The following is a 72,089-nucleotide window of genomic DNA, read 5'->3' as shown; positions in this document are numbered from 1 at the left end:
AATGCCTTTAAGGCCTGAAGGCACTCCACCTCCAGCCATCTGGTCCTAACAATTTACCCTCCACCATTCACTTGTCTAAGCTTATTTCTTTAAGGTTTACTGTCTAGGCAATTTACCCAGAAACCTCAGCTTTTCTTCATCAGTTCTCCTTTAGTGGAGTTGTCACAAGACCTTAAGGGGTGACCAAGACATTAATGAAAGTTCTAAGACACTGAAATCTAATTTTCTGGTGGATATAAAAAGAAGATAGCGGACTTCTCAGCAAACCTTTATACTGTAGTTTGAAATCTCATTTACACAGTTTGTCATGTCACAACAATAGCAGAAGGGACTACTATTAGTGCATGTGGGCTCTATGCACTGTGCCCACATGGGATTGGACCTCTGGCGATGGGTGTGTAGCATTTAAGATTAGGCTGCAGCTGCCAACCATCCTGTTTGGAGACCTGAAAGATGGAGTTCCATTTCTTTTCACTCGATTCCTAATGAAATGGTTTTCTTCTCTGCAAGGCACTGCATTCATATGCTCATTTCTGGTGGCGTTATTCGACACTGTCTTGTTTGCCCATTATAGTGAAATCTCAGTTTAAAGTATCCAATTATTCATCCCTTTCTTATCTCATCAGTAATGATGTCAAGAAATAGTGTAGCAGTGAAACAAACTACAAGTGTGACTCTCTTACATCCTCAGAATGTCATCAGTTGCTCGTTTCTTCTTATGTATATATATTATTAAATCAGAGTTATTTTTTACTTAAAGATGGCATTGGTCAAAGTCTATACTTGGGACAACACCTTGAAACTGGTTAGGGAAGTTAGCTGCAGAGAGCTTCTAAACTCAAAGTTTATACAACATACTGTATGTGATTTTATTTATGTCACGACAGACTACAAAATTAAAAGGTGGATTTGTATCCAACCCGCTCACAGGAATATGTAGAGCAGAACTAAAAATCATGTCCTCTTATCTGCACCCTGCCAAACTGACAAATCCAGGGGTGCAATTAGACAAAATTAGGAAGGGGGAAGGAACAGTACAGTACTGAGTAATGGGGTTTGTGGAAGAGAGGTGAAAAAGAAAGTGCAGGCAGGGTGAAATGGGTGGAGAAGAGTGTCAGGAGCGATTTGTGACAGACAGGTATCAGCAAGAATGAAATGGAAAGGTCTAAAGGATAATAGTGAGATCAGCTATGTTATATGGGTGGCACTGACCAGAAAGCGAAAGACAGAGCTGGAGGTGGCAGAGTTAAAGATGCTAAGATTTGCATTGGGTTTGACAAGGATGGACAAGATTAGAAATGAGTACATTAGAGGGTCAGCTCAAGTTGGACGGCTGGGAGACAAAGTCAGAGAGGTGAGATTGCGTTGGTTTGGACATGTGAAGAGGAGAGATGTTGAGTATATTGGGAGAAGGATGCTAAGGATAGAACTGCCAGGGAAGAGAAAAAGAGGAAGGCCTAAGAGAAGGTTTATGGATGTGGTGAGAGAGGACATGCAGGTGATGAGTGTAACAGAACAAGATGCAGAGGACAAAAAGGTATGGAAGAAGATGATCCACTGTGGAAGCCCCTAACGGGAGCAGCCGAAAGAAGAAGAAGAGTAAGGGGGAAAGAAGCAACCATGGATAGGATGGCAGTCCATTTTAGTGTCCAATTATATATCAACAACAACATTTATTTTTTACAGCACATTTTCATATAAATGATGTAGCTCAAAGGATGAAGGAAGAGAAAAAAGACAAACTATATCAAATAAAATTTTGCAATACTGTTTAACACGGAATAAAAGTAAGGTCTGATGGCCAGGGAGTACAGAAAAAAACAAACAAACAAAAAAAAAAAACTCCAGATGGCTAGAGAAAAAAAATTAAATCTGCAGGGGTTCCAGGCCATGAGACCACCCAGCCCCCTCTAGGCATTCTACCTAACACAAATTACCTCAATCAGTCCTCATGGTATTCAGGCTTCACATGGAAGAACTTGACGATGATAGTCATGTGGACATCTGGCCTTCAATCCATCAATGTTACGGACATCACGATGCTTCGATCAGGTGGTGGTGGTGCAGATCGCCACCACAGAAAACCGGAAAAAGAACAGCACAGAAAGTAGGGGTTACTGTGGATTTTGGAGCCACCATGAATGATAATGATAATTAAAGGCATATACAGAATATCAGGGTTAAACTAAAATGAAGCTGTGAGAAAGCCATGCTGAAGTAATGTGTTTTTAGCACAGTTTTTTTAAAATGTCCCACTGTATCAACCTGGCTAATTTCTATTGGTAAACTATTCCAGATTTTAGGTTCATAACAGCAGAAGGCTGCCTCATCAGTTCTTTTAAGTTTAGGTCTTGGAATTATAAGCAGACACTCATTTGAAGATCTAAGGTTACAATTTGAGTGTAAGGTGAAAGACATTCTGAAATATAAGATGGAACGAGATTATTTAAGGCTTTGTAAACCATAAGCAATATTTTAAAGTCATTTCTAAATGGCACAGGTAACCAATGTAGTGATATCAAAACTGGAGAGATGTGCTCGGATTTTCTTTTCCTAGTTAAGATACTAGCAGCTGCATATTACAAACCCAAACTCACATGTGGCTATTTAAAATCACCAGATAGCATAACATGCATGCCATTATTATTACTTTTGTAACACAATTATTGTGTTGGTTAGTTAATACTCGGGAAACTGATGGTAATATTTCTATAATTAAATGTCATTGTGGGTACATTTAGGATTGGCACTGTTAGTGTGAATAAGGCCCTAGATCAGCCCCATATCCTTGGTCCCCAGCACCACTTGAGTCTCTTCCTCCATATTAACTCCTGAGTCTGGAAAACTCAGGAACATTCTATTAGAGGGGAGTGATAATGCCTGGACTCTACGGCTTTCTGGAACTCTAGTCCAGTTCAGTTGATCCCATTTTGTCACCCATCAAGTCTATACATTACGAACGTAGAGCTACAGTACCTTCAGAGAGTACTCAGACCCCTTCACTTTTGCCTTATGCTAAAAAATTTTAAATTGATTTTTTCGCTTATCAAACAACCATCAACATCCTAGGATGACAAAACAAACACAGAATCTTAGCAATTTTTTCAGATTTATGAAAAAAAAAATATTGAACCATGTCATTGACACAAGTGTTCACCCTTTGCTATGACACTTGAAATCTGAAAAGGACCTCCAGAGGACCTGTACAGAGATATGAGAACCTTCCAGAAAGTCAATAACCGTTACAACACTCCACTAATTTGTGCTTTATGGCAGAGAGGCCAAACAGCAATTGAAAGCCCTCTTGGACTTTGCAAAAAGGCACCTAAAGGATTGTCAGATTTTGAGAAACAAGGTTCTCTGATCTTATGGAACAAAGTTCATACTGTCTGGCCTTAATTCTAAGCTTAACATCTGAAGGAAACCAGGCACTGCTCCTCACCTGCTCAATATATTCCAGCCAGTAAGCATGGTGGTAGCAACATCAGGCTGTGTAGTGGTGTATCTAGGGGCTGGTGGATGGGGCAATCCGCCCCAGACGGCACATTTTTGTGGGTGGCATTATTGGCCAAAAGGCTCAGTACAATTCGTGTGTAAGCAGCAGGGTTCAGAAAAATATCACTCATGAATGAAAAAAGTAAAATTCTCTGATTTTTATCCACAAATGCTTCAAAAATAATTTTCAGACTGTCCTTCTGTAACGGCATCAGACACAGCAGTTGAAATTTATGAGCCAATAATAAAAATAAACATAACATTACACCGATAATAATTTCCAATTTATAATTTCGTTTCATTATCAATCCGAATGTGTTCTTGCTCTGTGCAGAAAACATCCCCACCTATCACTTGTACACTACACTGGTTCTGGTTTTCGCAGTGTAATTATATTAAACTGATAATTAGAACACGGCTTATCAGTGCGTCTATACTATGTTCTTGTCTAGTTGATGCTTATAAATAATTATATGTGAACAATATTGCTGTTTCTGATATATGAATAAATCTTTGCAAAATTTATCTTAATTTTACTCTTTACATCATTTTAATTTTCTATTTAAATAGGTTAACATATTCAGATATGTTAAAGGGTGTCAATCTGAAGCATCGCCCCGTTCCAAGCGGCACAAACTCTAGCTACGCCACTGAGGCTGTGGGGCTGTTTTTCAGTGGCAGGGACTGGGAGACTAAATAGGGTCGAGAGGAAGTCGAATGGAGTAGAGTACAGAGTGAAACCCTAATGAAGAGCATTCTGGACCTCAGACTAGGACGAATGTTCACCTTCCAACAGGACAATGATCATGAGCACAAAGCAAAGACAACACAGGAGTGGCTTAGAGATAACACTGTGGATGTCCTTAAAGTGGTCCACCCAAAGCCTAGACTTTTTTGTGAACTAATTTTAAAACCAATCCCACCACCATCGGCACCCATGCTGCCACTCCAACCCTGTGAGGAACAACAATCACAAAAAATGTAGAATTGACTAAAGGGGAGTAGAGCCCAGACTTGAATCCCTGGAGAGACTTGAAATCAGCTGTCCACCCACAGTCTCCTTCTTACCTGCTAGAGCTTGAGAGGATTTGCAGAATGGAATGGCAGAAAATCCCCAAATCCAGGTGTGCAACGCTTGTCACGTCATACCCAAGAAGACTCCAGGCTGTAATCGCTGCCAAAGGTGCTTCAGCTAAGTACTGAATAAAGGATCTGAATAATTGTGTCAGTTAGATATTTCAGGTTTTTGTTTTATAAATTTGAAAACAATTATGCATACTTGGTTTCAAGACGTGATGCTTAGAATTAAGACCAAACAGTTCAATCTTGGTTTCATAAGAGTAGAGAATCTTGCTTTATAATATTCTGAGAGTCCTTTAGGTGACTTTTTGAAAAATCCAAGAGGGCTTTCATGTGTCACCTGACCACCCTGTCATAAAGCTCAGATTAGTGGAGTGTTGCAGTGGTGGTTGACCTTATGGACGTTTCTCCCATCTTCACACAGCTTCTCTGGAGCTCAGCCAGAGTGACCTTCAGATTTCAAGTGGTCTGAACACTTGTGTCAATGTGATGTGACAGTTTTTTTATTTTTTTCCTAAAGTTCTGTTTTTGCTTTGTCATTCTGGGGTATTGAGTATTGTTTCATGAGGAGAAAAAATTAATGTAAATGATTTCCGCGCAAGACTGGGGCATTAAAAATATGTGTCAGAATACTTTGTGAAGGCACTGTAAGCCAATGCAGATTCCTACATGTCAACTTTGAGCTTTGACAGCATCAGTTAATTCAATTTATTTTGTATCACACTCTTAGCTAAGCACAGGCACAAAACACTATAATACACTGTAATAATACACCATGTACACATCCTCCATTTTTGGTTTGGCCCTGATTTTTTAACATTATGAAGAGAAAATTAAAGAGAAGAACTTGAGTGCAGCTTCATACTGCACTTTCCTTCCTTAAGAAGCCCTGAAATTAAGTTTAGGATGCCTTTAAGACACCAGCAGTAATTGCCAAACTGTCATACCACCCTTGGAGTAACAAAGAGGAACAAGGTACCTGATAAACAGAATATCTTTTTTTATCAGATAACGATGACAGGCAAGTAAACAAATGGCTAAAACTGGATGAAAACCAGGCATTCCACAACTAGAGGTGTGATACTCTGTGCACCTCCCTCTGCATCCATCTTCCTCATTTACAGCATGTTACACTTGAAAAGCAGCCCTTTGTAAGAAAATCGGAATTAAGTACATGAAATATGAACACATGAGAAGAAGTGAGCTTTACTGAGCCATTGGGTTGCTGCATTATTAGCACTGTGGAAGTGTCATTGTTTCCCATAATACACGGAAGGAGCCCAGCCTCAAGGAGGTGGGAATTTGTTCTCCCTCAAGTTTGTTAGACAAAACTTATACAACACTGGCAGACTGTGGCACACTTTTCTGAACCTTAGCCCTCTGCCCTAAAGTGACATCTGGTTATAGGATGCCAATGGAATAACTTTGTTGGATATATTAATGCAAATAATTTTTTATGGAATTAAGTTACTTTTTACAAAAATTTAAATTTAATGTGTAGCCACTGGATAAATTCATTATAGAACCAACTGCGATATCAAAACTAAGCTGAGTGTTTGTTAAGTCTGGACAAGAACATAATGAAAAATATTTTTAATGGATGCATATATTTCTTTTTCCTTCAGCCACTTTTCCCCAATGGGGGCCATTTTTTTTTTTTGGACATCTCATACTACCGACAAAAGCAGACTTGTCTAAATCCAGGGTGTAATCACGTTTGGCTTATCCAAACGAGACTAATATTTAAAACGTCCACCCATGTGGCCAAGTCATTCTACAGGATAATCCCCAGATAGTGCAAATCATTTATCTCACAGTCTCCCCCCTACCAATTCCTTCAAAAAAAAAAAATACATTGGATGGCAAACCATCAAAGAGTAAATGGAGACAAAGGGCAAAACCAATTGGAAATGTATCCGAATTCCTTCAGCGAGACTGAGAGGGATGGGATCGAGAATAATTTACCTGATCTTTGCCCCAGCTGTTGTGGATTTATGACTCTAAGCTATCCTTTGAAATAAACTTCACATCTCCTTCTAATGAGGGGGTCACTCCCTCCCCTTTTTTATATATTACATCCTTTTTATCCATAAAGCTTGGCAAGAATGTCAAAAAAGAGGAAATGTCATTCTACAGGGTCATCTCCTTGTGGTCTGTTTATATAACAGCCTGATACAATGCATTAGTTAGCATTGTTTTCATGTTTTCGTGCACCCAGGGAAGTTCAGACAAGACACAACATCAATGGGGGAGAACCTGCTTACACAGTTCTACAGCTGGTTGAACAAGGGCTAGCGCAAACAGAGATTAAAAGGCTTTTTTCTCACGGTCTTAGAGTATATCTGTGCTTTTGTCTTTTATTCTTTATCCTAGAAGTTACAATCTATGTAGTTTCCTGTTTTATTGAATGCTCAACATCATGATAGGTTATCTAGCCTGCTTTTAATGTACAATACAGCTAGGAACATCTGCAAATTTCAATTTACTTCTTATTCCTTTCAGATTGTTTCCTTGAAAATGAACTTTCTGTTGTCATTATTCTTTTAATCGCTGTGTTAATGTTGTCATTATGATCTTTTGTCTAGAGATGCAAAACAGACTAGTACTTCAAGGGATGCATTAAAAATACTTGTGGTCTCAGAAAACTGGCTTTACAGCTTACACGCCCCAAAATGGGCAAAAGCTTATAAATCTCAAATGGGAGAGGGGAACTGTAAAACCCCTGGCCCCAAACTGTCAGGGTCTCCTATTTTGTGTCTGTTGGTGGCTTCTATGTCTTAAGGAAACCACTGGATTCATTTATTTCTTAAATACACATGTATTTGGTTTTGATTTTTTATCTAGTCTGTTATATTGCCCCCATTTTCACTGCTATTAGGCCCAGACTAGGAGTGGGTGTGTCCTCAGAGGTCATGGTCTGCCAATCACATCATGATGGGATAAAAGGCCATCTATGGAGTATACTTTCTTAGCTACATGGATTCCAAAAACCTTCAAACCTTTTTTAAAGTTTTTTTGAAATCCAGAAAAAGGTCTCACAAAAACAAGCAACATTTTAAATCAGAAATGGACATCAAACCAATGATGGCCTCGTAGTTGGAAACTGATCATTGATGAAGAGGGCTGACTAAATTTAATATCGTGTGCAGAGCAGCAGGTTAAAATTAGTCAAGTCACAGCTGTGTACAATGGTGATGGCAAACAAAGTATGTCAGAATGTGCACAATGTACCTTAACTGACATTAATAGCCAACAGTCCAACCAAGTTCCACTAGCATAGGCTAAAAATGAGACAGGAAGGTTAGGCTCAAGTAGATTAATAAATACATACAAAGTAAAATGGCCAAGAATAATCTTTCCTGCTTTGATAATGGGCTGATCCATCCTGCCAGGTATCAACAATTCCTGCTAATGTTTAGGTTAAAATATTGTGTTTCTGTGGAAACATTAGGGTATATTGATGGAAGTATCCCATACTTTGAATGCCACTTGGCATCTGAACAGTGCTGATTGGGTACATTCATTCAACTGTCTACCCATCTGCAAATGGCATTTTGGCACGACATTGCTCTATGTCAAAAGGCTAGGAATGTCTAGGAATAATTCCAGAAACGCAACAGGGATATGGGCTTAATGCAATAGTTACCATAGCTACCAGTTCTCAGGCCTGAAATCTGTTGATTTGCTTCAAATGTGGACTCCACCAGAGTTCACATGGGCTGACATCATTGTGCTACAGTTTGAACACCTTGTTGACTTTTTGACAGGGTCAGATTATTCTAAATGACGATGGAGGATCTAAAAGTTTTCATGCACTTCAGTCACTTCAGTGAATCACTTAGAGTTACACTGGTGCAACTGACTTCTATAAATCTGTTGTGTGTGTCATCTGTTTTTATGCTGTTAAAAGTTCATCTTAGACAGGACAGCCTAGGGTTCACAGTCTTCATGTCAGCATATTTTACAAGTGTGCTAAAACAATGACTACCACATCCCTCTCCCTCTCCCTCTCCAGAATGGAGGTTGCTGGTGCTGCTGCTTCACACTTAATGGTCTCATAATGTGTCTGTTAAAATATTGACTCTTCTGGGATAAGGAGGCAAAACAGCGAATTTTAATTAATTTATTTGAAGCTCAGTGTACTAATACTGCTGGTGTTCAGCTTTTGTTTATCTGGGTTTCATTCAGGAATTCCTATTTCCTCCTGGGATACATTAACTGCAGACTCTCCGTGCAGGTTCATCCGAGCAGTTCCTTGGAATGGAAGGTCACAGCTTTGAACCCTGTGCTGCCAAAATATTCTAATATACAGTACATCTATCTACGCCAGTCCATTTTAGAGGCACCAAATAATACAACACACTGAAGAATGTGGGATGAAACTGAAAGACGGGAATATGAAAACCAGGGGAAGATGCAACATCCACATGAAGTGCAACCAAGACATGAATTAAATGCTGTTTCCTGGTGTTCAGAGGTACTACTTACATCCAGCATGCCAATGTGCCACTCTATCCTGAGATTTATAATGCACATGTAATTAAAAATATTTGTAAAGTACACAATACACTGCAAAGCTTCTAGAGGGAGTGACAAAGATATAAAGGATTTCTTTATATGTTAGGTGTAAAGATTGTTTAATTGTCTAATTGTTAATATTTAAATGTAAAGATTTACTAACAGATTTGATACATCATTGCTAATATTTAGGTAACAGTTTCTTAAGGAAATTAGATACAACTAATAAACTAATGTCCTGCTGTTTTGGATATCAAAATGCCTATACTTATAGACCTGATACCTCTCAGGTCTTTGTTGACATGGAGTTAGCACATTCTCCCCATGTCTTGCCGGGTATTTAAATTAGTGTGAAGGTTTCTGGATATTGGTCGGGCCTAACTGACATCTTATAATGCTGGTTAGATTTCATATAATGTGTGACTAGACCACCTTGGACTAGAGGTGACTCTTGTTTTAACAGGTTCACTTTTCCTCAGCCCACATGAAATATTTAGTCACATGGGGTCAGATGTGTAGTCTCAAATGAGAATACACATCTGGCGACAACACATTAAAAAGTGTGTAGTGAATAGCAGCAAACTCCTGCACTGCAAATGCCACACCCACAGAGCTTCCTCTTAAAACACTCACCACAAATTCCTACAGTTCATGCATTTTAAATCGCTGCTGTGGTTTCAGGGAGAGAGCAAAAGACACTAAACTAAAGACTTGACTTTGAGAGCAAATAAAAAGTGAAAATTGTTGTTATCCATTCAAAAGCTCAGTAGCACAAGGTAACTGAAGATTAATAATCAATTTGCATATTGTAAAGAGTGCTGTGACCCTGGAGACAGACAAGCACATGTGTAGACCATTGCAGCTACTGGGCTCCAAGCAAGCGCCTCTGTCTGCTATGATATATTTCTCATTGCTATATGACGTAACAACAGCAAATAAAGTTTAGATAAGCATTGTGGCCTATGGATATACAATCTGTTAAACCACTGGGGCTATGTTTGCATTTTCAATTAGTTGGTGATGTTAAATTTCTTTAGTTGTTTGTTTAGACGAGCAGTCAGAAGGTAGAGGCTATGCAGCCTTCTCCTTGATTTTACTGGTGTTGTTCGGCAGCTATGTTGATTCGGGTTTGCATCTCCTGTGACTGTTTGTTATCAGCTCTCTTAACATCCTTTTGACGGAGTGTGACATGCCATTTACTTCAAATGCATATTTTGCAGTTCATATTTTCATGAATATAGCTGTCAGTTCTTTCAAGAATACAGTGACTCCATAATATCATTGTAATGCTGAATAACAGAGAGCACATACAGCTCCTGCTATAACATATCGTTCACGTTTACCACTTGTCCATTGATGTCTTTGAATGCCAATGTAAAATCTGATGCTACAGAATTGCTTTTTCCTTGCAATTGGCTATGTCTATTTTTAAAACGTGTAATGTGTTCTATGTACACGCAAAACATATTTATCCGTTGTCACACACGTGCGCATGGGAGCCAGCTACAGGGCATTTCCATTCCATGTAAGTGGCGTGGTGCACTCAACCCTCTTATTTTGTCCCCGCAGACCAGACACGGGAAATTCTGCCTGAGTACAAAGATATCACTTCCACCCTGGCCCTTGAGGACAACATCATGTCCTGCCCCGTCCCCGAGGACGGCATTACTTCTTTAAACCTCCCAATAAAACTCCACTTCCTTAATCCATTGAGTAGTTCTGTTTTGGACTCATTTCTGTACACTATTGTGCTAAAAAACTTTGCCTTTTTTGCAGCCAAGGTCAAGCACACGGGTGGCTGCCCCAAACATTTTTTTTTGTGCTGAGGCTCATCATTTCACAACATCTAATGTTTTTTTTTAGAAAACATTTCGATTGTAGATGGTTCTTCGTAAACAGAAACTTGTTCTCTGTCGGACTAGGTTAACGAGAGCTCCTATGATCTTTGCAGTTCAAAATCACTGCCACTACCTTGAGCCCCACCCTTATGAGGTATTGGATTTGTTTAGAAATGTGACACTTAATGAACCGTCTAACTTTTAAGCACAATTTACTCATAGTTGTCTCCAGACATAGGCTTCAGTGAGCCTAATAGGTGCAGAGAATAACACTTTAGTTTGCTCTGGAAATCAAAGATTCCTCAATCAGATATTTACAATTGACTGGTTTTACGGCATATTAGTGCTGTTGCCTCTCCGCAGCCAGTCGTTGTCTTTGTGAAGTCTGCATGTTCTTCCTGTTTCTACTTATACCTCTGGATCTAAAGGATTAACTCTCACATCGCCAAAGACATGGAGGTTAGGACCTGGCAGTTCCAAATTTTCTCCCTGTACTTGTTTGCCCACTCTAGTCGCTGTGATGGGCTGGCCCCTTATCGCAGCGATCCAACACTGTATCTAATGTTGCTGTGTAGATTCTGGACCACCATGACCATGATTCAGATTAACTGGGTTTCAGAATGCATTATTTGACAGTAAAACTATTCAACCATTCTATTATCTGCTTCTCGCAACTGAAAGAGGGCACCGTGGCGGATGTTTGCCGACTTGCAGACCAACCACAAGCGTTACCTGGTAGGTAACCACCCATACAATTAGATTGTGATTCAGATTACGAATACCATGAATATATATATATATATATATATATATATATATATATATATATATATATATACTGTATTGTCAGGGATGCCAGGGCAACGACCCGGCCGGGACGCCGTGAGGGACCGGATGTGGGTCTGCGCCCACCCTGGATCACGTGGGGGTCGCCATCCTGGTTGCTTTGGGGTCAACGGGTTGAGGGCATGAAAGCCCCATCCTGTAGGGGCCCGTTGTCACCGCCAGGAGGCACCCCAATGCCTTGGGGACCTGTTACCTCAGCACTTCCGCCACACCAGGAAGTGCTGGGGGGAAAAATTAAAAGGACACCCAGAGAGCTGCCGGGAGAACAGCTGGCACTTCCGCCACGCTGGGGCGTGGCCAATGGGGGAGTGTCGGAAACACCTGGAGCTCATCCGGGGCATGGATAAAAGGGGCCATCTCCCTTCATTCAGGGCTGGAGTCGGGTGGAAGAAGGACAAGGCACGAGAGGAGTGTGGAGGCGGCCCGAAGGAAAGGCATTTGTGTGGCCAGGACTGTGTGTTGGGGTTTGTGCACAAGACTGAGTCTGGGTGACCTTTAAATATTGTAAATATTGTAAATAAATACGTGTGGTGGTGATTTACAACATGTCTGCCTGTCTGTGTCCGGGTCAGCTCCACAATATATATATATATATCTATACTAATAAAAGGCAAAGCCCTCACTCACTCACTCACTCACTCACTCACTCACTCACTGACTCATCACTAATTCTCCAACTTCCCGTGTGGGTGGAAGGCTGAAATTTGGCAGGTTCATTCCTTACAGCTTCCTTACAAAAGTTGGGCAGGTTTTATATCGAAATTCTACACGTAATGGTCATAACTGGAAGCAGTTTTTCTCCGTTTACTGTAATGGAGATGAGCTTCAACGCCGTGGGGGCGGAGTTTCGTGACATCATCACGCCTTCCACGTAATCACGCAGTACATAGAAAACCAGGAAGACCTCCAAAAAGCGCTGAAGAAAACATGCATTATATAATTGAGAAGGCAGCGACACAATAAGAAGCGAGCGAGTGACATATACAACCATATTCATGAGTTCTGCTACTGAAAGAAAGCACGATGTAAACCTACACTTTAAATTAAGTTCATAGACAGGCTGCGCTGGCGTTTGTAATTTAGTGCCTGCCCATATAAGGTCGTCCGTCAGCGCAATCCAATAGCAAACTGCCACGGGTAAATATTCACGGGTGAAGGACTGTGCTTATGGAGAGGAAGATGAGATGGTCAGGGTGGTGTTTGACACAAACTCAGCGAAACTGCGAGAGAAAGTTTTAAGTGCCAGGACTAAGGTAACATTAAATACAGCCATGGACATAGCACGAGATGGCACCAGCACAGCTGGGAACCTTCGATGCATGTACACCGAGTGGCTCACGGAACTGACGCAGTGCACAGATAAAAGCAACAGTTCCAAAGAGCGCTGAACAAAACCGAATTACACAATTGAAAAGGCAGCAAAAATATGAAGCGCCTGATAAGCATATTCATAAATGCAGCTACTGCGGAAACAAAGCACACGGTGGAAAAGTCAATGTCCCGCTAAAGGAAGACAGTGTAAAAAAAACCCGTGCATGCAGTGTGTCAGGTCTCAGATAAAGAAGAAGACGAGCTGTTTATTGATGCAGTAAGAAACGAATCGATGAATGAAACCTGTCATCTTTACAACGATTGACAAACACGGAATGTAACTTGAACACAACACATCCTACAAATACGAACCTGATTGAAAGAAATAATGATAATCAAATCCTTGATGACAGCAACACTCAGTAACACTCACAAAACAAATACTGTATATTGACAGTCATGTTACGCTATTTTTAAAATGTTCCCTTTTCTTTTCTAGCTTTTTAACACACTACTTCCACTGCAATACGCTGGTATATATATATGTATTGTGGCCCCGCCGGGCGGAGCCCGCCGGGACGCCAGGAGGACGTGAGGAGGGCTTGTGCCTCCTCCAGACCGCAGGGGCGCCCGCCCTGGTTCTGTTGGGGGCCACGGGTTGAGGGCATGGAAGCCCTTCCCTGTAGGGGCCCGTGGTCACCGCCAGGCGGCGCCGATGCCGGTTTATCCCGGCGGTTGCCGGTCGGGCAGGAGCCCGCCGGGACGCTTGGAGGACCGGAGGAGGGCGAGTGCCTCCTCCAGACAGAGTGGGGCGTCCGCATGGTTAGGCAGGCCTCGGGTACAGGGCTTTGAAGCCCAGCCCTGTAGGGACCCGTGGCCACCGCCAGGCGGCGCCCGTGCCTAATTATCCCGGGAGCCCGCACTTCCGCCACACCAGGAAGTGCCGGGGAAGACTTTGTGTGACGCCGGAGAGCTGCCAGGAAGGCAGCCGACACTTCCGCCACGCTGGGGCGTGGCCAAGGAGCAGATGGCGGAAGCACCTGGGGCTCATCCGGGAGCCTTATTTAGGGGCCGCCTCCCTCCAGTCAGGGTGGAAGTCGGGAGGCAGAAGGACTGAGCTGGAGAGCGGACAGGAGGCGGCCAGGAAGAAAGGCACAGAGACTGTGGGCCCTGGACTTTGGGGATTCGTGCAAGAGGCACTGGGGTTCGTGGAGTGCACGTGACTTTGTATATTTGATAATATTGTAAATAAACGGTGTGTGGGGAGCAAAATATGATGTCCGCCTGTCTGTGCCGGGCCAGCGTCACAGTATATATATATCCCGATCTACATACTCAATAATGGATACTTTATTCGCCATCAATGATTGTTTTGGTAAAGCCATACTCAGTGTATTCATTAGATGAACGGTAAAAAGTAAGAGCGAGGGAGGATGCAGGCTGTAGTGCTGCCAACTCTATCTGAATTGCGCGATCACATTTCAAAAATATATCTTTTCAAGTTCTATTTAGTCCATATTTGTCAAACTCAAGGGCCACGGGCCACATCCGCCCAGCGTAATTATATCCGCCCGAGATCATTTTATATACTGTATTATTGTTATTAATGGCCCAGGTATATGAAGCGCTGGTAACACAATAAACTACAGATCCCATAATGCAGCGCTTCAGCTGCCTTGCTGAACACTTACCGCGTTAATCAAGTCTAGCTTATGATGCTGCAAGTTATTGCGCTAGCTCACACGATGCTGAAGAGAAAAGTTGATTCTGAAAATAGAGCCTTTAAAACCGATGGGAGGCTGAGTATATGTTTACTGAACCCGTGTGTCTCATTTGTGGAGCTAATGTGGCTGTAATTACAGAATTTAATCTAAGACGGCACTATGACACAAAACATCAGGGTAACCTGAATGCAATGCAGAAGATACAGAAAGCAGAATAATTAAATAAGAATCTGACACTTCAGCGGACGCTTTACCCGTGCACAATCACAAAGTGATTTCAAGTGAAGCTGCTTTTATGGGAGACACAAATGCACCAGTACACCTTGCCCCACTTTCCCTGTTGCCAAGTAATGTTAAACCAAGTCGTCACTACGGTGTTCCCAACACGCACTTTGCTGATAAACTGAGCGCACTGAGTTTGCACGGCGCTTTGGTGACTTTGAAGAACAAAAAGTCCTCTACATGCGGCTCGAACCTTGTGCATGTTTGGTAGCACATATCTGTGTGAGAAGCTCTTCTCAGTGATAAAGACTAACAAAACAGCACACAGGAGTCGCCTCACTGATGAGCACCTGCAATCCATCCTGAGAATCTCCACAACACAGAACCTCACACCAAACAGAAACGAATTGTTGCCAAAAAGATGCCAGGCGTCCAGCTCTAAAATGACATATGAGCAAAGACAACTGAATGATTTGATTTGTTATTGCTGAAAGGAACACATTTTATTTATATTTCCAGGTTTTGTTATGCAGCATGTTCATATTTGAATTTGTATAATTTTGACAGGATATATTTTTATGGAGAGCAAAATCTTTTGGGATATTTAAAATCTAAGTTTATTTTTATATAAAATTACATAAGAGTAAAGAAATTTGAATGTTTGTTCTTTTAATGTTTACTTTATTTCTAACTTGTATAATTTAGACAGGATATATTTTTATGGAGAGCAAAATATTATAAGTTGTTTAAGGTTTGAGTTGATTTATTCAGGAATAATATTCCTGTCTGTTTTTACCATTCCTACCAAAGATATTTCTGTCGACTAAACAAAAATTTAAATAGAACTTGAACAAATACGATAGTTCATAATATCCACGCAGACTTGCACGTAAGAGCGGGAGTTATCCATTTTAACAAGCAGCGTATTGCACTGATACTAAATAGCTGTGTGTGTATATATGTAGATATGTATGTATATGTATATATATGTTTATATATGTGTGTGTGTATGTATATATATATATGTATTTGTGTGTATATATGTGTGTGTATGTATGTATGTGTGTATGTATATGTATGTGTATATATGTAGATATATATATGTATGTATATATGTGTATATGTATAGATATGTATATATATATATATGTTTATGTGTGTGTGTGTAAATATATATATATATATGACAACAACACTCATCACTCACAACAGTGACAAAACAATTACATTGACAATCATGTTACGTTATTTTCAAAATGTTTCCTTTTCTTTTCATTGCTTCTTTAACACACTACTTCTCATCATGCTGGTATTTTGCTAGTATATATATATATACAGTATATAGACATATATATATATATATATGTCTATATATATATATATATATATATATATATATATCTGTAGGAAACCCTGCATGATTAATGAATAAAACAATTAACGTTCATAGTGAAAACATCTTTTGAAAGAGGAGTCTAGTAATAGACTGACTACAGATATTGGTGGAGCTGGTTAAGGGTCCAGCAGAGTGGTATGTCCAAGTAATTGGAAACTGGAAGTGATGTCATGACTTGTCTTGCTGTTCATCACTGGATCTGCATATGTCAAAAGGGGAGAGACATCAGCGCCAACTCTGGGCCAGGGGTGGAATAACAGTCAAATGAGGTCTTGTTGTTTCCCAATCTGATGTCTGTGACTATATATATACATACAGGGGTATGAAAAAGTAGGTGAGCACATGAAACAGAGTTTATTCTTATTTTCTTATATTTATTTATTAATTGTTGAATTTATTTATTTGTATTGTTTGTCTTCTTATTTGTGTTATTCTTCTTCTTATTATTAAAGTGTGCTTGAGTGTAGCAATAATAACCTTACAGAAAAAAGTAAATCTACTTTTGCTCACCCACCTCAGTATATAAATCTTGCCAGTCCAAGGTCTGCACACCTTAGAGAGAATTTCTGAGTTTACGAAGCTCTTCCGACAGTCGAGGAGGATGATCATCATGTTGGACAGACAAGACGTTTCACGTGCCCACCCGAATGGGCTACCTCAAATTGGGACCTGGTAGTGCCATGCAGCAGGCAACGCCTGCATAGCACAACACCAGGCCTGACACCATTGGTTCTCCAGAGGTTTCGACTCTTCTGAGGGCTTTCCCCATCCCCTTCATAATGTGAGCAACCATCCTGTGGGCAGCTGCAGCAGAGCTACTCCTGCAGAGAGTCACCAACCCCCAAGTGTTCCCAGCATGTTGGAGGACCATTTGCAGGGTTGGATGCAGTTTTATGTCATACCCAGAACCTCATGTCTATGTCATGTATGTTATAATAAGTACTACTATAAAGAATCAAGGGAAGCCATTGTAGCAGCATAGCTTTTGTCCCAAGCAATCTCCTACAATAAGATTTGATAAGACTACCTTCTGTGGGACATGATGGAGAAAGTGAACCAGGGTGCTGATAAAAGCTGCCAACCCACCTCATGTTTCCCCTTTTTGTACTGAGGATTTTATAATGATTATGAGGTGCAGTGAAGCTCTAAATAAAGAGCTGTCAGCACTACAGAGAGTTGTGACATCATATTTAAAGTTCTTTCTGACACTGAATGGTATCGAGCTATAAAAAGAATGCTGTGACTTAAGGCAGATGCTTATCTCAGTTAAAATAACAATGCAGTGTAAACTGCTTCTCAAAGTATAGCATTTGGAAGGACAGAGTTATCATCTGTTTAAACCTGCCTGGCAGCACTTTGTGTGAATCTGGATGCTGACGTGCCAAAAGCTTTGTGTCATTCTTGACAAGTTTTAAAAATCCAGCAGATTGCCAAATATACATTGAGAACTGCATAGCTTATTCCTGAACCAGGCAGTGCAATTATTTGCAAATAAATTTGATTCAGTGCAATTGGTTTAAGAGAGCATAATTGCTATTTAATGGAATAAAACAGAATGTGAGTTATCTACCTGTTATAATGTAGTCTGGCAGGAAAAGGACAATATAAAAGAACCTGCAAAATGAACCAAGCAAGTACAATTCAAGTTCACTTTACATAAGATGTACTGTCTTGTAACTAATGAGTCACAGCCACCTTGATAACTATTCATTTTCTGAACTCCCTTAACCAAGCGTAAAAAAAATCAGACATCATTCTGAAATAGTTTCAACAATGAAGGACCTCCTATTACTTCCTCCTTTAGAATTTTTTGTTATTAAACTCAGAGGTAGGTGCAGATTTAAGGCAAAAGTTCCAGGATGGTGCATATTTTTCACAGGATTGGTAAGAAGACTGGAAAGGACCCTACAAGGAAGTCAGTCCAATACACAGCACACTCACACACCTCCAAATTGAACAGAATATCCATGTAGATATGTGAAATGTGCATACTCAACAAAAATAGCAATAGGAAACAGGGCCGACACCTCATCCGCTATGCCATCATGCTGGTAGTTACATTTCCCATCCTAACTGTGTGAGTACGAGTGCTTGATCTATGAGGGGCTGGATCCTGCATCGTGTCCGACACCTCTAAGAAAGGTTGTATCCAGATGAACGAATATCACCATATTTCTATATAAGAAAACAGAATAAACATAAAAAGAGTTGGGGAAAAAAGCACATTTATTCATTGATCTGTAGAACAGGAGATGTTTCTACCTGATCAGGAGATGTAAACTGACAGAGTTCTGAAGTTATAGTAGTGGGCAGGTAGGTACGCTAAGTGTAAAGTGTTATAAGCATTTTTGACTTCATATTCATATTTATACTCTCAGTAACACTAAAACAAAAAAGCAACAAGTACATAATGCGTGTGATTCTGGTGATGGTACTTCATTATAAAAACTTAAAGGGTCAGAAACAGGTTTTTATGCCAGATGATTTGGATAATGAAGAGCTGAGCTATTCTGATTGCCTGACCACTATTTCTTAACTGTATCAATGCCATACTTGTGTCATTAAATTCTTGCGTGCACTGCTGTATATATTACTGTTTGTTCTTAATACTTATCTACGAGTATTCATTTCAGAGGTGGCACAGTGGTTAGTCATCTTAAAATCCTCAGTTTGAATCTAGTTGTCATCAAGCCCTCTCTTCTAGAACTGTGAAGCAAGCAGTGCAAGTCATGGTGCCACTCCAAAGTGACAACTGCAAAATAATTGTCCCATTGGTGTTGTTTAGCACTATTACCGTCAAGTCAAGTAGAACTTTGTAACTCTGATGTGGTGTGATTCACAAAGTGACCAGTAGAGGATAAAACCGAAATCTCCAGACATTAACCGACATCTTGTGGACAGCCTTGCAGATGGCCTTATATCTGACACTTTATTTTACTGATAGCCAAAATCCTTGTAATTTGTAGAAAGTATGTTGGAGATTTTAAACAGCACAATCTGTAGTCTACTCTCTATATATAAAATATTCAGCCTAAAAGTGCAACGATTTTGTGCAACAATTATATGTGACGTTTTTATGTCACGTTTTTTGTCACTCTTTAAATTTGACTTATTTTAAAACCTTCATATAGGTATTAAAATAAGTCCGATTTAAAGCGTGACCTTCATATAAAAACATCCACACATCCAAAGAGCGACCCTACAAAGACAAAAGGCAGAAGGTGGCAAGGCTCTACCTAACTTCCAGTTTTATTACTGGGAAGCAAATATACAGGCGATAAGAACCTGGACACAAATAGAAGAACATACACAGGCATGGACCGCAATAGAAGTAAAATCCTGCAGTACTTCTTTGTATTCCCTGCTCTGCTCCAATAAACACACGCTATCGGCAATACACTAATAACCCAATTGTGCTCCACTCACTTAGAATCTGGAACCAATGTAGAAAGCATTTTAAGACGGAGAAGCTTCTATCTGTGGCACCTCTGTAAGAGAACCACCTCTTTCAACCTTCGCAAACATATGCAGTTTTTAATATCTGGAAAAAAATTGGAATTAACTTGCTTAGAGATCTTTATATAGACAACGTCTTTGCATCCTATGAACAATTACATTCCAAATTTAACATTCCAGCTACACATTTCTTTCACTATTTTCAAATCAGGAACTTTGTTAAACAGAACCTTCCAGATTTTCCTCATCTTGCACCCTCATCCATGCTGGAAAAAATATTGCTCAATCTCAAGGACTTAGACTCCATCTCTACAATATATAAAATCCTTTTACAATCCCTTCCTTTCAAAGATCCAAGAGGACACTGGGAAAAAGATCTCTCAATTAATATATCAGAAAAGGAGTGGAAAGTAGCAATGCAGAGAATTCACTCGAGCTCCATATGCACAAAGCATACAATTATACAACTTTAAATTATATATCGAGCACATCTGTCTCGACTAAAACTCTCCAAAATGTTTCCAGGGCATGATCCAACCTGTGAACGCTGCAACCAAGTCCCAGCCTCACTAGGTCACATGTTCTGGGCCTGCACCAAATTAACATTATTCTGGACAAAAATTTTTAATTACCTCTCAGACAGCCTTGGTCTCACAATCCCTCCTAACCCATTAACAGCTGTGTTTGGGCTTCTTCCAGAGGGGTTTAAAGTGGAGAAGGACAAACAAATTGTGATTGCATTTACTACACTCTTGGCATGCAGACTTATTCTGATAAACTGGAAGAACCCAAACTCTCCTCTTTCAAGTCAGTGGGAAACCGATGTGTTATATTATTTGAAACTGGAAAAAATCAAATACTCAGTTAAAGGATCCGTAAATACTTTTTTCAAAACATGGCAGGATCTAATCAGTAATATTTTAAAATAATCTCATAAGGCACAGAGAATTTTTTAATTTAGGTGTTTTAACAAGCCTTAAATTTCACGCCGTTTGGCTTGCTCTCTCTCTCAGGGGTGGGGATCGATTTATTCTTAACTTAATTTTTTTTTTTTTTGTAAAAACTTGATTGATTTGTATGGATTGCAGTAAAATTAATAAAGAGGAAAAATATATATATATACAATATGTTCAATATTTATATATATATAAACAAAACAAGATTGTTTTTGTACCTTAAGTAAAACAGATAAATTTAGGCAACTCATTGTTCCATGTACCACTGTTTAGCAGTGTTCCAGTATTTCAGCTGACCAACATATAATGCAGTTAAATATTTAATTGTGTGTTATCATAATCATGTCCTAATAATTTCTCAATAATGTGAATTAAGGATAACTTAAAAAACCTTCACATATACAGTATGTTTGGTATCATTCTTTTCAGAGTTTATCAAACTTTAATGTGATGTTGTTAGATTTTCAGATTCTTATTTCGTTTTTAAATTATAAACTAAAAAATATTAAGAACTCACCTCCCGCGAGATGAGACTTTGTGCCGAGAGATTTAACCATGCCTGGGGGCCAGAAATAAAACACAAAAAAGCAGGACAGCAGCTGTACAGGTTTTTAAATGTTGGAAGCGGCGTGCAAGATGCAGATCACATGGCACGGCAGCAGTAGCAAGCCAGCAGCTGATCGAGCAAAGAGGAGGTAAAAAAAAAAACTGTATTTGTTTCCCATTGTATCACCGTTTAAGAGGGGGTTTCGGATGAGCAACTGCGTCTCTTTGGGGTGCGTTTAGCCCCCCTCTTCAAAACACAAGCGGCAGAGATGCGAAGTGGCTGGCACGTAGTGCAGGCTGGGGAGGTTGGCAAGCGAAGTGAGAAGGGGGCGAACCCCCTAGTCAGCTTATAAAAATGTATGGATACTGAGTTGGCAAGTTTAAAAATGCTACATATTTTTAAACAGATATATATTTGAGTTAACATAATATTATGAAGGAATGCATAGCATAATGGTAATTATTATTGCTGTAATTGATATATTTATATTAATTATATGTATTTATTAAGTATACATTATATTATTATTATTATTATATATTATATCACATATGAGCAAGGACCTTAACCTGAACATTTCTACAGGTGCAATGTACAATGGCTGACAGTGCAGTCTGACCCCCAAAGGTCATGAGAAATAACAGTTTCCCCTAAGGGATTAATAAAGTTCATCATCATCATCATCATCACCCTAAAAATGCAACATTATGTTTATTTTCCTTTGCTTTTGGCACCTGATTGATTGGGGATATTTGTAGCTTGCTTTGTCCTGAACAGGGTTGTGGAGGGTGCTTGAGCCAACCCAGTGTGCAAGGCAAGAACAAACCTGGACTGCGTGCCAGTCGATCGCAGTGCAAACATACATACACAAGCACACACATACCCCAGCATTACTCTAAGGTGTGGTCACATGTTTGCAGACTTTCCTTTAAATGGCTGGATTGCCTACATGGTAATTTGCTTCAGTCTTGGTTTGTTTGTGTCCTTCTTTGCATGACCACAGAACTCATAAAAAGTGTTTAAGTCAATCATCAAGCAGTTTAAAATAAAGAAAACTTATCAGTTACAGTCCCAGTGGGGCATTACATAGGTGTATTGCTATTGGTATAAAGGAGCCCCCGTAGTGTTTCTTGAAACACTTCTGCTGAATGATTCGTTGTCTGAAAGTCCTCAGTGTTAGTGTGTCAGAGAGAGGATGTGCAGCTTTGTTCATAATGGCAGACAGTTTTGTTTTAATTCTGTCCTTTGATATGACATCCCAGGGGTCCAGAGTGTGTGTCATAAATAAGCCTGACCTTTTAATTAGCTTGTTGATTCGGAGGGTCTCTCTTGAAGTTATGTTATCACACTACAGCACAGAAAATCACACTGATCACATTAAAGGAAGAAGAGTCTGTTTTGCCCTTTTCTATATAGTTACATATATTTTATTAGTCCAATCAGTCATTAATGGGGACCTCCAAGTTCTTGTAGGAGTGGAGTACCTTTACATCTGCTCCTTGGACAGTGACTGGACATAGAAGCTCTTTGATATGGTGAAGGTAAATAACCAATTCTTTGTGTTTGCTGATGTTAAGTTGTGGACATCTCTCTTTGTACCAAGAAACCAAGTTCTCCACCTGACTCCTATATTCTGCCTCATCCCGTTATCGATACACAACGTAAGTGCAGAAACATCTGAGAATCTGTGCAAGTGACATTAACTAAAAGGCCAAAAAGAGCATCAACAATAACAAAAGGCAGCAGGGTAGAGCAGTGGTTAGTCCTGAGTCCCAATCTCAGCTTAGTTGTTGTCTCTTTAGAGTTTACACATTTTCTCCATTTATGTGCAAGTTTTTCCCACATTTCAAAGATTAGTTACAGTAAATATTTGCATATTGTAATCTATTTAGTTAGCCAATAAAAAGTGTGAATTTGCTTGACTTCTCACTACATTCATATGGCTAACACGGTACAACACCCTAGTACTACATAAGTGTTTGCTTCATTTAAACAGAAGTTTGATAGTTACAGGTAAAATGTTTTACCCCTGTGACCACTAGAGACACACAGCTCCCCAAACACCCGACATAACAGGCACAGACACAAGTGCTACCCAACACAACGCTTTATTATTTCAGTGGGAAACGCTTTTCAGTCATTTCCCACCTTCAGTGAACAGTTAGCCCAATAAAACATAGTCCCAATTACACAGTACTTTGTCTATCATCTCTCTCTGCCTCCTTCCATCTTCACTCCTCCTGGCAAGCTTCCTCCCTCTTCCTCCCAACTCTGGCTACCCAAATGGAGTGAGGCGACCCCTTTAATAGAGCACCTGGAAGTGCTCTGGGTGTGCCACAATCTTCTTCCGGCTGCATTTTGGGCATGGTAGCAGCCCTGCAGAGGAGAGCTCAGCCTACTCTCTCTTCTGTTTCTCTTTCCGGTTTCTTTGTGGTGTTGGCCTGCGCCACCACCACCTACTCAAAGCATCATGATGCTCCAGCAATGATGGATAGATTAAAAGGCAGAAGTCTACGTGACTATCATCATCAAGTCCTTCCGTGAGAACCCTAAATACAAAGAGGACTGTTTCATTTATGTTAGGTAGAATGCCCAGAGGGGACTGGGCGGTCTCATGGTCTGGAATCCCTACAGATTTTATTTTATTCTCCAGCCGTCTGGAGTTTTTTTTTTTTTCTGTCCCCCCTGGCCATTGGACCTTACTCTTATTCTATGTTAATTATTGTTGAATTATTTTGTTTTCTTATTGTGTCTTTTATTTTTCTATTCTTTATTATGTAAAGCACTTTGAGCTACTGTTTGTATGAAAATGTGCTATATAAATAAATGTTGTTGTTGTTCTCTATATGCCCTCGGTGATGGCCACGAGTCCTGAGAGTGCTGAGGTTCCAAGCTCCAACCCCATGGCACCACTGTCTGCCAGGCTCGTGCAAGCTCTTTCCCCTAGTCCTTCCATTACAAAGGCATCCCAGCTGTCCATCACACCCAGCAATGTAACAAGTAATAGAATTTTCTTAGATATATTTGTAAAAACATAATATTGTTTAACCTGTTATTAATATAATTTCAATCTGTTAGAAGCATGAACTGTTAGATTTGCTTTCAAATAACATGAGTTTGAAAAAGGATGGATGGACAGAACAATGGCATACAGTCTTCTGAACATATCCTCTGAAGAATGTCCTGTAAAGGAAGGATTGAATTTGAAGAAATGTGACAAGATATGCAATCCTTAAACAGGAACATCAAAAACAAAACCTTCTTGTAGCATCAATTTTTCTATTTCTGTGTGTGTGAACTGTTTTCCCGTGTGTTTTACTCAATATTTACAACTAAATTGAAATTATTTGTATACACATCACACTTATTGCCTTAATCGTTCTATGAAGTAAGCTGAAGCTGTAGAAATTTGGAAACCTTGGACAACCACAGCCACACTGTTGTAGAATGTTGGAATGTGTTACATTAGAATTATGGGTTTCATAATGCTATGTTGTATTTATAAAAATAACATTAAAGTTAATTTAATCACAGATATAGAAACAACTCTAACAGGCGGTTATGCTGGACTAATATAATATAATATAATATAATATAATATAATATAATATAATATAATATAATATAATATAATATAATATAATATTGTTGGGTATCAAACAAAATAAAAAATAGGATGATGTTGACATTAAAGTACTTTTTACCTTTAAAGGAGTAAACACTAAGTGTTTATGTGGGTACAAGTATAGAAGTAGCAGCATCCATAAAAAGTCTCAGAAGTGGTTACAGAGCCAAAAATAGCAAATTACTGTACATGCTTTTGTGTATGGAGGTGTATGGAGAAGAAACATATATATATATATATATATATATATATATATATATATATATATTGTCACACACATGCGCATGGGAGGCAGTTAAAGGGCTTGAGTGAAGGCAGTTCGGAGGCATGCCGGGGTGTGGCAGAGTGCACTGACTCTTTTTCTCCCTTGCCTGTAGATCATTCCCGGGGGATTTCACCTGACTCTCCTGACATCACTTCCGGGACTGAGCCAATGGAAGTCGGCCACACCAGCGCCAGTCCCTCTGATGTCACGTCCGGCTATGAACCAATGGTGGAAGACCACGTGCCGGATCCATATGACCTCACTTCCTGTCTCCCCCTTTAAAACCTGCCCCTTTTCCTTTGTTTCCTCAGTCTTGTTTTGGACTCAGTTGAATGCACTTCAGTGCTGATTATTTGTTAAAACGGCTGGTGTGTGGCTGCCCCAAACCTTTATCTGTTCATGTGTCGTTCTTGTGACAATATATATATACATATATATATATATACATATATATATATGCTTAATTTTCGGTCTAAATTAGTGGTGGGGAATAAACTAAAGGCTAAGACCTTAAAATACAAGCTTCCTGGTAGAAACTTCAAGTCTCACCTGCTATATGATCCTGTGAGAGTAAATTCACCTCTTTGTTCTTATAATGTAAAAAACCATATATATATATATATATATATATATATATATATATATATATATATATATATGTATATATATATGTATATATGTATATATAAATAACTTATATATAATTAACTTTTATATATATAACTTATTGTAACAACAACAGATTATGAAAATCCAAAGTGACTGACCAGCATGTAAGAGCTGACCACTGATTTTCAGAACAAGCCCCAGGATGATCAATGGAAGCTTGAACAAATTTTCCAATACAAAGCTTCTGATTGTTTGAATGAAATTCTTTAGGATCTAGTTTTTTTTTTTTTTTTTTGGTGTTTCTCTCACCCTCCTCTTTAACTTTGACATCAGACAAAACAAACAAACCAACCCAGATATGGCTGCCTTTGCAGAGCTCTTGCGAGCATGACCCCATCCCAGCTCTCCCCAACCCCCTTCTGTGGAAATCCTGGAATGCTTTGAAATGGAAACAGGGGATCACTGCTGGGAAGGTGCTTCACCCTGATTACACACAAAATAGTTCCACATCCCTCCAACGCATTCCGGCTCACGCTGTGCCTATCAAGATCCCAAAACTGAAAGGGCTGGAGCACTGCAGCCTAATAGTTTCCAGGGTTTACCGAGGCTCATTAAAGCATTCCCCAGTACCAGTGTAATGATATATCAAACAAAATCCATTTCAAGGTAAAATGAGTGCTGTTGATGTCTCGCACAGCTCCTGAGGCCGAAGCCAAGGCCTAGGCCCCTAGATTGCAGCCATCCAGCTCTCTGGCAGATTAAATATCAACCCAGGTCAGGTTCTCATGGCCCAGACACAAGCAACCAGCATTCCATCAATTATCCAAGGCCAAGGAGTGTACAACCTGCCGGCCAGGCTGTGACACAGCATGATTAGACAGAGTTCTGGGGGCTGCCAAGCAGGAGATAGCATACTGTTTGAAGGTGTGCTGTGGCCATTCTGAAGCCACTTTTTCCTTTCAGTAACTGATACGTGCTGTGAGAGTGAGGCTCCTACTGTCAGGACGTACAATGACAAGAGGGGAGCCAACCATCTTGAACCTGCTGCTGCTAGTCCATTGCATTTCAAACCTTAATTTCTGTCCAGGTTTGTCTTATCAGGTTTGTTACCATCTCACTGAAAGACTTCACTCACCGGACGTTGGAAATCAGCAGGAAATACATTTCAGCACTTGAAGCATGATATTTTATTTTCTGTCCAGGTTTTTCTGATCCTTAGCATGTTATTTATTATTCTCATATCATTTTTGGACCTTGTGCAGTTTTTTTTTTATTGTTGACAGGAAAGAAAAAAGCCACTTGACGGGCTCCCGATTCTAATTTTTTGTTCTCTGAAAATATTTTTTTCTTGTTTGTTCAAAAATTAAATTGCCATGCACCAGATGGAAAAAAAAGAGGGAAGGGAAGTTTTCTTGGTAATAACCTTTCTTAGATTTCATTTGACTTAAACAGAATGCATTGCTTCACCTTGTAAGTGAAGCTCTGTCCACTGTCCCAAATGAAATAAATAAATGGCACAAAGCTACTGTCAGCAGGGGATACTAAGCCATCAGTAATCTTATGTAAGCCTTCAGGTATTCACATAGCAGTTAGCACTGCAGAGAGATAAGAGGGAATTTAATTTGAAGAGTCTGAGTGTTCCTTGTTTATTAAGCTGGAGAAGATAAAATACGTTCAGACTGGAATCCGTAAACTGCCCTTATCAGTACTTGAGGTGTCAGCCTTTGTCGAATCACATCTTTTAGATCATAAATATACTTAGCTTTGTCATAAACTCATATTTTTAATTAGATAGATAGATAGATAGATAGATAGATAGATAGATAGATAGATAGATAGATAGATAGACAGATAGATAGATAGATCAATCAAACCCTGAAGTTATGGTTTCAAATCCCACTACTGACACTGTGACCCTGAGCGAGTCACTTGACCTGCCTGGAACACCAAAAAAAGAAATGTAACTAATTGTATCATGAATGTTGTAAGTAACTGGACAATGGAGTCAGTCAAATAAGTAAATGTATGTATGTAATGTATACTATATAAGATAAATGCATAGAAAAGTAAATTACACCTCCCTTTTTATCAATGGGGAAATTTGGAGCTACTAATTATCCGAACTCCATGTTATTGTGTAGGTGACAGAAGAACCAGAATACTTGAAGGAAATCCCATCCCAGACAAGGGGAAAGAGTGCAGACGCCACTCTGTTGGACTTTGAAGCTAATCACAACACAGTGAATCCATAAGGTAGCAATATTAACTGCTGTGTCAGTGGGCCAGATTCATAGTAAATGTTAGTATTATTTCCCTTATATACTGTATATTTATAGATAAATTAGAGATTTATTATAGCAATCTATATCTGATAAAGAAATCAAACTTCTTACAATTTTATATTGCTTTTTTAAACTAAAGTCCTATTTTACATTTTCAATATTATTTTTATACAAGGCCAAAAGTATAGCTGGAGCCTGCAATAATACCACTATTACTTCTGTTATTACAATTCAGTGCAATAAAATTCAGTTCTAATTACTTCTTTTCAAAGTGAAGGGGACTTAAATGCATGTATCAATATGGACCTCTAAAGAGCAGAGGACAGGCGCTATAATGATCTTCCACCTGAATGCAGGTGGTGGGGTCTCGACCCTTCAGAAGGGATTTGCTCTGCCGGTCCGTGTTCTGCAGCATCCTGATTGCATCTGTATGAGGTGGACTAGCATGGCCCGTATATGGATGTTTGATGTCAGAACATGGCGTCACATACACATACAGTATCTGTAATGTAAATGTGATTTATAAATGGTAAATTGTGTAGATTTATGCATATGGCATGTTTTATAAATCTAATTTTTGTGTGTGTGTGTGTGCACATGTTTTCACTCTCGAATCCATGCAAAGTTTTATAAATGAGGCCCCAGGTCTTAACTTGGGAACCACTGCACTAATTAAAATTAAACACAGCATAATATACAACAAACAACAAAAAACACCATTCCTTGCAGATGCCCAATATACGATACCAATGTGTGGTATACTTGCTATTTTTACAGTTTTTATGTTTATAAAATGTTATTTGGTTTCCATGTGTAAATGCAGACGTATGAATGTATCCAGCACCTCCAAATACTTCTTTATAACCTGTAATAATACTAATAATGGCAGAGTGGTAAATGCTGCCACCTCATGACCTCCAATTCGTTGACGGAGTGGACTGTGCATGTTCTCCCTGTGTCTGCATGGATTTTCCTCTGGCTCTTCTGCTTTTCCTTACAAATCCCTAAAGACATGCGTGCTGTGTTATTTGGTGAGTTCACGTTTCCCAGTGTGAGTGTGAGTATGTGCATGAGTGTGCCCTGGCATGAAATGGCATTTACTAGAACTATTTTCTGCCTTGTGTCTGATAGACCCCTGCTCTGCCACAACAATGACTTGGACTCATTGGGATTAAGAGTGTTATACAATTCTTATTTTCGTTCATTTTCCGAAGCTTCTTTTTCCAGCGCAGGCATCTGAAGGGTCTATGAGCTGCAGTGTTAATAATCGCAATAACAGCAAAGGAACAAGAAAGCGTTGAGCTGGATTCATGTAGCCAGAGAAAGAATCAGTCATTTATTCTTACCATGTTACAGATAAAAAATAAAATACAAGACGGAATTAAAGACCGAGTTTAGAAGCAGTTACGCAAGAAAGAGAAATGTAAATTTGTTATTTGTAAGAACGTTAGGTGTGAACCAGGTAATAGAAGAAAATAAAATAAAGAAGCCCTGATAGTTGAATATGCTGCGTTAACTGTCAAGCTTGAAATGCACAACTGAAAAAATCTGAATATAATTTAAAAGCATAAGCAGTAGAACCAAAAAGTGAAAAAAATAGAAAATGATACCAGCGATTGAATAGCTCAGCTTATAATGAACTTTTACAGTCTAACTGGAGTTTGTATTTTGCCACCTGAAGAAACGTCATCCACATATACAGTTAGGTCCATAAATATTTGGACAGAGACAACTTTTTTCTAATTTTAGTTCTGTACATTACCACAATGAATTTTAAATGAAACACCTCAGATGCAGTTGAAGTGCAGACTTTCAGCTTTAATTCAGGTTTACCAAAACTGAACAAAACTTTAATACCAAACTGGAGATTTTGCCACTCGTAATATTGTAGCAATTTCTCAGATGGGTTTTTTCTGTTTTCGCAGCTTAAGGATGGTTTCTTTCACCTGCATAGAGAGCTCCTTTGACCGCATGTTGTCTGTTCACAGCAAAATCTTCCACATGCAAGCACCACACCTCAAATTAACTCCAGGCCTTTTATCTGCTTCATTGATTAATGACATAACGACGGACTTGCCCTCACCTGCCCATGAAATAGCCTTTGAGTCAATTGTCCAATTACTTTTGAGCCCCTGAAATGAAGGGATTGTGTTAAAAAATGCTTTAGTTGCCTCACATTTTTATGCAATCTTTTTGTTCAACCCACTAAATTAAAGCTGAAAGTCTTCACTTCAACTGCATCTGAGTTGTTTCATTTAAAATTCATTATGGTAATGTACAGAACCAAAATTAGAAAAAAGTTGTCTTTTTGGACCTAACTGTAAGCTACAACGGCATCGCCCAATGGCTACTACAAAGGTATGGTTTCATGATAATTTTACTTTTACCAATTTTTCCATTAATTGCTTTGAAAAATATAACGCAAATGGCCTGGAAGTGATAAAAGAGGCAACAGGAAAAATGTGTCTAAGATGCTATTGACATCCATGCCATAACACCTCTAATTTCCAAAACTGCAGTCTGAAGTTAATCTTCCATGACTGCAGTATGCTGTCTCATATGTTTTTCAAGTGATATTTTCACCGTTTTAACAGATTTTCCTATTTGTCCTATTTTCTAATGAAGTAAAGAGATATACAGCCCCACATTTTTGAGGTGGCAGATTTTCTTTTGTATTCCTCCATTTGAACATCAAGGGGATGAGATTGTTTCTCAGAATAAGTCTTGTCAGTTTCTTTCTTTCTGGCTTTCTAAAAACGCTATTTCTTGGCTAGGACCCTATCCTTTCAGCCTGAATGCCAGCAAGTGATGTGATTATCATGGCTGTCGACTGGGTAGACACTACCCTGGTGTGAAAATTTAAAAAGAGTGAATAAATCAATTAGGTGAAAAATGAGAGTGACCCAACACAGTGGACTTGAAATCTTAAAGTGATTTATCCGCGGAGTATAAAAATGTTGGGAGAATTAAAACACGATTGCTGAGCATTAGAGGGGCCTGCTAATCAAAACTTAAAGGCCATGGGATTTCCAGTGTCAGCAAATCTTTGTCAAACCTACCAATAGAATGAGGCACCTGGGATTTGAAATTCCGTCTCATGCCACTTGTTTTTAAGTTGTAATTTACAAAAGCAGGAAATTTTGTGCTGTGCTTCGAAGCAGCAAATCAGTAAGGGGATCTGCCTTTCTCTTTTTTCTTGCAGATAAATCTGATTTATTGTAGACATTATATCCATTTTATGTATAAATTTCAGATATTTTTTACAGATTTTGGTTCCCAGCTGTAAGTATGTGCAGATTGTACCCAAAAACCTCAGCATTTCTTATTTTCAGCTCGCCAATTGTGTCACATTTGGGAAGAAGTCAACCAAAAATCTTACCTCAGTTAGCCTTCTAATAGCGAAAAACATTTTAATAAAGCTGTGCTTTTCTTTCATGCCCTCAAATTTACAATTAGTGCAAAAAACACACTAATGGAAAGCACAAGTGGTCCAAAGGGCAGATGTACAGATTGAATGATATCCAGACTGAAGTACTGACCTGGTGTGTTAGGAGCCATGGATGTGTCTTCATGGTTCACTTGGAATCTTCTCCCAGTGGTAGTGTGAGTTTGTGACAGGCATTCCTGTGTTCTGCCATGATCTGAACAACTGAAAACTGATAGCTGAAATTGCCTGATCTCTGGAAGTGTGTGTACCCTGTCATGGTGGCTTAGTATTTTGTTTGGGCATGTGGGTCACACTTCCCAAGGAAAGCTACAAAAGTACAGTTTCAGGAAATGGATGGATGGAGTCACTTTATGTAATTACGTTATCAGTCAATTCTAATTACCTAATGAATTACCTAACCAATCATTCAATCAATCCCATAGCTACAAAAAAAAAAAACAATCAGTTTCAAAAAATAAATGGATGATGTCACTTTGCAAACTTTCTTGATCAATCAATCAAAAAGATTTGTCTCTTGAACAAACAGAAATGAAGAAAGGAAAGCAGACAGAAAAAAGAGAAAATGAAAGATAGTCAGACTTCAGCAGACCGATGAGCAAAGAAACATAACAGATGAGGGAATTTGGATAGTCTTAGCTTGCAGTAACTTGATTTACTTTACTTTATAATCCCATCTACTTACATCATCATGGCTAGGAACCATAAGAGCCAGAAATAATGAAAAAAGCTTAAAGAATGATTAGAAAAATAAGATGATGACGTTATTAGAGCTACTGGTTCACATCTCAGTTCCCAGCTTGGTCTGACAGGATATTACACATTCTCTTGATTCTACAAATTTGCAGATTTATACTTGTATAAGAGAGTGTGGCACTTGTGCACCCTGTGGGAGACTGGTATCCCATGCAGGTTTTTTTTTGTACACTGAATTAAGAGTCTGATAGAACAGACCAGGAAAATAACATATGAGAAAAGAAGACATCATGATAGAATGAGAGAATAAGAAACAACAAGATATTCACATGGGACAGTTTTAGATTTTAGAGATTGTTACTTTATGTATGAAATGATAGACTGGCACCCCATCAAGTTTTGTGGTTAATGCTGCCTAGATAGGACTTGAATTTGGTTAAATGAGCTTGAAGTTGTTATGTTATGTTATGTTACGTTAAATTATGTTATGTTACATTATCCTATGTAATGGTATGTTATATTATGTTATGTTACTTTACGTTACATTACATTATGTTATGTAATGTTATGTTACATTACATTATGTTACTTTATGTTACATTACATTATGTTACTTTATATTACCTTATATTATGTTACATTATGTTATGTTATATTATGTTACGGTATGTTATGCTAAGTTATATTATGTTATATTACGTTATGCTATGTTACGTTATATTATATTATGGTATATTACATTATGTTACTTTACGTTGCATTACGTTGTTATGTTGTGTTATGTTACATTATGTTATGTTAAATTATGTTATGGTACGTTATCCATCCATCCATCCATTTTCTAACCCGCTGAATCCGAATACTGGGTCACGGGGGTCTGCTGGAGCCAATCCCAGCCAACACAGGGCACAAGGCAGGAACCAATCCTGGGCAGGGTGCCAACCCACCGCAGGACACACACAAACACACCCACACACCAAGCACACACTAGGGCCAATGTAGAATCGCCAATCCACCTAACCTGCATGTCTTTGGATTGATTATGTTACATTACGTTATGTTACGTTATATATTATGGTATGTTATATTACGTTATGTTACTTTACGTTACATTACGTTATGTTAAGTTATATTATGTTATATTACGTTATGCTATGTTACGTTATGTTATGTTATGTTATATTATGTTACATTACATTGTGTTACTTTATATTACCTTATATTATGTGACATTACGTTATGTTATATTATGTTGTTACATTATGTTATGTTAGAGTATTTTATGTTACATTATTGTTACATTGTGTGTTAAATTTTTCATATGTGTGTGATTGGGTCCAGTGTTCCATCCATATTTGGCTCCTGACTTGCATCAGATGCTGCTGGGATGAGCTGAAGCTGCCCATAACCCTAGAAATTAATTGCATGGATGCAGTGAATGAATAGAATTTGACTTTACATTAAGCTTCTGAGCTATTTTTTTGTTTACAAAGTATAAGGTCTTTATTTTACAAACTGTTTTTTAAAAGGCGCCCTGTCCAGGATTCGTTCTTGCATTGTGCCCTATGCTGTCTGGCATAGTCTTCTGCAGATCCCTGCATCCCTGTTCAGGACTAAGTGGGTTAGAAAATGGCAGTTTTTTAAAAATGACTTAATAATGGATCAAGAAACTGATTGTCCTTTGTTAAAGGAGATCTAGCTACTTTAACTAACTACTTCAAGCTCTCTGTTGGTGTTCACAAGTCTCAGGGGACATTCAGAATGTATAAAAGTTAAAAGAAAGCTTTGGGCATATTGCTTGAATCTTTATGGAGCAAAATTTAACTTGCAAAACAGATAATTGATAACATTTTTACTTTTCTTTTTCTAAATGTGATTAATGCAAACACATATGACTCCTTAATTCAAAAACAGATTAGCATGGCAGTGCAGGGATTAGTTCTGCCACCTCACAGATTCAGCATTCTGCACTTGATCTTGTGTTCGGCAGCTGTCTGTGTGGAGTTGGTCTGTGCTCCCTCTGTCCGTGTGTTCTTTACTGCCTAAATTGTACCATTTGGTGAATGAGTGACTCTAGTGACCCCATGTGAGTGGGCTCTATGATGGATTAGCACTCTGTCCATGCCTGATTTCTGCCATATGCCCAGTGTTGCTGAGTGAAGCCCCAGCCCCCTGTAACCCAAAACAGCAGGCCTTAAAGAGTTAAAGTGTTATTTTAAATGAGAAATAGAGTTTTATAAAGGACATTGAGTGAAACACTATCATGATTTGCGTGGCTGTAAAAATGTAAATGCATACAAAATGGAATCAATTTTTAAACAGAAGTCCATGCCTGTATTCATCCCTTTAGTTCAGTTTACAGGTGCAGGTCCCATACATACAAACATGATTTGTACATTTTCCCAACCTCACTTACTCCACTTCTTTAAGGGTAATGAGGATCTGAGGCCAGTCCCAGCAGTGCAGTAGGCAAAGCAGGACAAAACTCTATCAATACCTAAAAAAGCAACCCAATGATAATATATTAAGATTATAGTGATGCACAACAAATACTAACAAAGAAATATGTATTATTTTTCACCTGGCAAATGCATAACTCTTGTGATTTATGCTCAGTGTGTTATGAAATGCTTTAGATTATAATGGATAGTCTAAGCCTTCTCTGTTATGTCTACAATGTGACCATAGTCACTACACATTGTACATTCACAGATAGATTATTATTATTATTATTATTATTATTATTATTATTATTATTATTATTATTATTATATGATACTTACACCATAAAAATACAATGCTGTTTTGTTTAATTTCTGTAATCATACAAAAGTAAAGGAGGCTGAGAAAGCTGAGTGGCAGATGCAGAATGTCATGTCAATCAAAACTAAGCAATCTGTCAAACAGCTCACTGTGGACAAAATGTGTAAGAAGAGGCTCTAGAGAGGTCGATATCAACAAATTAATACTACCAGGAACAAATAAATCAACAAAATACTGTTTTTAATGAATATTTAATCGGCACGGTGGCGCAGTGGTAGCGCTGCTGCCTCGCAGTTAGGAGACCCGGGTTCGCTTCCTGGGTCCTCCCTGTGTGGAGTTTGCATGTTCTCCCTGTGTCTGCGTGGGTTTCCTCCCACAATCCAAAGACATGCAGGTTAGGTGGATAGGCGATTCTAAATTGGCCCTAGTGTGTGCTTGGTGTGTGGGTGTGTTTGTGTGTCCTGCGGTGGGTTGGCAACCTGCCCAGGATTGGTTCCTGCCTTGTGCCCTGTGTTGGCTGGGATTGGCTCCAGCAGACCCCCGTGACCCTGTATTCGGATTCAGCGGGTTAGAGAATGGATGGATGGATGAATATTTAATAGGGTGTGACAGAGCAAGATGTAGAGGACAGGGAAATATGGAACAAGATGATCCGCTGTGGCAACCCCTAACAGGAGCAGCTGAAAGAAGAAGAAGAACTATTTGAATGAATTTATTCTTAAGTAGTGTTCTTTACTGACCAATGGCTTAGAGTGCTTAGGTTTACAGATTTGCATTAAAATTTATAGATTTACTGATACAGTTTAATACAGTAATACATAGTCACAAAATATTTGCATGCATGAATAAACAATAATTCAGATGTTAGTTTGGACATCCCAGGTAGCAAAAACAGTATAGCAGGTTGAGAAACTGCCAGTTAACAGCATACATGATGAAAATAAACCCGAGGCACATCCCTGGTCATTTGTATCATGCAAAATCACAGAAACCATTTCCCAATTTCTTAAGCACAAAGTGAACTCCATATACCACAGGTAGTTGTTTTCAGGAGCTGTTGAATCACAGGTATCACCAACACCCTGATGCTTCATTCCTTGAGTGTGTGTAATAAATAGCTTGCAAAGTAGCAGAGGCAGATCAGCAAACTGAGGAGACAAACAGGACAGATGAGACTCAGTATAATGATTGCAAAATTTTTACGTTTTAAACAAACCACTCACAAATACAGTTGAAATATGAAATATGGTTTATAGGGCTGAGGCCAATAGGTCACACATTACATAGTAGGGAGGTCATTCCAAAAACAATTCCTCAGTAGATTTATTCATTTATGATGCTTTAGAAGACAGCATCTTGAGATCATAATGCCAGCTGTTTATGCTCTATGTAGGCAGAGATATGTTCTGTTAAGTCAAGGTTGACACAATCAGTCTGAAGCTTTGATGTTGAAATCAGCCTTAAATGTACCTGGAAGCCAATGTAGGAACTTAAGAACAAAAGATTTGTGGTCAGACTACCTGGGTATAGTAGTGATTCTTGTGGCTGCATTTTGAAGCTAGAAATGAATGTGTAAAATACTACATGTAGTCAATTGTGCTTGAAATACATGTGAGACTTCACTTTCCTGTAACCTGTAAGATAATACATTAAATTACACTTTTGGGGAAAGCAAGTGTTGGGTAGTGCAGTAATGTGGGGTCAGATGCAGTGTCCTGTCAGCTGGTTTGGTCTTTGCACGTATTTATGGAAGCCAGACAGACTTTCCAGTTAACGCTGTTGCATTGTACCCCAGAGCTGCGGCCCAGTAGCAGAACAAGACTAAGACAAAGTGCAGTTACAATATTCTTCTGGGACTTGGAGATGGGGAACATAGTTACGTACTAACTTGGACCAGCTTGTGAGCAGGTTTAAGTGACAGCATGGTGGGTAATGTTACAAAATGAATTCCGCAAACATCAGACAGACGTGAAAAAGCACAAACATGCCATTAAACAAATATGGAAAACACATTTTATATTTATGGTTTGACTGACGTATAGTATAATACTGACTCAAATATATTTAGTCAAAGTCACAAAAAGACAAGCGATGCATGCAAATATTTATATTGTGTAATATAAAAAATAGAAGAATAGGAATCAAAAAACATTTAATCATTAATTATTTGTCCATTACTATCATATTGTGTAATATAAAAAATATAATAGAATATGAATCAACAAACATTTAATCATTAATCAGTATCCATAACTATGAAATTGATCAATCACCCGTTTGGAAAGTTCACATTGAAAGACATTTCTAGTTTCTTCAGATGGGTCACTGAAGGGCGAATTTCTTCCATAGTGTATTGTGACAGATAGGGGGCACTGTCGTCCCCTTGAACCCTCAGATCAGACGGCAGACACCAGATAAAAGTCCAAATCTTGGATTTATTACAATAATAATGTGCACAAAGCACCCTCCACTCCACAATACTCATAAATCAACACACAATAATAAATCAATAACCAATCCTCCACACCCAGACGCGTTGTTCCCTTCCTCCCAACTCAGCTCATCCGTCTGGGATTTCCCAGAGTCCTTTATAGTCCATGACCCGGAAGTGCTTCTGAGCCCTCAGTCCATGTGACTGGGACGTACTTCCGAGCTGTAGGGAAAATACAAGTCTCTGGGCCTCCCTGCAGCATCCCCTGGCAGCCCCAACGTTATCCAGCAGGGCTGTACAGGAAAACTCCAATGTCCACGATGCCCTGCTGGAATTCAGGGCACCTCCATGCTGTAGGAAGGGCTCCATCTGGTGGCCTGGGGGTATTGGCCGAGATGAATGGCCAGCCATATATCACAGTATTCCTTTAGACTGTCATAGAGACATCTTTGCAGGTGGCCTCCAGATTTGATACGAAATCTTTCATGATTAATATTATAGAAAACGTTTGGTCTACTGTGATGTTTGTGATGCAATGAGACACGTTTTATAAATATTGTCCATCCTCTGACTAGGTTTTATAAATGCTTTGGTGACTGTTGGATTAATATGTTTAACAGAGCAAGATGCAGAGGACAGGAAGATATGGAAAAAGATGTACCGCTGTGGCACCCCATAATGGGAGCAGTCGAAAGAAGAAGATTAGGAAACGTTGGGCACATAATGAATGACAAGCATCAGCTCTTCTGTATTGTCTTTGTAATTGGAAAATGAGTTACAGCAAGGTCAGATGAAGATATGTAAAAATGAAATGGGCAAGAGGGTGGTCCTCCTCAGAAATGCAAGTGAGAGGTCACTCATATGTAGACCTGAGGATCGTCTCCTTTTAGAACTGTACTTCTCAGCCTGGTCTTCATTCTCTGATAGTAGGGTACAATCTCGAGTACAGTACAAGTGACTTATGGGTGCTAAAGGATAGATTAGTGTCAAAATTCTCAGAACAACCATATTTCTACCTTATGAGTTCAAATGTCATAGTACTTTCACCTACCAACCAATTACAACTCACTAAAGCATTTAATGAGAAAAAATATAGGTAAAGAGAAACGCCTACATGGATAATTAGGGGAGAGTAAAACCATCAAGTTGACACTAAAATTCGTTTTGCAGGTGATTTTGCAATTGCAAAGAACAAAAGTGCTTTTTTAGGGCAATAAAGTTCTTTTTTGAACGTAAAACATGAAATGCTGCTTCATAAACTCTCATTCCCATCACCATATCTACAGGGTCACCCATTTCTATGTGTGTGATTGAAAAGGCGTTATTTTCAGGAAACTACCAATATTATTATCAAGTAACATAATGGAACATGAACATTAAGAACCTTAAATGTTTTTTCATCCCCTGTTCTCCATGGCATGGTCCACCAATGCGCCATCAAGATCGATACATACCTGAAGACGAAGAGTAATGTTGTCACAGGCATCTTGGCACATCTGCACTGGTATCCTCTGAAGTCCTTCTGTGATAGTGGCACGTAGCTCAGCCACATTGTGGATGCGATGTTGATACACCTTGTCTTTCAGGTAACCCCACTGGAAAAAGTCTGGTGGGGTCAAATCGGGAGACCATGCCGGCCTTTCCACAGGCTTGAGTCGGCCAATCCAGCACTGCAAGGACGTTTCGTTCAAGCACTCTCACACTGGTATGGTGTAGTGTGGCTGTGCCCTATCTTGCTGCCATCACAGATCATCAATGTCCGGACATCGTTACTCCCATTCTCAGGCTACATACTGACGCCATGTTTGCGCAGTCGTTTAAATGCTACAGCCTGTGAAAAGTTATATACATAAATATGGGCCACCCTGTAAGTACCTGTGTTCTTTTCTCAAGCTGCATAAAGCATTTTGTTAATCCTAACCTTATAAAATCAATTCTTTTCTATGCCTCTAATTTCACATCACCACAGTAAAATGCCTGTAAGGATTTTTTTAAAAAGTGCTGCATGTTTTCCATGTGCACATTACTGAGTTTTCTCCGCAGGAAAACTCACGGCACAGAAAGTCGTCTCTTCCACTGCCTCTTTCCCCAAGACTGGCTTATTCTGTTTAAGGATATGCACACTTCCGCTGATTTTTTTTTTTTCTTTCTTTTACAAGAGATCTAGAGAGACACACGCGGAATTAATGCATGAAAACGCTTCCAGACAGGAACTAAACTAATCTTTTGTGAATGGCACAAATTTCCCTAGAAGTGAAACACAATTTATTTTGCAATTTTTTTTTTGTGAAGGGAAACACTGAGTTTCGCTGCAAATTCAGTTTCATGCAAATTGTTTCCCTTGTCACTAACCAGAACAAAACATTTGCAATCCTGCTTAATTCATTTCAGGGCAATAGAGAGAGTAGAGCCTAAAACAAATAAATATAAATAAAAATGGGAAGGCATGCATATCTAACAGAACTTGAACCATTTTGTCCAAAATCTGGGGACTATGGTTCTCCTAATTTAATTGTAGTCTTTACCTCCAGAACTCTACACAATCATAAAGATGAGCTTGAAAAATTGAGATAAACATTAAATTTACTACATGGCTGTCTTTCTGTGAGGTGTGCTGAGGTGTCACCCGCTGCACTCGGGTCCCAATCCAGGTGGGTTGTCGTGTGGTGGGTACAGCATGGTGCTATCAGCGTATGCTCCCAACCTCTCTTTCTGTGATGCTGCCCTTAGTCAGCACTGTTTAACAGTCATCCTACTTATTGGGGTCTTTGGGGACCCCAAAGGTATATACTTTGTCATATCTCACAAGTGCTTTTTTATCATTACAATTTTTTATGACTTTGTCAAGCAGTTTATTCCTAATAATGTCACATCCTTGTTTTCTATTTCTGCTTTGATTATTGCTTTTTAAAAATACACATGTCAAAAGTGCCTAAAAGCCCCAATCAAAAGCACCCAATTCCACCTATGCAGCTTTAAGAAATATATATATATATATATATTTCTTAAAGCTGTATATATATATATATATATATATATATATACCTGTATATTGTAAAAGAAAGCACAGACAGTATAAAGGGTTGGGGTTTTTCCGGCCCCGTATATTGCGGACACTCCACAATAAACAAACAAAAGGTCAAAGATATAAACAAAACAGTTCATATGCACGACGCCGTTCCGAGGCGTCGGCGGCCATTTTATAGGGGAGGAGCCGGAAGTGGAGGAATGCTGGGAAGGAACCGTAAGGGAGAATGGGACTGCTGACGTCAAGGAAGATGACAGAGGAAGGGCGGAAGTGGATGTACTGCGGGAAGGTTACAATGGCGGAGTGTCTTTTTTTCTGGAAGACAAAGGAGAACGGTTAGTACCCCGCCACTCCCTACCAGCGAACGTCTTTCGAAGCGGTGCAAGGTCCGTCCGCGGCCTCCTACTCGCGCATGCGTGACAATATATATTGTGACGGACACCCGGGTCCCATGCCTCGCAGGGACGCCCCTGCTGCTTATGTTCCGGGGGAGCCACCATGGGCACTCCAGTACCTCCCCCGGGACGCTTGGTGGCAGCCTCCATGACTGACAGTGATTCCCCAACCACCTGCATGGGAGATGGAGTCCTCCACAGCCTGGTTGGGGGCTCGGATGGCCGCTAGGGGGAGCTGTATGGACTCGGCAGCCTGGCTGGACGAATCTTCAGCCCCACCCGGAGGTGCAATTAGGACCAGGTGATCAAACACCTGGAACACTTCCGGGTGGGTTATAAAAAGGGCCAGCCACCACCACTCAGAGAGCCAGGGTTGGGAGGACGACGACGACTAAGCTTGAGGAGGAGTGGTGGAAGAGAAGAGGGATTGTTGGTTGAGTTTTCAGTGTGTGCTTTGGGACTGTGTTTAGGCTGTGTGGCACGGGGAAGACATGTCCCACAGCTGAAGAAAAATAAAAGTCTTTTGTACTTTTTATACGTGCCTCTGTGTCTTTCTGTGGCGCGTCAGGCGCCTATATAGGGCCTTTGTTACAATATATATATATATATATATATATATATATATATATATATATATATATATATATATATATATATATTTATTTATTCAATGTTTCTGATCAGTCCTAAGTTAGAGCATCACACTTTATCAAGGGGTGTAGGGGCACTCTGTTAGTCATTTAGAAGGAGACAGACACAGCAGCAGGTAGAGATTTTCACAGCTCCTCGGTTCACAACTTGAGATACTGCTGTTCCTAAGGTAAGATAGATAAGTTCCAAGTCAGAAATACACTGCATACCTTCATAATGAAAGGTAATATACAGTAACTATATAATGTAATGTTTATGTTCTGTTATAAAAAATAATAATGTAAAATAGTTTGCCATGCAGTCAGAGCATGATGAAGACAGGGTGTGAGTGTGGGAAATAAAATAAATTACAACACGTTTTGAGGCTGCAGTAGAGGGAAGGTTGGAAGGAGAGATATGTAAAGGGAAGAAGGTTTCTCAGAGCTTCAAGAAGTTTGGCTGTAATAAATCTAGAATACAAAAATTTATGAACATGGTGGATGTTAAAGCCATCGCTGGATTCATCGTCTAGGTGGGGAACTTCCCAGACTGGAAATTACCAGTATGTGGCAGACATTGCTGGATCTTCCTGAGGCAGCTGGGGCATGCCTTGGTCATGCCACACATGAAAAGGAGAGCCATTGCAATCCCTAATCACAGCAGTATTGACCCTTATGGCAGTGAGTAAAACTCCTACTGCAGATGTGACTGTCCAATGTTCAAGTGGAGACATAGACAGGAAGGTAGCAACTGTTTTCTCCTCCTGTTACAAGCCAGCAAGTATAGCATGAAGCAAATTGTGTGCTATGACTGCCAGTAGTGTGTTTAGTTAGTTAATTTACTTTGCACTGAAAGACACAATACAATTAAGAAGTGTTGAAGAGTTTAGTTTTAAAAGATATAAGAGAAGAATATGTAAATAAAAATGATTGACGTTTGAATAACTGTGTTTATTTTAATTATTTTATATATAAAATACGCAAATCAATTGTAATTTTGCTAAAATAATAATATAATCTATTTTTTCTTTAGATGACATTATTTACATAACTAATAATGCTTTGATAAGAAATAAGTTTTTGTTATTATTATTATTTTGCTTTCAAGATTGCTTCTTATATTATAATTATCCTTGGGGTCTCCAGAGACCCCAGTGAGCGGTTTGTGTATGTAAGATATGTCGGTAGGATGAGGGTTAAAGTGCTTAATTGCTGCCGTACTTCTCATTGTTTTAGCACCTCTGACTCAATGCTTCTTCTTGGTCTCTCCCCTATTCTTACGCCGTCTCGTTTAGGGGAGAAGAGGGATTTGAGTGGAATGGAGGCATTTTAAGCAACTGATCAAGGATAGCATAGCATGTCAGAGGCAGGGAATGAACTGACAAACTTTAGTTTTGAAGTCTGACACTTTAAGTTAAAAAGGTAATTAAATAAAACATTAAAGCACATGCTGTACTTGATGACATCAGTGGAAATTAGCAGAAAGTGCATTTTTGCTAAAAGGCTGGAGAATCTTCTTTATGTAAAGATCCATAGGAATCTGGAGCATACTTTTGAGTCATAGAGTGGAAATCACGATGGCTGAAAAAAAGTACGTGGATGAGAAATCTGAAAATATTAGCCACCCAAGCAAACTTGACAGACTCATTGGTCTCTTCTCTTTTGTCAAACATTTCATGTCCAAATGAAATATAATAATTGGATAGATGGAACACTTCTTATTTAATTACTAGGCTCACCCGCCTTTTAAGGCGACCGACTTTTAAGTTGACCACTTCTTAAGGCAATTCAATATGTAGATCAATTTGATATTTTATACAAACTCATTAATTTGGTTATATTGCATTTGAGTGGTATTACTTTAATACTCGTAGTTTTTGTTATTTTTGTGCTGAAATTTAAATTTTTTTTCTATATTGAGGTCGCCCTTTTGAACCCCCCTGATATTTACTACGCGGTGAGGCATTTGTACTCCATCAACATTAATTATTTCCAGAGACATAATTTTGTCTATTTTCCAGCGCGTCGCGCACAAAAGCAAGGGAACGATGGGAGCACCAGAACTCTGCTCACATCATGTCGCTTCGTACCGCAAGCTGCAAGTAGCAAGTCTGTGATAAGCGGAATACCGCTACGCTTTCCACTCACGGGACGGAAGGACAATCCCGACCGCTTTTATATAGTAAGAAAGAAGAAGAAGATATCGCACAGTCTGGAGTAGAAAATTATCTTTTACCTGGAAAAACGAAACTACAAATCCTATTGTGCATTGCAAAATGGACAGGGCGTGTGTGAAACTCCGCGCCTGCGTAGCACTCACGGGACGGAAGGAAAATCCCGACCGCTTTTATATAGAAGGATGCTTGTCTTTTTGACTCTCAGGGTGAGTGTATAATACTGATACTATTAAACTAAATTATTTAAACACAAAACACAAAAGAAATGCAAATGGAGACAAACCTGAGCACCTACAGCAGAGATGTAGGAAGTTACAAGCATTGAGGCCTTGGATACAAAATGAATGACAAACAATATGCTAGTATTGAGAAACAGGCAGAAGTAGTTAATGCTGCCATATCTGTTATTTTACAGTTACAGGTAAAATCTTGGAGTCCATCCTGACAGCTCTAAGTATAAGGTAATGTGGAGTAATGTATTTGCTTGTGTTTATTCCACAACAGTAGCAATCAGTCCTGGAAAGAAACACAAATTTATTGCAGAACACACTTAATTGGAAATGCAATGCAAAAAATACAATGAAATACAATTTATTTTTGTATAGCCCAAAATCCCACAAGGAGTGCCGCAATGGGCTTTAACAGGCCCTGCCTCTTGACAGCCCCCCAGCCTTGACTCTCTAAGACGTGGGTCTCCATCTCTGGCCCGGGAGGGCTGCAGTGGCTGCAGGTTTTCATTCTAACCATCTTCTTAATTAGTGACCAGTTTTTGCTGCTAATTAACTTCTTTTGCCTTAATTTTAATTAACTTGATTCAGGCCACTTTGCTATTTCTTTTTCCTTAATTAGCAGACAAATAATAGTGAGACACATAACAAGCCGCCACATGACCAGCTCACATGTGTCCATCACACAATATTTGAAAATAAAGAAAGGTGAAAGCCTCAGTAAGGTTGATCTTCTCAGGTCCCCAAAACATTTTGACAGTGTTCTAAGAAAAAAACAGAAAATTAACCATTTTGGAAATGTCTGCTGTGGAAGAATGAGAGCACCAACAAGCCATGGAATTAAATAACAGGTTTAATTAACAGCAAGAATCAGCTTCTCATTAAGAAATTGATTGGAGTGAAATTGGTTGGAGTTTGAAGCCCAATTTTGCTGGTCATCTGTTGGCTTCTTTCATGTCCCATTTCTGTTTGGCTGTCATTTAATGAAGAAAAGAATTCATTCAGAGCACTGATTCCTTAAACAGGGCAATGAAAATGAAGGGAAAAAATTTAATTAGCAGTGAAAACTGGTCACTGATTAGGAAGAGGGTTACAGTGAAAACCTGCAGCCACTGCGACCCTCCAGGCCCGGAGTTCGACACCCCTGCTCGAAGAAGACAAGGAAAAACCACCAAAAAACCCTTATAGGGAAAAGAATGGGAGAAACTTAGGGAAAGGTAGTTTCTAGGTAGGTTGGGCATGCAGTGAGAGTGAAAAAAAGGTGTAAATACAATACAATACACAACAGAACAGAACACAAGTAATCCTCAATACAGTATAATAGTGCAATAGAAATAACAGAATAACAGAAATGTATGCGCTGTACATTCATTCTCATTTGCTTGCAGACTGTGAATCGTCTGTTTTCATCCAAGATATTAATGGAGGGAGGTAATTGCTTCATTTCCCAATATATTTTACAAACTTAGGTTGACGCTCTTCCTGAGTTGCAGGCCCTAAATAACATATGGTAATCAGATTGTAAGCTATTTTTGATGCATTCCATAATTAAGCAGACAATTGCCAATTGCTGTCAACACCTTCTCCCAATTGGTCTGGATGCCATGTCCTGCCACTGATTGTTAATGGAGTCATTCAAAAGGAAGCTGCTTGATTAGCTCCAATGAAACATTGAACTGTTTTTAGAGAAGTTAAACATTTGCGCTGTGAGGATGTTCTCTTTAAATTGCTGAGTTAACAGTGACTGCATGCTTCTGTAAGTAGGAGAATTCATCTGTTCTTATGAAGCTGTTAGTAAAGTTTTCTTTTTTATGTAAAAGAGCAAGAACAACTGATAGCGGCAGTAGAGTTGAAACTAGACACAGAGTGAACCAGCGTGGTCGAACCTGATATGTATGTTTATATCTGCTTATTAAAGTGGCTCAACAAGCAATCGTCACTTAAGTACCCTCCTCATAGTATATTCTTGCTTATCTATGTCCTCTCTGGTTTCCTGTCATCCATGGTCCTTCAGAAGCTTGTTAAAACTGTACATTAGAATGTTCTGTAGGTTTCCCCAACTGATTTTGATATTGCTGCATCCTAAAGTTTAACGTGTCTAATTACATGACATTCCCACTGCTTTATATGGACTGGAACTACATAGGAAAATCTGATGCAATCTAGATAGTGTAACAAAAGGTGTTATATTGCGCCTGACCCGATACAGACTGGACACGGAGGCACGTATCAAAACCAAGAAAGTTTTATTTTTCATCAACTTGAGGGCACGTCTTCCCTGTAATCCCCCTAGCCACAACACAGTCCCAAACACTAAACACTAAAGTCCAAACAGTCCTCGCTTCTACCACTACCACTACCACTACCACTACCACTACCACTACTCCTCCTCCTCCTCCTCCCCACCTCCTCCTCCTCCAGGCAACCTTTTCCTCCTCCAACCGACTCTGGCCGCTGAGTGGTGGTTGCTGGTTCCTTTTATAGTCCACCCAGAAGTGCTCCAGGTGTTTGATTGCCAACCTTAGGCTGCACTTCCAGATGTGACAAATATGTTGCCCAGACGGGCTCAGGAGTCCCAGCTGCAGCATCCCCTGACGGCGCCTACAAAACTCCAACCCCCATGAAACCCTTTGGGAGTCCGAGTCACTGCTGCAACTGAGGGAGGCTACCATCTAGATACTGGGTTTCCCATTGTTGCTCCCCCAGAAGATATGCCGCAGGGGTATCCCGGCTGGGCATGGGCCCCAGCCACCTGCCATAATAGACATTTTCAAACTACATGGAATTACACAAGTTAAAAAACTGAGGGCTCTTTAAAAAATGGTCATTGACATAAAAGCATGGCTTTGGACTATAGGAGGAAATCCATAGAAACACACGGATGACAAAAGGACATGCAAAATTCACAAACAATGAGCCTTTTCAAAATGTCCCGACCATTTAGCTCAGTCATTCTACATTAAAATGCTGTAAATAAATAATTAATTACATTTATATAGCATTTTCTAGTTACGCAAATGGCTTTACAAAGACTGCAAGGAACCTTTTCAATCACCACCAAAGTGTAGCATTCATCTAGATGATGTTATGGCAGCCATTTTTGTGCCAGTACACAAACCACACATTACTTAAAGAGAATGCCAGTTAGAAACAGAGAATTGTTTATGTGGCCAAAATGGGCACAGCGGCCTTTATAGGCAATTTAGCCAGGACATTTGGGTTACACCCCACTCAATTTGAAAGATGCCCAGGGAAGTTTTATTACCACAGAGAGTCAGGACCTTGGTTTTTCTGTACAATCCTGCAGAAGAATAAAACTCCAGGATGGCAATTTGACACAGAGGAAAGGGCAGAGAGATTAACCTTCAAGTTTTAATACAGAGTGAGCCAAAATGAAGTACCACATTTCTCAAGGTCATCGCGCGAGGTAGAGGCAGCCGAGTAGGGTGGGGTGGGGGTCCTTTGATAGGCGATCTCTTGTAGTTTTCAGTCGGCAACATGCCATGGTCTGGTGTGCACCGTGCTTTCGCTGTTGAAGCGTTCTTCAAAAACTACAAATCCATCATCAATCTTCTGAACGTACTTCAGCATTCCTCCTAATGGGGACATCTCAAATCAGAAAACAATTCTTCAGTGGGTGGCTAAATTTAGATAGATGGATACAACATTGAACAGAAAATCTCCAGACCATCCTCGGACTGTATGAACACCTGAAAACATCCAAGCTATAAGGCCATCAATTTTGCAGTCTCCTAGACATTCAGCATGCAAACCTGCTTCTGCCTTAGGCATTTTCAACATGTCTTTCAGTAGGATTTTGCATGATGACCTTAATTTCCATCTGTACAAAATGATGGTAGTGCAGGAACTCACTGGGAGAGCCATAGAGAGTTGTGCGTGAACATTCTGCAAACTGTTCATCGAGATGCCATCGCCATGTGCAGAGACGAGGCACATTTCTATGCGAATGGTTTCATAAAAAAGCAAAACTTTTGTTATTGGGCTGAAACCAACCATCATGAACCTCATCAGAGACCCTTACTTTTTTTGTGGAGGGGGGAACAGTGGTCACCGTAACTTCAGAATGCTGCATTGAAATGTTAGAGAACTTTTTGTGGCCTCAACTGGAATAAATAGATGTGGTGGATACCTGGTTTGGTTTCAACAGGACTGAGCAACAGCTCATATGGCGCGGAGATCCATGCAAGTTTTGCATGAGATGTTTCACATTCACGTTCACCTAATCTCGCTCTGTGCGATTTTTTCTTCTCAACTCAAAGGTATACACACACCGACCTCGAACCCTTGAAGTCCTCAAGGGTGCTATTCACCACAAAATCACCCCTATTTCGCTTGAAATGGTTGAACGAGTCATACGAGCATTCAGAAATCATCTCGAAGAGTGTATCTCTTATGATGGCCACCACCTTGAAGACAGTATTTTTAAAACAAAGTGAAAAAAATCTAATTTAAATTTTTATATTTAAATTGATTTTATCTTGTAGCGTTTTTGTAGAATAAACGTTTGAAATGTGGTACTTCTTTTTGGTTCACCCTGTATAATATAAAAAGAGTATAAAGGCCTACAAATATGAAACGATTCAGGTAGAAATACATTAAAAAGTAAAATAGAGAAATGAAAATGTTTAGTAATTAATAAATATGAACATTTTGTTGTTCCTTTATACTGCAGTTTATAACATGTGAATACATGAGGACTGCTGAGGCATGTTAGCCCAGTTAGTCTGGTAAACTGAGTTTTAATCTCAGTCTGGTTTCCATTGTCTTAGAGAATCTTCATGGGACACTAGTTGTCCACTCACATCCCAAGGACAAGAAAGTGACAATAAATAGCTGCAGTCCAAGGAAGCCGGCCAATAGTGAATGGTCTCCTCATCCAGAGCTTGATGCTGCCAGCAGAGAATGTAAAAAAGATGGCCAAATCACCTGAAGAAGTCTCACCTGAACATGAAGAGAAAGGCTAGACATATGTCTAGCACATAATCCAGTCTGATGAAAATGAAAAACAGCATTCAACTACACTGCCGTGTTTCTTAAAAGTTAATTTTGAGGGTAATAGTGTGTTGAAAGTTAATGGTAATGAGTTATTAATATCTGTATGATTATACTGTGCCCATAAAAACCATTCACCCCGCATTTTTGTAATATAGCACAGAATTTGTGAATTTCCCCTTGGGATTAATAAAATATCTATCTATCTATCTATCTATCTATCTATCTATCTATCTATCTATCTATCTATCTATCTATCTATCTATCTATTGTGAAGGACAGCCGGGTCCCATGCCCGGCAGGGACGCCCCTGCTGCTTATGTTCCGGGGTAGCCACCATGGGCAGTCCAGTACCTCCCCTGGGACACTTTGTGGCAGCCTCCATGGCTGACAGTGATTCCCCAGCCACCCACAGGGCTCCATGGGAGATGGAGTCCTCTACAGCCTGGTTGGGGGCTTGGATTGCCACTAGGGGGAGCTGCATGGACTCGGCAGACTGGCTGGACGAATCTTCAGCCCCACCTGGAGGTGCAATTAGGACCAGGTGGTCAAGCACCTGGAACACTTCCGGGTGGGTTATACAGTAAAAAGGGCCGGCCGCCACCACTCAAAGAGCCAGAGTTGGGAGGACGATGACGACTAAGCTTGAGGAGGAGTGGTGGAAGAGAAGAAGGATTGTTGGTTGGGTTTTCAGTGTGTGCTTTGGGACTGTGTTTGGGCTGTGTGGCACGGGGAAGACGTGTCCCACAGCTGAAGAAAAATAAAAGTCTTGGAACTTTTTATACATGCCTCCATGTCTATCTGTGTCGGGTCAGGTGCCTATATAGCGCCTTTGTTACACTATCTATCTATCTATCTATCTATCTATCTATCTATCTATCTATCTATCTATCTATCTATCTATCTATCTATCTATAATCAGTTTATTTAATTTAGCTTTTTTTTGACACTGACAAATAGAAAACGACATTTTAATGTCAAAGAGAAAACTGATCTCTGCAAAGTAGTCTAAATTAATTACAAAAAATCTGAAGTAGCATAAGGCCCTTAACCTTCAATTACTCCAGGGGCGTAGTACAATGGCTGACCCTGTGCTCAAGAAATTGTAAAAGGTGAAATAAAAAACTAAATTTGGGGTGTTCATGAGATAGAAGTACATAATAAACAAGAATTGTTGCATCAAATATTTGAAATAGTAAAATGTGTGCTTCAAGTTAAATGATTAAATATTCACAATAGTAAACAAAATTTGTAATTTTTCACCCTCTGTTAAAGTTCCATAGGCGTTGCACCCCTAGTAAATGATCAACAAAAATTACCTTAGTTTGAAACAATAACCCACATGCTTATGTCTGAGATTTGCCATTTGTAATCTTTTGGGAGAGGCTTAGGGCCACTGGTAAAAAAATCAAATACTAAAATATTATCATATTGGAGATAAGCAACCTCAAAATAGCATAAAATGACACTCCACATGCCTATATTACCAATCAACATTTTGTCATATTTTTGAGTAAATTTGACCCCTCGGATCTCATTAGGGGGTGATGCCGCATGCATAACTTCAAGTCCTTCTGATTATTTTTGTTGAAAATACCTATTGGCTCTTTATCATAAGGGCTTAATTTTCTTCACAAAATATGGTTAAAACATGGCCTAAGATTAGTTTGTTTTGTTCTGCAGAGCCAAAAATAGGGGGAAACCCCAAAAAGTCTGGCGTCTTACAAAACTAGACATCTAGAGGCATCAAACACTATATGATATGTAGGGGTTACCATTTAGTCAGGAAGTGTTGGATAAGATTAACTGAAGTGATTTCAAAGCTTTTGTAAGTAATTTTTATGAACATAATATAAAACAAAATAAATGGCTGCATAAGTGTTCACCTCATTTAATATGAAACACCTCAGCATCACTGTTGCAACCAATCAGATTTTGGAATCACAGAATTAGTTCAGTGGAGATCTGTAGTCAAAGGGCTTTAATTGATTGTAGCCTAAATGCACCTTCTTGAAAGGTCCAACTTGAGATGATTCAGTATGCTGGCCTAACAACAACAACATTTATTTATATAGCACATTTTCATACAAGGCGTTGCTGTGGCGCTGTGGCGCAGTGGGTAGCGATGCTGCCTCGCAGTTAGGAGACCTGGGTTCACTTGATGATGATGGTCATGTGGACATCTCGCCTTCAATACATCAATGTAAGGACTGCAGGGAGTTTTGATCGGGTGGTGGCACAGATCGCCTCCAATGAAAACTGGAAAAAGAACAGAGAAAGTAGGAGTTAGTACAGATCGCGGAGCCATAATAAAAATAATATTTAAATACATATACAGAATGTCAGCGTTACACTAAAATGAAGCTATGAGAAAGCCATGTTAAAATAATGGTTTTTAGCAGTTTTTTTTTTTAAATGCTGCACCGTATTAGCCTGGCGCACACAACGAGGACAAAAAAAAAAAACACTCCAAGCAATTCTTCAACAAGGAAATTGAAAAGCACAAGTCAGGGAATGACAATAAGAAAATATTTACGTCACAGAATATTCCCTGGTGTCTAATTAAGCCAGTCATTAAGAAATGGAAAGGGTGTGCCACAGCTGTAAATCTTCCTAGAGCAAGCTGTCCACAAATTCTGAGAGATTGTGCAAAAATTGAGGCCTCCAAGAGTCCTACGATAATTCTGAAGGAGTTACAAGTTACAGTTGGTGGGATTGGAGAGATTATGCAAGACAATAACTGTTGCCCCGGGTACTTAGAGTGGCAAAGAGCAAAAACATACATGACAGCCCAGCTAGAGTTTAACAGAAGGTTCGTATAGGAGTCTGAAATCAACTGGAAGGAGATGCCCCAGTCTGATGAGACCAAAATTGAGCTTTTTCGGCCATCTGACTAAATGCCATGTTTGAACACTGCACATTTTCAAAAACACACTAACCCCATTGAGGCGTGTGGTGATGGCAGAATCATACTGTGGGAATGCACCTCTGCAGACAGCCCTGCAAGAAAACCTGATGCAGTCTGCAAGAAGCCTGCACCTTGGGAGAAGATTTGTTTTCTAGCAAGACAACAACCCAAGCATAAAGCTAAAACTGCAAAAGAATGGCTTGAAAGCAACAATGTTAACATCCTGGAGTGGCAGAGTCAAGGTTGAGATATCAATCCATTAGAGAATTTGTGGCTGGGCTTGAAAATGGCTGTTCCTTCAGGACCTCCATGCAACCTGACAGAGCTTGTGCAGCTTTGCAGAGAAGAATGTGGAAAAATGGCAGGGCACTGATGAACAAAGGAGATTAGGGACCTGTGCACACAGACTCAAAACTGTCATGACTGCCAAAGGTGCATCGATTAAATACTGACTTGAAGGGGGTGAATACATATGTGACCAAATCGTTTGTGTTATAATTGTGATGAATTTAGACCACTTTGTTCTTTTTTTTGCAATTTATGTATAAGGAATTTGTTATTTTTTTGCATACCCCTTGGGGTCAGGGTGCAGGGTCAGCCATTGTACAGGGCCCCGGGAGCAACTGCAGGTTAAGGGCCTTATTCAAGAATCCCTTTTGACAGTAACAGGATTCAAACCGGCAACCTTCCAGATACAAGCGCAGATCCTTGCAGAGATCTGAATTCATTTTGACATTAGAAAACATCTTTTTCTGATGATCAGTTTCATAAGCTCCAAATTAAATCCACTGTCACTTTAATAAAAAATGTGAAAAATTCCAATGGGGTGAATACTCTTTATAGGCCCTGTACATGTATGACATAGCCTGAAGCCCTTTTTAAATGAAGGGTTTTTATGTCTTATTGTTCTTCAGTCAATTGTATATCACTTTCTTTGTTTGACTTTATTATCTTTTCAGACTTTTAATTTTTTTGATTCAAACAAAAGCCTGTCAAGTCTAAATCAGATTAAATTGAATCAATCTTGCCGTGTCATATGACACTTAGCTTCTTCTAATCCACTGCAGTGCTGAAGCCTTTGCTTCTGCCATGTCCATTCAGGGGAGCGCAGGAGCTGAGCCAGCTGCGGCTGGGAGGTTTTTCTGTGTGACCTGTCGGAGGTGGCTGCATTTACGATACAGAAAAAAAAGAGACTGTTGTTTTGTGAAAAGCCCCCTACTGACGAGAGTCCCAGGTTCAGAGAGACATGCTGGAATGCCAGATGCGTGCGCTTGTGTGCGTGTGTGTGTGTGTGTGTGTACGTGTGTGTGCACGCACCCCAGAGATATTTGCAAAGGGTCAGTGACTGTTTTGGCACTAGTATAATCACGTTATACACTTGTCGTCCCTGAATAACGGACGCATCAGTCTTGTGGAGGAGGTCAGCCCAACCTTCTTGGCTTGCAGGTTGCGCCGTGTCTCATCTTTTGATGAGCAATGTAGAGCAGTGCTTAAGAAGAGATACATTCCACTTCACAAGAGACTTCAGAGGATGGAAAACAAAATCCTGTTACTCGGTTAAGAACTGCACACCAAGTTTCAAAGGCAAAATGCTGCCACACAAGGTAGTGTTTTTAAACGAATCTGCAGACCAGCACACCTCTGTGCCACATCAATGGAAGCACTTCTCTGTAGTTCTAAGGCAAAAGGCAAGAGGTCTGAAAGATATCCCCCTAGATTAAGAGAAAGAACGAAAAGAAAAAAAAAGGTCTACTTTTTATGACTGTCTGAGGATAATTTAAAAGCACTGGCTGTGAAATATCACTTTAATTCATGCCGTCAATGCCACTGCATTAATGATCTCATAAAAACGGCTTCCCTTATTGCTTCCAAATCCTTGTAAGGTGAGCCTTGCATTTTTATAGGCTCTTCTCGGTGTGATGGAAACTGTTTGATCAAATGTGACCCTCCACCCCATTTGGCTTTTTCTGTGGACTTGGTATGCAGCAGTTTGCAGCCGTGGAATTCATTTTGTATTCATTAAATGGAGATCTTAAAGAGCATATGTAGGTAACACAGTGATGTGATAGATTTGCTCTGGTTTACACTGTAACTGTGAAACTTTCTTCACATTAGAACATTGACGAGATCGGGCCATTCAGCCCAACAAAGCTTGCCAATCCTATCGACTTAATTCCTCCAAAGTCTATTTTTGAAGGTCCCTAAAGTCCTACTGTCTGCCACACTACATGGTAAATTATTTCATGCGTATATCTGTGAGAAGAAAACCCTCTGAACATTTATTCACTGTGTGAAAACAAATCATTTCAAATCATTATTCATGGTCATCAATCATCCATCCATCCATTATCCAACCCGCTATATCCTAACTACAGGGTCACGGGGAACTGCTGGAGCCAATCCCAGCCAACATAGGGCGCAAGGCAGGAAACAAACCCCGGGTAGGCCGACAGCCCACCGCAGGGCACGCACACACACACACACACACACACACCAAGGACAATTTAGACTCGCCAATGCACCTAACCTGCTTGTCTTTGGACTGTGGGAGGAAAACCACACAGACACGGGGAGAACATGCAAACTCCTGGGAAGCGAACCCGGGTCTCCTAACTGTGAGGCAGCAGCGCTATCCACTGCACCACCGTGCCGCCCCGGTCATCAATCACTGCAGACTACTTTTATCAATACTGGATACAAAGCAGGAACGAGCTGCGTACAGGGGGTTGAGCAAACGCAGCACAAAAAAATCACACACACACACACACTCTGCATTATACTACATATCCTGTAGTATGGCATATAGGAGGGGCAATGTGGAGCTGAAGACACAAAGACAGTAGCTGCTGCTGCTCCATATTACTTGAAATCCCACTTTGGACATTGCACATGTACATGTCTTCAAGTACACCAGCTGAGCTCATTCCAAAATTGTTACATTTGGTTAACTGATGACTATAAATTGGCCCTCTGTAAGTGTGGATGTGTATATGAGAGTGGCCCGTGATGGCCTACATAACTGAGACAGCCTGCACATTGTCCAGTGTCTGTTCCTGAAGGACTCCAGTGCCCTGGGATCCTAAATCTGATTAACTGTGTTTGACAATAAATGGCTGGAAGGAAGAATGTGCCATGAGCGTGGCTGTGTGTTCTGCAGGGCAGCAGTTTTTTATTGAGTGCTGGATCCTCAAATATGCTCGATCCTGGCTAGAAGATCTCTCAGTATGAAAAAAAAAATGAGGAAGGCAAGATTAACGGATGAACATACACAAATGAAACCATTCTGTTGTACAATGACAGACATACATGATGTACAGAAAAGCATACAGCAGATCTTTCTTTCTTTCTTGATCTTTTCTGAATTTTTAAATGGCCAGCATGGTCTGGTGTGTTCATGAGGTAATTAAATTTGATTCATTTTTCTTTTTTGATATATGAATTAAGTATTGTTTTCTTTTTGGGGTGAGTTGGGGTTTCCTTTGTTTGCTTTATTTACAATATACTGTAAGTGATTAGTTGATTGTTGATTAATAAAATTCAATTCAAAATTCAAATGATCTCTTTCTTTCTTTCTTGCTCTTTTCTGGATTTCTAAATGGCCAGCTTGGCCTGATGTGTTCATGAGGCAATCTGTAAACTTGAAGATAATGAATTGATTTTTCTTTTTTGAAATATGAATTAAGTTTTTATTTTTTTATTTTATGCGGGTGAGTTGGGGTTTTCTTTGTTTGCTTTACTTACAATATTTTAAATGATTTGTTAATTATTGATTAATAAAGTTCAATTCAAAATTCAAATACTTTCTTTCTTTCTTTCTTGGATCCTGCATTTAGTCCCAAATCACCCGAACCAATCAACACCCCCCTTCCACAAACAGGCACCCTCCATAAACTCCAAACTCAAAAGGTTTTCAGTTATTAAGAGGAAGTTTCCAATTGCTGCCTCACATGTGGGAAAATATGTAAGCTACTGAGAAGACCTTTTGTCTTTGTCCTTAATGGCAGCAATTTGAGAGCAAAGGTCTTAAAATGCAGTGTTCTGCCGACACTAAACAGGCACACATGGGATATTTTATTAAGCCTTCTCGTCGCCAATCAATTTCATTGGTGCACTTGTGCGATCAAAAACCTCCCACACTCCCCGGGTAACATTTCAGCTGGCCTACTTTGAGTCCAGCGGACCTCCTTAGAAGCATTCTCATCCACCTCCTCAGTCCTTAGACAGACAAAGTGTGATTAAAAAAAAACAATCGAACAAATAAAGAGCCCAAATGGATTGCCGTGGCCAGTGAAGAATGACCTGCTGGAAAGTGGAGAGGGGTCAAAAACACCCCCAGCAAAGGAAAAATATAAAAAAAAACCCACAGACTCCCCCAATTTTGGTCAGCAGCAACCACGGCATTCATGTTGTTTTGTGAAGGATGTCCCTCTCATTCAGTTAAAATGAATACCAGAACTACATTAAAATTCCAGGAATACATTATCTAAGTGCCAATCTTTGATTTATTTCATTAGCACAATGATGCCATTCTTACTTTTGGTGCCTTTCTGTTTTTCTCCCTGTCAAAACGTTTTTGACGAATCAGGTAGCCATTGTTTAAAATCTGTGCAAAGTCAATTAATCCTAACACATCTACTCAAATTCAAACCAGATGTGGCAAATGCATAAGGAGATTGGAAGAGGAATCCGTCATTTCTACTGACAACTATACACATACCTTGTGCATGCATGAATGTGTGTGTGTGTGTGTGGGTGCGTGTGCTTGTGTACATGTGCCCACCCAATTTTATAAAAATACACAACAAGCACTCTCTTGAGACCACCCTGCTGTGCTACTGGGGACTTCCCATCAACTTGCTTGTTCTGTTTTCATCCAAGTAAAGCAGCATTTGGAAGACGGCAAGTTCTAAGGGTAAGAAATCAAATGGTGTGTCATTTTTACCTTGGTCACAATTATAACATTCATTTAATGAACTTAAATCTCAAGGCCATCATCTTTCCCAGCAGTATAAGGGAGCAACCAGCCCTGGATGGGCTGCCAGTCTTTTCACAGGCTACACTCAATAATACTGAGCCAGTTTGAAAACTTCAAAAAGCCTAACATGCGTACCTTTGGAATGAAATCTGGAGAAAGCAGTCCACACAGACAGAATAAGAATGTGCACTCTTAACAGAGACAGCTAGTATGTCAGAATCTGAATTCTGGGCTACAGAGTTGTGAAGAAGCAGCACTAGCTACTGTGCCACCATGCTGTGGTAGCTATGCATTGAATAATTAGACCATACACACACATGTAATTGATAAATTATCACTTTTTTCATTATTTTTTTTTTGTTTTATTCTGAACACACTAATTCAGATTTAAGGTTGAAGGAAATATTGTATGGTACACAGTGCTGGATTGATGTTTTGGCCAAGTGTGACTTTTCACTTTATTGTGTTCATAAGAATTTATTCTGAATGCCTTGAAATCATTTCTGTTTTTTCTGTCTGGAACCTCCTCACTCAACCCGATATATGATATACTGTTTGGCTTATCTTGAGGTCTAATTATGCAAGATATAAAGTTTTTTTGGGTATCCCTCCCATTTCTGACCTTGTAGATCCAAGAAGCCCTCATTCTGAGAAAATATTTTTTGCAGGAAATCCTTATGATAAAGAGTAAACCAATAGGTGTCTTCAGCAAAAATGATCAGAAGAGCTTGAAGTTGTGGATGCCATGTCAACTGGCTCCAGGGGTTCACCCCATAATGGGATACGAGGGGTCAAAGTTACTCCTTTTTACAAAGGTGGGATCTAATATAGGCATGTGGAGTGTCATTTACTGCTATTTTAAGGTTGCTAATCATGGATCTGATCATATTTGAGACCTAATTCTTTACCAGTGGTCCTAGCCCACTATGACAAATTGCAAACATAGGAGTATATAGGGTGTCAGGGATGCCAAGGGCAACGACCCGGCCAGGACGCCTTGAGGGACCGGAAGAGGGTCTATGCCAGCCCTGGATCACGTGGGGGCCACCACCCTGGTTGCTTTGGGGGCCATGGGTAGAGGGCTTGGAAGCCCAACCCTGTAGGGCCCCGTGGTCACCGCCAGGGGGCGCTCCAATGCCTTGGGAACCCTGGACCTCAGCACTTCCGCCACACCAGGAAGTGGTGGGGGGAAGAGGAGCAGGGACATCCGGAGAGCTTCCGGGAGGAAAGCCGGCATTTCCGCCACACTGGGGCGTGTCCAGGGAGTAGTGCCGGGAAACACCTGGAGCCCATCCAGGGTGGAATAAAAGGGGCCGTCTCCCTTCATTCGAGGCTGGAGTCGGGTGGAAGCAGGACAAAGCAGAAGAGAGAGAGGAGGCGGCCCGAAAAAGAACGCATTGAGTGGAAAGGACTTTGTGGGGGTTTGTGTGTGCACTTGAAACTTGTATACAGTATTTGTAAATAAACGTGTGGTGGTGAATTTACAACATGTCTGCCTGTCTGTGTCCGGGCCATGTCCACAAGGGGTATATTTTTAGACTATTTCAAGGTCAACATTTCTAAATATGATGTTATGTTTGATTTTTTTTTATTACAATCAAGAATATTTACTTTAAACATTTAAATTGAAGCATACATTTTAATATTTCAAATATCTGATGCAAGTATTCTTGTTTATTGTGCACTTCTGTCTAACAAAGTAAATCATCACATTTTTTATGAACACACCCAAATTAGGGTGGCTTATGCTAATTCAGATTTGTTTAAGATTTTAAAGTATATACCGTAGCTGTCAAGATTAAATAAGCTTCCTAATACTCTCTTATTTCTTAGGCTCTCTTATTTCTTTACAAGTCCTTCACAAGCGAGAATGACACAGGATGTCAATTCGTTATGGAGCACACTTACACCCACATTTGCTGAAATTTGGATCATGTAAAGATACCAGTTATACACTGGTATGGGATGGACAGGTATCCGAATCAGGTTCCTTACCCAAATTGAGGGCTGCAAGTATACAGACAGGCATCCCGGCCAAGGGAAAGGTGCCAGACCCGAAAGAGACTTCTCAGCTGGATGGATGGACATCCTGACCAAAAAAGAAGATTTCTTAACTGGACAGGAAGCCCCCGGTAAGTGTCCTGGACAGATATATTTGTAGTACCTTCCCTGACCAGGATGAAAGAGAAGAACAGGGAAAGACTGTCTCTGGGAAATGTTTATTCCCTCCGGACACTAAATGGCAGTGGCTCTGGAGAGCAATGCCCAGTCAGAAACCAGCAGAGAATGTTGGGAATTGTAGTCTGGAAGCACAGTCCTACTGGGGTCCTTGGGTGCTGCAGGGATAAAGACTTCCTGTTATTTGGGACTTCCATATGACCCAGAAGTGGTTCCAATGGGAAGGAGCCCAAGTACTCCCACGTCCTTAATAAGTGGGACTGTGGTGTCTGGGAGGAAAGAAAACAACACTTGACACTGGGAGAGCAGTGTGGTAGAGAGAGGAGAGCAGACAAAGGGGAGAAGAGACAATTTGTTTTTGTGCTTGTGTTTTGTGCAAGGTCTGTAATAAAAACCCTTTATTTGAACCCATGACTGTGTTGGTGTGTTTGGGGTTTGGGGCTCACTGGCACCCCTTTGCCTTCACAACAAATGTTTGAGATGTGACAAAAAACCTGCAAGAACCAGCAAAAACTTCCTAGTAAACAAAAAAGTGAGACCGTTCATTCTGTGTCCACAGCCAAATTGTGCTTGGAATGGAGGTGTTTTGTCTGGGTAGAGTAATATATTGCTCTACTTTCCCCTTTTGTATTATTTATAAGTAACCTTTGTCAGAATGCCTCTAATCTCCCAGACTTACTACTGTTTATAAGGTATTGTACCATATAACTTCTCCCCACCTTCCCTTCTACATCTATAACCTCAGGCAATTAGGTGTAGTAAAAGACAAGCAGGAGTTAAGTTACAGTTTAAACAATGTATTATTAATAATATTCATAAATAATAACAATATGCAAAGTACATTTGAATATATTGGCAACCATACAACCTGATAAATGGTGACGTGTAGTTTCAGGCGGCACACAGACTTATTGGTTACTTAAAAATGCCTCTAATTTATTTGTGGTCAGCTTTCTTCAGAACAGGCCACATGCCTGTCTCAATATGACTGCCAAGCTGTGCTCTTCATTGTGTTGTCCTTTTCAGTTCACGCATCAGTTTGGGAAGAGAGAGAGAGTAAGGCAGTGAGCAAATTACCAAATTTATAGGTTTTCTGTCCAACCCCTACAGCCAATAGGATGTCATGGTACTTAAGGGTCTCTGATACAAGCCAGTTCCAAACAGCCATACTTCAGACCAATGGGGGAATAGAAGATCTTCACACCTGCCACCCCACAAAACCATTTGTTGAGCTAACGTTTGCCAGTTAGGCAGCCTGACTTTCCTATGGGGGTTGACTGACAGACATTAGCCAAACTTGTTTAAGGCACTTCCCCTCCAACTCTGATGTAAAATTCAAAGAGACCCATTCCTAACAGGAAAACATGAATGCTTCTCACTAATGTAACACTAATATTACATTGCTTTGCCTAAATTACAGATAAAGACATGCAAAATAATTATCAACTTGTATGCAAAAGCTCACATCACAACAGTAGGTGAAGCCACTAAAAAGAGGGCTGAGAATCCCCAGGAGCACTTTTTATTATCGACTGATGCCTTTATCCAAATTAATTTACAACATCTGAGATATAATTGGTTTTGTTTACTAATTGCAGCACAGACAGGTGAAGTGACTTGATCATGAGCAAACAGTGTCAGTAGCAGGATTTGAACTCACAATCCCAGGGTTTGAAGTCCAAGGTCTTAATCACTACACCACACTTCCAGAATATACCTTGGATGTGCCAGGATGCCAAACTCACTATTGAAAGGGACAGGGGAAGAATGTGTGAGCTGCCTCTTCAGCTGCATGATCTCAAAGGTCCCAAGTATAACAAACTGTAGCCATCTCTCCATTTCATGAACTTGGTTAATCTAGAGTGCAGTATCTTTCCCAACATCAGTTGGGAGGAACCAATCCTGGACAAGATGCTAGTCTTTCACAGGCTACACTCACTGACCTCACCTATGGTTTTGATCCCAGATAGACAGAGTACTCTGTGTCATTGGTACGATTAAACGGAAGGTTTGGTTTTGCCCACGAGGTAATTGTGTTAGCCACATGACCCCACTGTGTCCATTAGACAGACTGGACTGTGTGAAGAAGACGGTTTCTGGAACTGTCTAAACAGTCATCTAAACTATTGTATATCACACCATGCCTTACCTGCTTAATCCATTTCTGGGTTAGGAAGGCCAGTTTATTACAAAGCCGGACTCATTCCCAAACATACACAGGTCGTTAGTTAACGGGAGTTAGTGTCGGGAGCTTGCAGCTATAGCCTTATTTTCCAGGACTATGATAGTCATGAATCAAGGATGGACTAGGACAATGAAGGCACTAAAAATAAATTGTTAATGTTATCTATCTATCTATCTATCTATCTATCTATCTATCTATCTATCTATCTATCTATCTATCTATCTATCTATCTATCTATCTATCTATCTATCTATCTAATTGCGCCAAAAAATTAAGGGAACACTTTTCCATCACAGTCTAACACCAAATTAATTAAGCTTCAGCAGAAGTGATTGTGAATCAATGTCAGATCCTTTGGTGCAAATGAAACTGACGGCAGACACACTGGGGGAGGCAACAGCAACATCAGCCCCAAAAAGGGAATTTTGCAGGTGGTAACCACAGACATTTGCGCTGTCTTTATCCTTTCTGTCTGGTTCTTCTCTAGTTTTGCGTTTTTGCTAGTGTCTTGGTCACTACTGATCGGTTTCACAAGTAGTCCAGCTCCTCAAGTTCGGCACATCCACACGTGCTGTCACAAGAAGGTTTGCTGTGTCTCCTTCAGTTAAGGCACCTCAGACCACTCCAAAGTGAAGTTTTGTTAGTAGATCACATTGCAGAGATGAATAAGCACTTTACTGAAGATTCTAAGTGTTATAAAGACCCAAAGAATCAATCAATCAATCAACATTTATTTATATAGCACATTTTCATACAAAAAAATGTAGCTCAAAGTGCTTTACAAAATGAAGAATAGAAAAATAGAAGACACAATAAAAAATAAACATAAGTCAACATTAATTAACATGGAATAAGTAAGGTCCGATGGCCAGGGTGGACAGAAAAAAACAAAAAAAACAAAAAAACTCCAAATGCTGGAGAAAAAAAAATAAAATCTGTAGGGATTCCAGACCAAGAGACCGCGCAGTCCCCTCTGGGCAATCTACCTAACATAAATGAAACAGTCCTCTTTGTATTTAGGGTTTTCATGGAAGGACTTGATGATGATGGTCACGTAGACTTCTGGCTTTCAGTCCATCAATGTTGGTGCATCATGATGCTTTGAGTAGGTGGTGGTGGCGCAGGCCGCCACCACAAAGAAACTGGAAAAAGAAACTGACAAGAGAGTAGGGGTCAGTACGGATTTTGGAGCCACTATGAAAAGAAGTGTATGTTAATGTTTTATTATATGTAGTTTGTGGTATTTAAACTAAAGTATTACCAAGTAAATAGTAAGCAGTGATAAAAAGGCAATAAAAATCTATCCACAATAATCCAAAGTTTGTTTGCAAAATGTTCAGTGCAGTTTAAAGTTCTTTTTCCATAAATAATTCATAAAAACCAATAAGTACAATTAAAAGCAGGTGTGAAAATCAAAGTCAGGAATGCTATTCTCCTTATCTTCCTTCTCATCTCCAATGCCTCATTCTCCCATCTCCTCTGCTAACCCCGTTCTCTGGTTCTCGGTTCCCTCTTCGGCTCTCGTCCCAGCCACCTCAACAGGTCATGGCTACGGTGCTTGAAACCAGCTGCCATCGTTCCACCACCTGCTTAGGTGCAGTCAGTTCCTTCTGTCATTTAACAGGAGACACCCACTCCTGGAGTGCTGTTTCCCCTCAATCCTTCACTTGGCCACCTGAGTGCATTGAGATGATCATCCAGTTCTTCCCAATCTGTTTCGTCTCCAGTTTTCCTTCTTCCCTCATTCTCTACTCAGGCACCATTTTTCCTTGTGGGTGTAGGTTGTTTTCACTAATGACCCACAGTGGGGTCAGTTAGGAATGGCTGTGCTTGTACATGAATGAGAAAACAGATAATTTCCCCATCCAAAACCAGGCGGCTGCCATGACTTTCCTCCAGCGTGCACCTATACCCACAAAGTTAGAGCTGCACTGATTTTATGTAAACCCTGCACCATCATGGTCCCATGATGCACTTCACCACAATGTGTCTTTGGAAGTATTAGACTTCCACCAGGGAAATCCACACAAAGACAGAGAGAACATTTAAACTCCACAGAGACTGCAAGCTGTGAAAAAATTCACACCAGAACTGGGGGCTCATGATGTCTCAGATCTAAACACCATACCACCTGAGCATTGTAGTACATATTGATATATTTTGCCCAGTGATTGTGATTAAACCTTGCCAATCTTAGACTTATAGTTTTAAATGTTTGTATTTCAGACTCGGCCACCATCAACACAACCTTTTGTCATGGAAATGTTTTCTCATTGGACACAGTGTGACCCTAATTTTTAATGCAGGTTTTCCATTAAGCTAAGCCCTATTTCTGTTTTGTTACCATGACATTTTTTTTGTGAAAGTTCTTGGAATCAGCTTTCCAAATTAACAGCATGGCTAGTTTTTGCACTGTATCTAAAAGCTATGCAGACCTGGAAGCATCTTAAAAAGAATGTGGTAATTTGAGAGATCCTTAAATCTGTAACAATGTGATGTGTATAAGTACATTTTAAAGAAACTGCCAGTACGACAAATATTGTCAAGAACAAGTATGAGGAATACAGCCAAATGATCGAATAACGGTGGGGCAGTGGGAGTCCTGGGTTCACTTCCGGGGTCGTCCCTGCGTGGAGTTTGCATGTTCTCCCTGTGTCTGCGTGGGTATCCTCCCACTGTCCAAAGATATGTAGGTTAGGTGCATTGGTGATTCTAAATTGTGTGTGGGCTGGGTCCCTGCCTGAGGTTTGTTTCCTGTGTTGGCTGGGATTGGCTCCAGCAGAACCCTGTGGTTAGGAAATAGTGGGTTGGGTAATGGATGGATGGATTGAATACCAATTTATTAACTACTATCAAATTGTGCTTGCGAAATTTTCGCAAGAGTAAAAGCATTATTGAAATGATGATGAGGGAGAGAAGAACATCACACATTACAGTAAGAAAGCAGATTATTTTAATATGTAGTGATTTGTAAGAGGACTCACTATTAGAATAGTCACATTATAAGTATGGGATGTTATTATAGTCACTTACAACAGTATGACTATTTACAATACAAAGTGTAACATGAACAGGTTAACAGAACATATTGGATAAGAAGGGAAATGCAGGGCAAAGTATTTGTGGCCGTCAGGTAATGTAGTACACCGACGTCTATAATAATTGTTGGAAAACACAATTAGTTGCATAAACATTATTGTCAGTGAAAATATTCCCTTGTGTGTAAGTTGCAAGTACCTGTATATTTAATCTGAGTTTCGATGTAACTCTGGAAAATTTAGTGTACAATTGGCCATGGGCAAAAACAGGGCCTGGCAAATAAACACCGACGTTATTAAACATTTGTCGCTGCGACTTGGTGACAGTCATACAATATGCTAAACAAACAGGGAATTGCCTATGCCATGATATAAAGAGACCATCTTCTTTTGAGTTAGCAGTGTTATGGAATCCCTGTAGTTTTTCTGTCATAATGTTTCTTGTTGTCTGGCAGTTTGCCACTGTTCTTCAGAAGAGTTGTGTGTGTAATTTGTTTTTCGATTACTGTCCAGGTACGAGACTTGCTGCTGTTCCTCTGTGGTTTGTCATACGTTGTCTTTGTTGTTCTAAGGCATCTTGCCTGTGTTGGTTGATCTGCCGTGATATAGATGTTTCTGCTTCTGTACGTTGGTGTGAATATGTAGGCCAGCGAGGCCGTTTATGTTGGTCGCAGCTAGGCTGCATGTGCTTTTTCATTTTATTGATAGGCTTACCTTGAAGAGAAGGAAAGAGGAGGTGTAAAATGGTAAAGTCATAATGCAGTTTCGGTCAGTAACAAAGTATGCACCAAATAAACAGTCAAATACTGATAATTGGTCACATTGAAGAACTGAAGACTTGAAGATAAGCCTAAGGAATTCGGATTCCGCGCTATCGTTGGGGAGGGATATAGTAGTTGTGGCAACCATTGTTTATATTGAGCACGGACGGACACAAATGAAACAAAATAAGGATATGGGTAAATATGCACACATGAGTCCTTAAGGCAGGCAGTGTGGTGTGAGTGGTCAACGCGTTGGAGGATTTAAATTGTGCTACTGACCCTGTATCACAGTGAGGAAATCGCTTCGTCTGCCTGTGCTCCATCTGGAAAAAAAGAAATAATGTAATTAATTGTATCTCAAATAGTGGATAAAGATGTCAGCCAAATAAAAACAGGTTTGATGTAATCTCTGTGCAAAAAAAGTTTTGAACTGTAATGCATGAAAACAGAGAACCATGCTGTCAACATGGTGTTCACTTAATCTGACTGTTATTTAATTATTAGTGTGAAATGCTTTTGGTTTAATCTAGCATGTGCATGTGCTACTTTACGTACAATGCAAAATGAATGACATGAAGACAATCACCTAAAAATCCAATAGCATTTATATGTTCTTCCAATCATTCAGAAATGTGAAGTCATCCAGAATACGTGTGCTGCCCTTTCCCTGACTCTTTTATTTTTTCACTCTTTAGACCCTATTTATTACATGAACTGAATTATTAAAGAGTTAATGGTTTATATCACTCGATAGCTATCTGTAATTCTCTGATAACAAAAATACAATAACGCCCTATTATTCTTAGTTCAAAGAAAAAGAAAATAAAAGCTATTACCCAAAAGTCCTCAATAAGGACATGTTAACTGTAACTCACTGCTTTTTTATCATTTATGATGTTTCAAGAGATGTGAATGAGTTTATACACCAGTAGAACTGACTGAATGAATTCACAAAGCTGGTGTATTATGCCAGTCTTCTTTGGATTCATAATTTTAAATACAAAGAGCAACCCCATAGCAATTTACTTACCCAAGTCGAGGGTCATGAAAGGTGTGAGCCAACCCCTGCATGGCATCAGTCCTTTACAGGGTATACTCACTCATGTTGTGTCAACTTAACTAGCCAAAGTACTAGTATTTGTCTTGTAGAAATTCAACGTAGCTAAACACCACCCTTGATGAGACAAAAAGATGTACTGTTAGATAAAGGCTGTAATCCTGTGAGACTATGCCAAATTAATTAAGAAGAAATGCTTTATGTGCCAGTGGTCTTAGATGACATTTTTGTTTGGCCGCTATAAAACTGTGCATACTGATGATGCTATACTCTGCCTAGTGCAATTTTGCTGACTGATGGGATTTGTTATCCCTGTTTCAGCATTACTTATTGAAATTCTCCTTCCCATTATCACACGTTTTCCCTGATACAACATTTAGTCTATATTCTATGTTGGATCAATGGCAAGGCACATGCAAAAGTTTTTATGTGATTAACAGACAAACAACAGATCTCCAAATGGAAATGGCTTCATTTATATATTGTGAAATAAATAGTCAGACACACAACAAAAGTTTGGGGCAGCCACCCATCTACTTTCCATGGCTGGAATGAGTTGAAGTTTTAAGTACAATGTGTACAGGTTCAAGTCTAAAAGAGATCTGACTCAAGTAGGAAGGATGGCGGGTTTTTCAGGTGGTTCAAGGGAAGAGATGTTATCAGGGCAGAACCGGAAGTGATGTCCCTGGGCCCAGGACTGGAAATTACGTCACCAAACCGTAATCGGAATCTGGCAGAATTTACTGTGTCTGACCTGCAGAGAGAAAAGAGAAAGCACCCTGCCGCCCCCTGGCTTGGCGTGAAATTAGCGTCTTCTGGTCCCTTTGGTTGACTCCCAAACGCATGTGTGTGACAATAGATATGTTGTGACTAATCAACCCAACAGTCACATCCAGTGGTTTGGAAGGAAAAACCAGAGTACCCAGAGAGGAGAATGATATAAAAACACTGCTGGTATTGACCACTGAGAAGATTTGAGTCCATGTTCTGGGCAGGACTAACAATACAGACATCATCAGCATCAGGAAACGGGTTTATACTCATAAGAAGATGAAAATTTTGAGAAAGAAGAGAAGACCATTCTGCCCATGAACCTCATTTGAGTAGTTCATATCTACTTTAAGCTGTGCCAAAACATCATCCAGATGCTGTTTCAAACCAAATAAGGATTGTTCCATATTTATAGACGCCTGTGCATGAAGAAGTGTCAATCTTGAATGCACTTTGTTTAAATTTCACTAAGAGGTACTTGAGAATTTTATTCAGTGTTTCAATTATACAACTTGACCTGATTGACTTAATTGATGCTTTGAGAATATGAAGGTATTGCGTAGATTTCTCTCTTGAGGTCTCCAAGCTTGTCAAAGTGGAGTGTCTTATAAGAGTCATAGTGGACTCATCACCGTTCACATGCAGAAATCCCCTCGGCCATTCTTTTTTCTTCTCATGCTGCTGCCGGATGTATTTTTTGACCACAAGTGTACAAAACACTCAAGATGTGGTCTAACTAGTGTATTACACACCCTGTCTTGATTTACATTCAGCAGTTTTAACAATTTATACATATTTGCCTTTTTAACTGCTGTAGATTACTTTGATGTTGGGAATGTTTCTCAGCGTAATCTTCTAAATGCTTTACAAAATTTGCATCTTGTAGGTCAGCACCTGTTAGTCTCAACAAAATGTCTGACTAATCTAAAAAATGTATCATCACACACACTGATACCAAGAATGCATCTTAATGGTATGGTCAGATATTGAACAACAGTAAGGTAAACGTTTGATCAGGTACTGCCTGTGAGGCTGGATATCAAACCAAAAAAAGCAAGAATCAATGGCACAGTTTGCAGAAGGCTGCAAAACCACCTCAAGCACAGAAAGCAATGACTTAAGGTGTAAGGATTTTTTTCTGAATTAGGTAATGTTAAAAGTTGGATTAAGTTAGTAACCAATTACAGCTGTTAATGGAGCATACTTCCTTTGCCTTAATTTGAATTGATTTGTGTTTTTTTAAGATTCAGAACCTTTATTTGATTTTTTTTCTTAACCGGCAGCTCAACAACAATCAGAGGCAAACTGAGCCATTAGGTGACCAACTAGCACAGGGGTCTCAGATTCAGTTCCTGGAGGATCATAATTTACTCATAATCCAACTTCTTAATTCAAGCTGCTTCTTGCTGTTAATGAAGTGTGTTGTTTAATTCTGCAGATTTTTAGAGCCCTCATTCTACCATGGCATACATTTACAAAACAGATAACTTTATTTTTTCACAGTGCATTTGGTGTAGGCGCTGTCCTGTCCCAGGTTTTTGATGGAGAAGAGCACCCTATCACATATTTGAGTAGGAAACTGCTTCCTAGGGAACGCAATTATTCGACTATTCGAGAAAGAATGCTTGGCGGTTAAATGGGCTGTGGAAGCGCTTCGTTATTACTTATGGGGTCAAAATTTCACATTAGTGACTGATCATGGTCCACTTCAATGGTTGTACCGCCAGAAAGATACAAACTCTCATCTCATGAGATGGTTTTTCGGCTTACAACCTTACAGTTTTACAGTCAGGCATCGACGTGGCTCTGAGCACATTAACACCTGAACCTGGTTTGGAGAGTCGCTTGATTCACGAAAATGTGAATAAAGCTGAGGGAGGGGGTGTGAGCTGGGGGGCTGATAGCACCCTCAGAGAATATAGACGTTCCTGGGAAAACCCCAGAAAAAATGTTGACAGACTACCTTCACATTGCTCCCTACCTTATTTGCGCTTTGTCGCGTGATAAACTTCTCGCACGGTACTCTGCATACTTAAAAGCATGTACAGCACCTGTCAGTATTGAAATTGATTGTTTGCTTCTTTCTCTCTCTGTCTTCTCTGTCTTATCATGGAGAGTACGTTTAAAGTTTTGAAAAAGAGACAAATGTCCGTTTGCAGTGTTTGAATAAAGTTCATGTCTCCAACCTCCTGTGTTTCTGTGCAAATCTGTGACCCAAGCATGACAGAGAGCATCATCCAAAGGACTTGTGGACCAGAGTATGTAATACTAGAGCGTCAGAGAGTCACCCTCTGAGACCCTCCCAGTTACGTCGTTCCACCCCAGACGGAGAGGGGGCACTGCTGCTAACTGCGTTGTCTTCCTTTTCTTTCACAGTACTGAGAAACTGCCCAGTGAGGGCTCCTGACTCCATCCCTGGGCCATAAAAGCAAGACTGCCTGGAAGGAGGTGTCACTTTATGACCGAGTAACCAGAGAGATGGAGCTCCTCCATAACTTGCAAAGAACCTTTGAATTACTTGGCCCTAAGAAGGCTTCTATTTTGTTACGTTGTGACGCCATTTTTATTATCTTTTTCCCACTTGAAGTAAATGGGGATGGCCAGGTTGGCGCGCCAACATTTATTTTGTTAAAACTGTTATTCCCTCAGACGGCGAAAAGTAGCACAATACAGACACTCCTCACTTAACGACTTACCTGTTTAATGGCCACGTTGACTTATGACCAGCTCTCTGACAAGTTGGTATTGTATGGTGTATGAGAGCTTTAGTCATGGAAATGGCAGTGCAGTGTCTCAGCCTCAAGCATTTCATCTCACATCACCCTTACTCAGTCTCAGTCTCGTTCACGTATTTGATCAGCATTCTCCGAAACACAAGTGTGAAGTTTACACATTCACATGTTCCAAGCCTGGTGCATTGCATTTTTTTTCTGCCCCATCAGTGTGCCATCACTTCCACAAACCTATCATGTGATAAGCCTAACTGAATTGGCTGTGGTCTCCAGAGGAGCTGCACTGTGCTGCTTCTCCTTCTTCTGCTGCTTCTGTGCCCTTGTCCTTTCTGTTCACTCGAAAATAATGTACCCAAAATGAAGGGGCACATAGCACGGGCCCTGACATCAGTTCCTCGTTTTTCGACCACTTTGCATAATGATCCAGTCGTAAGAGTGGAACTTGATCATTAAGTGAGGGTTGTCTGTATTTCTCAGTCCCTAGCTTTTTCTTTTTAAATATTTTATTCATACAGTGTCACACACGTGCACATGGGAGGCAGCTAAAGGGCTCAAAGGAAGGTAATTCCACACCAGACCAAGGGATGACAAGGTGCACTGATCCTTTCTCTTTTTCCACTGGAGACCCGTTACGGGAAATTCTTCTGGCCTCCATGACATCACTTCCGGTCCAGAAGACACCTCTTCTGGTCACAATCCCGATGACGCCAGCTCCAGAACTGGTCATAATTACCTTACTTCCTCTGCGACACTTTCAAAACCCACCATCTCAACCTCACCAGTTAGTTCTGTTTTGGGCTCTAACCTGTACGTACCTGCACACAAATTTCAATCATTTTTCCGCCAGGATTAATTATACAGGAGGCTGCCCCAAAACTTTTCAGGTCTCTCTTGCCTCATCTTTGACAACAGATACTGTATGATGGACACATAGTTGCAAATGGAATAAAGTTAGTTGGTCATCTGCATCTCTGTATTATTTGGCCGCTGTTTAAGAAAGGAAAAAAACAACTAAGAGTCCTAAATCAAGGAAAATCAATTACAATTATGGCAAAGGAAGTTTGCTCCAATTGTGGCAGAAAACAGTTACTATTGTAAAAAGTAGCTGTAACTGAAAATTTGAAACCACTGTGGAACTTCAGGATTTGATTTTGACACCCCTGTTTTAGGGCATGTATGGAAAAGCAGACGCTAAACAAAGCAGGAGGAGCATCGGGTTCAAGGATTTGGGAGTCGAGAGACTGGAGATGAGCGATTCTCTCTGAAGTGAGAAGGCTGATGGTAAAAAAAGAAGGAGCAGGAGAGGAAAGTAACATTCAAACATGCAAGAAGGTCAAAAGTGTGTGCGCCAGAAATATCAGAAACAATTGTCAAAAAAACAAAACAAAAAACAGGCCCAAAGTCCTAGTTTTGATTCTAGTGGTCAAAATAGAGCTGGAGATGACTGCTAAAGAGAAAAAGAGAATCAAAAAGATAGCCAATCTAAAAGCTATCACATAAGTTGACTTTTCCAGCGATTTTCTGTCTTCATTTAGATCTTCATCTTAGCAAGTCAGAGGCAGCTGCAGGCGTGCTACCATGAACCCGGTTACGTCATGTGACATGCCCCGTGACACACTACAACTAGTTCATGCGTCGCTCTGACAAAGTCAAAAATCGTATGAGTGGACTCCATGTGCACGAGAGCTGACCACCAAAGATGCTCATCTGGAAGTACAATGTATGCAATGCAGTAACCAGGAGTGAGGAACACAGGGGCTTTGGACCTCACAAACAGAAGAGAAGCTTGTCTCTATGATGTTTTGCATTTTATGTACCATAACAGAATGTAAAAAAGAAAAAAGGCAGAGATTACGACTGAACCCATTGTACCTGTTAACACTTCGAACAGCACGGGCTGCTTTAGGCAGCAGGGTATTGGTTCTCAGGAAAAGGGTCAAGAGCAACTGTGCTGAAAGACTGGCACTCAGTCACTAAATGGGACATGGACAGTGATTTTCAGTCATTTAAACTGACACTGTCTGGCGATAAGATCAGCAACTGTGGTTGGTAGTAGTCGCATAATGTGAAATTGGCTTAAACATGTTGTCAAAAACAAGGAACAAAAAATTAAAGTAGCAGTGCTAAGATGTTAAAAAGCCAAAAGTTCAAAATTAGGGTGATCAAAGTGGTTTGTTACATATTGTATTGTCCCAATGCTGGGATAACCTGTGTACAACACCACCATGTTTTTTTTTTACACATGTAGTGTTTGTTATGCCAAGGGGGAAACAGCGGAGAAATTTCTATAATAAAAAGATCGGGAGAGAATTTTAGAATACGTATTCATATCTGGGGGAAAATGACATTTTCCCTTCTTTTTTTCCTAGCTGTTTCTGCCCATACTTTTGGCTCACCTCTCTTTCTCTCAGGTGGGAGTTGAATTCTTTTTGCTAAGTTTTGTCTTTTTTTGGCCAAGCATTCTTTTTTTAACTTTCTGATTTTCTTTTTCTTCTTTTTTCTACATT

Source organism: Polypterus senegalus, chromosome 1 (genome assembly GCF_016835505.1).
Source record: "Polypterus senegalus isolate Bchr_013 chromosome 1, ASM1683550v1, whole genome shotgun sequence".
NCBI lineage: Eukaryota > Metazoa > Chordata > Cladistia > Polypteriformes > Polypteridae > Polypterus > Polypterus senegalus.
Note: the sequence above shows the minus strand (reverse complement) of the source record.